Raw genomic sequence first — 72,089 nt, forward strand, 5'->3', positions numbered from 1 at the left:
GGTGCCTGCGTGTGCAGTTCAGTGTGAAGGAAATTGTTGGAGGCTTTCTGTGCATGGACGTCGCTGATATGTCGACCGTTCATGGTTTATAAACATCATGGGAAATATATATATAATTATTTACTGTGAAGTTATCAAATAAAAAGCTACTTATCCACACATTGTAGGTTGGACGTTTAAAATGTCTTCAAATAAAATGTCATCAAACATCTTAGTGAAATATTTGCAATGTTTACCTGCTGTGATTTTAAAACCGTTGCAACGTTTTATTTTGTAAATATCTAATTATAAACACACCCGTTGACTGGTTGCATGTAGATCAGTTGGTTGCGGATAGAACAATTATGCGCTTGTAAGTTTTTTTTTATCCTGCAACAATGTATTATAGAAAATTATGTCTATAAAAAGAGACACAAATTAAGTGAATAGATACCTCAGTTGAAAGCGTGTCATAAGTAAAACTTTGCACCACATAAAATATTTCACACTTGATTAAAAATGCAACGAAAATAAACGATAAAATCTAACGTTATAATGTTCAAGTGAACACAACAATGTATTTGACGCATGTCGCGTTATGAACAATACAGCTTTAGATGATACTAAATGTGTCGAAACCTTAATACAGATTTGTTTGTTTCAGGAGCTACTTATTTTTTATTAGGCTGCATTGTTACGTGCTGAATATATGATGCTTATTCTGACGTTGGATCATAGGGAAATGGAGAGGCAAAGAAACAAGAATATGAAAATAATGTAAAATGTGAAGCAACAAGTCATTCTCGTGATGTAGTAGGACTGCTTAAGAGTACAAAAGTTTCAAGCTGGTTAAATATATCACAAGTTGTGGTAAACAAATTATCAACAAACATGCAAGTACATACTGTTTTACAAGAACGTATTAACTACCCCCCCCCACACACACACATATTTATGCACGCACACACACACGCGCGCATGTACGAACGCATATATATAATAATTCATATGCATACTTTTAAGTCTGCATGCCGAAACTGTATATGTATATGTTTACAACATGTAATATTTAAATAAGTATATATACACTTATATCTGAAACTAGTCATATAAACAAGCACCACTTCTTGCCAATGAGCATTATATGAAATTATAATTGCATTCAAATTACATCAAGCACAGTCGCTTCTGGACAGAAAGATTTTGAAAATTTTGTTTAACAAAGCAGTTTATTTTTATTGTTCAAGTAACGCATCTTAAATTTCAAATAATTCAATAATTTATCATTTTAAGTGTCTGATATTACATTTTACATACATTGCAGCCTGGGACCAGTGCTGACTGTGAAATGCCAGGTGTTTGATTATGATTTGCTGTACCTTCTACTACCATAGAGTCGGAAAAGTTATATTTTTAAATCTCTGTACTTTCTACTATTAAACATCTTTCATATACATATAAAATTGGAGCAATTAATTCATTCTAATACAGGGCAATTCTTAAACAACACTGGCAAAAAGCACTTGAATAGTTGGGGAGGAATTTGCACATTGAAGTCTGCTCTTAATTTTTCCATGCAATATTATACTATCTTTTTCGGAAACTGTGATTTGCAAAACAAAATAAGAAACAAAAAGGATCTAAAAAGCTGTTAACTACTTGTCACATTCAATATCGAATATTAAAATATCGGAATGAATTGTTACAGAAACAATAAGAAACAGTACATGTGCATACATATATTCATACATACAATGTATGTATATATGTCACTTAACTGCAGTTGTTAAGAAATAGCTCTCGTAAGTTAATGACATTTTAATAAAATTGTAATAGATGCTACGATTAGGTATTTACAGCAATTTACATGTTATCTCTGTCTTGGTGAGATTTGTCGTGAAAACAGCTAAAATCAATAAAAACATGAGTGAACTGCCGGGACTGAAGTACTACTATCTGAATGAATTTTAACTTTAGCCGATATGTATGTAAACGGGTCATGTAGAAGGCTATGTTTATAGAGATATGAGGTTATTTACATGCAAAGTGTGTGTTCTCTGGATTTCATATTTATAATAATAGTAAAATGTTGGCAGCAAGGAGAATCAACCCACTGTTTAGAAATATAGAGAAAACTGTCAAAAATTGTAAGTATCTTATTGTATCGTCATTAGCTTGTCAACATATTTTATAAGACTATAATTTTTGTTTTACTAATAGTGTTAATTTTGTATAAATGATATCACTAATGTACGTACTGTTTAGATATACTACACAGTATGGAAAAGATTAACTTTACCTCTATAATGTACACATTATATGTACGTTTTAGTTTAAATAGATAGGATAAAATACTCTCACTTTGTAAGGTACATTAATGAAAGCCTTCTTATTCAATGTATATAACAAGTTCTGTTACTTCCGGTCATATCATATATTACTTACACATTTTTTTTTGCAATTGAAGGAAGATAACGCTGAAATCATAAAATTAATGAGGAAATCAGACACGAACCTGCCTTTACGCCTGCCTATTATTTTACCAATTTTATTTTTTTTCAAACCTTTGATTATACATGTATATACAGTCATACTATAATATGATATTGGACGCGCTCCATTTCGAAGAAAAAGGTGATATAGAAATGGGCTCCGTCCGTCACAATTCCATGTCCAGTTCATTACTAAGCCATTCATCGAAGGAATTTGAAATAGTTTGGCACAAATGTTTATCATAATAAGACGATGTGTCTTGCGCAACACTCATACCCCTACCTCCAAGGTCAAGATCACGCTGTGATAGAAGGTCAATATTGTGTGTGGATGGTATGTGTCGTGTCCTGTCCATAATTTTCTCATCATTCAAGCGATTTTGAAAAAAAACTTGGCACAAGTTATAATCATAATGAGACGATGTATCGTGCGCAACACCCGCACGTCTTTATCCAAGGTGAAGGTCACAATTAGAGGTCAAAGCTTAACATGGTCTGTTACAGGATATATTTTATGTCCGGTTCATAACTTTTTAAAGATCAAGAGATTTTGAATTACTTGGCACAATTGTTCACAATTTAATGGGACGACGTGTCATGCGGAACACCCTGACCCCTACCTTCAAGGTCAGGTCACACTTGAGGTCAAAGCTTAACATGGTAGGATTTTGAAGTTACTTGGCAGAAATGTTCACAATAATAGGACGACGTGTCATGCGCAACACCCGGACACCAACCTGAAAGGTCGAGGTCACTCTTGGAGGTCAAAGCTTAACATGATCTGTTATAGGGTATAGTTTGTGTCCGATCCATAATTTTTTATTAATCAAGGGATTTTGAAATTACTTGGCACAAATGTTCACAAAAATAAGACGACGTGTCATGCGCAACACACGTACTTTACATTACAATACAATACAATATATAAGTGTTAAGTAATTGTATAAATATTTGATAACACTCGATCCATAAGAACATTTATTGAATCAGATTAAAATAACAGAACATTTTCCAACATATATATTTTGACAAATTTAATTTACCATCAATAAATAAGAGATTAATACACGGCAGAATAGGGCCGGCAAATGATAGTCGGCCCGAAAAATGAATAATTGACCAAGGGGGCTTCGAACCTAAATACCTTTTGATATTTAAATCAGATTTCTGAATAAAATAGCAATCAATAGCAGTATCTTTTAAATTTAAATCGGTAAGACGGCTGTGATTTTTGATGATTGTTGGCGTTGCGACATAACGTCGCCATAATGAGGAAAATTCAGCAAGAATGAAGCAGACTTTACAGACGGTATACAATTATCTAAAATATAATTGTATTCCGACACTTTCTGAGTTTGTTGTCTGTGTGCGCGTACGCGTGCATGCGTGCGTGTGTGTGTATATGAAACAATATTTAATCGCATGAATACAGGTTTAAGCCTTGGTCATTTGTTTTATTTTCAGATGACAGACATGTATCAACAGGCTCGTCTCTATTGAGCATGGATGTTGCGAACGAGCCAGATGTACCAAAGATGGTTACTGACATTCCAGGACCAAAGTCCAAACAACTAATAAAGGAATTAGCACAGATACAAGTATATAATATTTAAAAACCTATTTGTAACATTATATTAATATTTAAATAACAATCATTCATGGCAATTAGACACTATGTCTATATCAACTCACATCAAGGGTCACTTTTTTCTATAGAAGCCTTTTTATAAATTGTATAATTTTCAAGCGGGGTGATATATTTATACTGTGACTGAGATAAAAGTAGCTATAAATAGCTCGCAGCTATGGAAATAAAAGTGCTGATGTCACAATAAAGTTAAAAAAAATAACTTACAAATAAATGGTCAATTAGAACGGGGAAAACGCATCAGCCACTGTGGTGTAGTGGTTAGCCAATCTGATTAAAATCAAGTCAGCTCATAATTAACGCTATGCAAGAAATAATTTAAGTAGAAATGAAACTTTTCAAACCATCTTCATTTCACATTTGTACTTGTTTCTGGGAGACAAAGATATTGGTCGTTGCTGTGAGGTGTTGCTCGAGGGTACATTCTTCTTGTAGGATATAATATTACTGTTGCTGTAAAGAGGTAGTAGCTATACAAAGGTCTGGTCTGCCGTGGCTCAGAACTTGCAATATAAGTTGTAAGTGATTTAACTGAGATGCTATAAGATGCTTGACAATAAATGCTTTAGAAAATTCAAATCAAAGAGAATGTTTTAAACTGTTACTTCAACATTAAAATGAAGTTTCTGTTACCTATTCAAGCTTGATACATGTGTTCGAGTAAATACTTACATCCAATTGACTTCTATTCAATTGTTTTTTTTTATTCCAGAATGTTGGTGCAGTGCATTTTTTCTGTGACTATGATAACAGCCATGGCAACTACCTTGCTGACGTAGACGGTAACGTGATGTTAGATTTATATACGCAGATATCATCTCTACCTCTTGGTAAACATTTTACTCTCAGCTTATTTTACGTATTTATTTATTTAATTATTTTTTAAAAGAAAACTTTGCACATAAATACTTGATTATTTCTTGGACGCAGGCACGTTTTTATCGAGCAAATTGTTGTCAATGAGAACCCGTATTGCTTGGTCAAAATACTGTAGTCCACAGTAACGAAGGAGGTCAAGGGCGAATATTGCAGTTATATCTTTTATCCCCATATCGTACAATAAACAGTCTTAACACAAACTCATAATAATGCATAGATCCCAGACCTGTCCAATTCTAATTTTCAGATTAGTGGATACAATAAGAATTTCACCACAACATATTTGTTAACAAAAGAGCACATGTCAATGTTTGTGTGTTATTTTATTGTTATTTAAATGAAAGGTCAGAGTAAGGATTTATCAATGGATAGGTTTGTATGCAGATTGGTTTTTTAGCTCGACATTTTTTAAAGAAAAAACAAAGAGTTTTTGTTATAGTCATGTCTTCGTCCCAGTACCCGTTACCGTTGCCCCACACGGTGCCGCTGACATCGCAAACTTTAACATTTATAATAACTTTTTTTATTTCTTTGTGTATTGTCTTCACACTTGGCCACAACAACCATTTAAAAACATTAGACTAACCATGATCTTCATTCATAAATGACCTTGACCTTCAAGGTCATATGTCTGAATGTTGCTTATCTTTGATGATTTTTGCTACAAGTAGCTATAACTTATTTAGAATATAACCAGACAGAACAATTGTTTGGTCAAGACCATCTAAAATGTTAAACTGACCTTGACCTTGAGTTTTAAATGACCTTGACCGTCAAGGTCAAATTATTGAAGCTTGCTTAAATTTTCATTATTTTGTTATTTATGTACATATTTGATTTATTCTTCTACAAAACAAGACTTGCGACCAAACAAATATATTGAATAATTTAGATGTAACCTTGGTCTTAAATTGACCTTGACCATCAAGGTCAAATTAATGAAATTCTCTTGTTTTTTTCCCTATGACTGGCTATAACTTGTTTTTTTTATTTATACATTTTGTAAATGGATTAACTTAATATTTAAACACAACATCATTTAGAATGAGATTTTGATGTATATCAAACTCAAATTTACTTTGACTCATTTATGATCTTGGCTATTGTTTTTCACTGATTTTTGCTATAATTGACTGAAACTTTGTAATTAATTAATGAATTATCTTCATACTTGGCCGAAACAACATTTTAGACAAGACCTTCCAAACTGACATGTTGAATAATATACAATGTCGATTGTTTGATAAATTTGTTGTCTCACGTTCAAACTTCTAATTCCACTGATTGATAAAAAATTGTGTTTTTCAGGATACAATCATCCTGCTATTATCAATGCTGTGTCTAAACCTGAAAATCTGGTAAACTGTTACTTTCTTTGATACCAAACTAATGCCGTTTTATTTTACCTTTATTGATAAAAACGTGTTTTAATATTAATGTACACACACACACACACACGCACGCACACACGCGCGCGCCGACACACATACATACACACATGGGAGATATATCTTTTGTAAGATAACTGATTTGATTTTTCATGTTTTGATTTGGTATTTTAATATGTTGGTCAGGTATAATAAGCAGGAACCAGATGTTATACCAGTAACTGAACTTTATAGTTTCTGAATTTCTTTCACGATACGTAGGCTGAAGTGCAACTTGATATTAAACTTTTCAGTTTTATAACGCCCTTTTCTGTTGTTACGATTTGTAAATGTACTTAAAAAGGAATGTTGTTGTATAATGATATATTTCAGTCAACATTTGTGAATCGTCCTGCTCTAGGTGTATATCCACCAGCTGACTGGGTATCAAGGTTACAGAACGCTCTGCTCTCAGTACGTATTTTAATTGTTGCCAGTTTATGTTTGCTTCTATTAAGCAGTAACATTTTCTTTAAGATTTTGAAAGCATTTATTATGCATACTCTTTTCAATAGATTTCAATCTTTTACAGGCTGGTGACAATTTTTACTAATATGTTTATAAACTTAACCACTGGTCAGTGTACAAAAAGCAGATTTCAATAAAAACTACAGTAGAGCATCACTTTAAAGAAGAGACTCTGCTATATAATTACTTATGTGACTGTATACTAACTGCTTGTTACATAAGCTCTCTTTAGAGAATGATAGTGTGTAATGTAAAACCATGTTTCAGGTATGTCCCCCTGGAATGACAAAAGTACAGACAATGGCATGTGGTGCTTGTTCAGTGGAACATGGTTTAAAAGCTATCTTTATAAAGTATATGGTATGTGAAGGATTACTTTGTTAAACAAATGTACATAGGGAAATTTTAGTTGATAAATGAAATTTAAAAAAACAACACTTTTTTCTGAACTGCAAGTCCTAGACCTTTTTTAGTTTGCATTAAGCTTTCTCTAATGGATCTTCAAATAATGGGCCTACGGGTCAAACTAACCTCACCTCATCCATTTATCCACTCATTAAATTCCTGAAAATTATAATCAAAGTGTAAATGAATTCTTAACACCATATTTAAATAGTTATTGCAAAAATATAAGTGTTTCAAATTTGTACATATTGTACACATTAGGTCTATAATAATAAATATTTCAATAACACTGGTTATGTACATCCGGTGTGTTCTGATATAAATTTCTATTTGTTGATTTTTCATACGACTTATTCGATGTTGGCATCTTGACGCCAGTGCATTGATGTGTTTTAGAATGATCAGAGAAGCGGGGAAGCACCCAGTATGGAAGAAATGGACTCGTGTCGTGTAAATAAAGCGCCAGGATCTCCACCCCTCACCATCCTCTCATTTGACAACGGTTTCCACGGCAGAACTATGGGTATAATTCCTTTTACTATTTGCATTATGTTGTAACTCATCTGAACACAAAGTGCCCAGAGTTGTTTTGTTGCCTTTGTGGTGACTTTCTGTCCGTCCGCCGTCGTCTGTTTTTCACCGTTCTCCCTCTTCAAACATTTTAATAATGTTTCCAGCCTGATTCATATAAAGGAACTAAAAATAATCTTAAAATTTAAACCTACGCAATGTTTAGATCATTGACATGTAGCATCATCACTTTGGGATTCTCTACATAAAATTACATAAAATTATTCCCCGTAGAGTCAAAATTGGCCCCGGTCCTGGGTTCACCTACTTTACATAGACATATATCGGCAAATACATGTAAGTCTTCTTTTGTGAAAATTCAATTTTTGAAATGTAGTGTTGCCTACAATACTTCTACAAAAGCTATTTTAATCATAACTTTTATAATTAAAAAGTGATCTCGCCCTGGGGGTCACGTAGTTAACAAAAAGTTTTGTAAAGTAACATGGCCTAAATATAATTTCTTCTCAGAAACTACAAAGCCAAGACCTAAAATAATTGACATGAAACTTCACCTTAGGCCTCTTTGGTAGACTTCTTTTGGAAAACATTTATACTAGGATACCAGTGGTAAGTTAACCTTCCAATGGTTTCCGATCGATTAATATATTGCTCTCATGAAACAAGATAAGTAAAGGTGAAAGTCGTGGTCGGACAGCGGTACTGAAAATAGCTTATCTTCTTGGGGTAAACAATGTAATAAAAGTCAAACCGAAATTCAATTTAATTATAACTCGCGTCTCTGATTACAGTTTCCTAAAAAGTATACAATGTATACCAAATTCAGCCTTTCAAAGTCAATGAACAATCATTCGATAGTATCGTTTTGTTTCTTGATAAACGACAAAGGGTCGAGCGGCTTCTTTCCACCTTTTAAAGAATTAGTGTAACATAATTATGCTCTCAGACATAATCGTCCAGCTCTTTTTATTAACCATGCACGTTTCTTTAAAGCTGCAAATTTAGTGAGCAATTTTCATCATCAAATAAGTAAACGAGTTTGCATACATGTTTTTGTTAAGCTCACTCAACTCGTAACACATTAAAACGGATTGTTTCGATAATGAGAGTAATTAACATGAGCTTTATCGGTCTATAATTTCTAAATGATATATCTATTATATCGTATCAACATTTTCGTATTTAATCAACCATTCCCTTAAAGAATAAAACACACATTCAGTGGTGGACAGTACAATATTTTTGTGTTGTGGCTTCACACAAATATGTATGCAAATGCGGTCACTAATGGATGACACAACTTTTGGTTGATAAAGCTAGACGATTTCTTGCAATTCTCTTGTTATTAAACGTATTTAAGTTGTGAGACACCTCATGTACTTTAAATATTTGGTTTGGTTTAATTGATTTATTTCGTATAAAATAGGAGCGTTAGCTTGTACTCATTCTAAATGGCTCCACAAACTGGATTTACCACAACCTGATTGGCCAGTTGTTAGATTCCCAGACTTGAAATATCCACTGGAATGCAATACAGCTGAAAACAAGGCTGAAGAAAGCAAAGTGCTGGAAGAGGTTCGTTGAAACGTCATTGTTTGATACCAAATAACTTTGTTATTAAGATAAAGGAATTTTAAAATAAGTCATGTTTGAAGAAAACCGTGTGTATTAATTACCCATCACTATTTTTGTAATGTTGATTTCCCATATGTTTGTGAGTAACAGCAAAAATACCATTCATCGTAAAAATACTTTTACTCAGGTATTTTCCGCCACAGGGGTAATGTGTTTTCCGGAGATGTATACAGTTAAAAAAACAAAACTTTTTCTTCAAAACTACTAGAGCTAGAGCTCAGATATTTCTAGTTAACCTCTATTGAAATATTATTCAAATTATAGGAGGTCAAGGTTTTTCTTCAAATCATCACTCTTGCTATAAAATATTCCAGCTCATAAACTTAAAAATGAAAGGGAAACAACTCATATTGAAAAGTTTTTTTATACAAGTGTACATGCTATCCAATCTATTTTCTTTTTTTTTTTTTTGAAAGAAAAAAAGGATTTAATAGCTTGATATTTGTCTAGATTTTGTCTAGAGTTTGTCTAAAGGTCATGACATCTAGCAAGAAAAATTGAGATGTTTATGTTCTAGAGAATCTTATGAAATAATTTGAGATATGACATCTGGCAAGAGTGTTTGCTTTGCAGGGAAATTCATGTAATGATCGGAGCACATTTTGTATCTGAACATTAGTCACATTTGCACATTGTCCTTCATATGAGATGTGACCTTGACCCCCAAATTCACTTGGACACTACTGCATTTTGTCAAAGTTCAATTGAATAGAAACAAAACAAAATCTACCTCTGTTCCTACTATTTAGTGTTGATTTAATGCAGTGGCATAGCATTTTTTCACAAATGTAATTTTGTTTCTAGTTCATGTGTATCATCAATAACCCACGAAAAGTCTATAAAAATCCTTCGGAATATATTGTTAACGTTCAATAAAGAGAGTTGGGCAGTCTTTTGATATTTGAGACAGTTTTTATATTTTATCCTAAACATTTTTAAGTATCTTTAATTGGTCAATGACCTTTACAATAGTCAATCTTTTAAAATATGTAGCTAATTCAGCTCATTTCGACAACAAAAAAATGTGTATATAATGTCACTTTCTTTTAACACCCTTACTTAAAAAAAGCACTGTAGTGTTTTTTTTATTAGAAAGATCTTAAAATATGTTGAATTTTTAAATTCGGGGCTGATAACTCGAAAACGGTCTAGTTGTTCCCCATTTTTCACGTTTGTTCGGCTTTTTCAAAAAATAAAATCGATCAATTGCTATAATCATGCGTTTTGTCGTCCAGAAACGTAAATATTGGCATGCATGATTCTTTTTTATTGTGCCTCCAAACATATAGTAATTGAACCGCCCGTCCGTCTCTCTATCTGTCCGTAGAGGTTAACTTAAACCAGAAAGTTTGATTTATCTTCAGTTCTACCCGTACCAATGGCTTCACAATTTACACATTTACTTATCAATACAAAGTATATGATCTGGGCAAGTAACATAACTATGAGATATTGCCCCTGTCAGCACTGAAAATTGATATAGTTAACCTAAACTTGCAAGTTGGATATATCTTAGATTCTATCTATATCAATGGCTTCGTAATTTCCACACGTACTTATCAATACAAAGTGCAAAACTTTTCCAAGTAATATAACTATGCCATCTATTTTTCCCAGTTATTTCCCTTTTTATCGCTGAAAATTAGGCCTTGTATGGTCAAGTAGGATTTATCTTACATTTCTCCTAATTGACATATGTCTTTCTTATTTATTATTTATTACATTTTCGGGGCAATTTTCCTGTCCATAACTGAGTGAATGGGTAAACTTTTCTTGAACAATTGTAAGTTACAAGAATCTTGACAGGAGACATTTGTTGAACGTCTTTGTTATTAACTGAATTTGTTTAGGTTGAAGATAAGATAGAAGAGTATAACAAGAAAGGACTACCAGTTGCTGGTATAATAATAGAACCTGTACAATGTGAAGGTGGAGACAACTTTGCATCTAAAGAATTTTTCCAAGGTCTCAGAGATATAACAAACAAGGTGCGGATTAAAATCATAGAACATTTATAATACGTTGTTATGATATAGTGTTTCATTTAGTCCCGTCTGATGCATTTGTTCGCTTCTCCTTAAGCTACTAAGATATATAAAATATTAATTAGAGTAGATATTGCAGTTTTAATAAATGTTACAAAACACATGATTTATACTTTTGTCACTTTTATAAATAATGCCTCATTTTGACTTAATCAAGAAAAATGTTCGTGTATTGTTAATTATTTATGTTTTTATCTTTAAGAGAAAAATAGGATTCCTTGTAGATGAAGTACAAACCGGATGTGGGGTAACAGGGAAGTTTTGGGCACATGAGCATTTTAATCTCACAGATACTCCCGATGTTGTAACATTTAGTAAGAAAATGTTGACTGGTGGATTCTATCAAAAAGAATCTTTCATTCCGAAAGAAGTAAGTCTGACTTTCTCCAGTTAGATCTTGTTATTAAGGTTCTGATATTTTTATCTTTATGTTTCTAAAAAATACACGTAACACGTTAAAAACCATCTAATATGAAACATAAAAAACGTTGAATCCTCACGTGCCACGCTTTTTTTTATAATAAAACTGATGACATAACACCATTTAGCTATATGGTGTTGATTAGCTTGGTTCCCTGTGTTTAATGTATATCATGTTTGACATAGTATGGTTATGATGTATTGAAAAAGGAGACATTTGATAAATTTTAGTCTTTTTCTTTTATTATTACTTTATAGGGATATAGGATATTCAACACATGGGTAGGTGATCCTGGCAAGATTGCTTTGTTAGAAGAAGTCGTGAAGGTTATAAAGGAAGAAAATCTACTGGACAATGTTAAAGTAACTGGAAACTATCTTCTGTCTAACCTGGAACAGATGCAGGTAGGGTTGAAAGAGATATTTATATATCATTCAATGAATATTATCAAACGTGTCAAGTGTCAGGTTATGTATTGCCTAAATAAGTATTTGCCGGACCCCTTTCGTTATTTAGCGTACTCTTTAATGGGTGTTGGCTGTCGCATGTAGGTGTAATGTATCATTGTATTTTGTACAAATCTGATAGAAAGGGTTTCTTAATTTTATACATGTATGCCATATGCTCTAAATAAGCCATGACTTAAAGACTATTTTCTTAAAAATCCCGAGTAAAAACATTTCAATGGCGAAATAAAATTGAATTGAAAATTTATTCTTATGTTGTTGTTGTTGTTGTTGTTTTTCTCTTTTTTTTGTGCTATTTAACAGACTAGTGTGATAATAGGATAGTCCGACTATTCTCCCTTTTTGTTACTTGTTATTTCACCTGACTGTTCTAAACATTATTTTATAGTCTGCATATGTGAAGATTGCCCGGCCACATTTATTTTAAATATCCTTTCTTTTTGAGCTAAATGACCCTGATTCTTTAGGAAAATATTACTTATAAAAAGGTTCATGTGTGACGAAAAAGGGAACAAATACAATTATTGCAATATTACAAGGTGTCATGTCACTTGTGACTGATGAACTTCTGAGTTCACTTATAGCTCAAGAATATTGTTGCTATCCTACTTCTCTCCGTGTCGCTATATTATTTTCTAACAAAATATGTTGACTTGATTTAATTCGCTATATATTTGGTTGTATTTAGACAAAATACCCCGGAATATTGTCAAAAGCAAGGGGACTTGGAACGCTTTGTGCTGTGGATTTTCCCGATGCCGCTACTAGAGATAAAGTTATTGGATATCTTCGTGCAAAAGGTGATTTTCATTATATAACAGACAGAATCTACTGCTTTCATTTCAATTGAATCTGTTGGTTATAACATTTTTTTTCTAAAAGAGACATTCTGTAGATTTTTTTTCTGTTCAATACTTTTTAACAAAAATTTATGAAAATGTAATTCGAGTTTTCATATTTCAGGTGTTCATACTGGTGCATGTGGTGAAGCAACACTCCGATTCAGACCTACATTGCTATTCCAGAATAAACATGTTGACCTATTTATGGAACGCTTTGATGACGTTCTCTCTCAAGTCAAGAAATGAACACATATTTTCATTTATTTTACACATTTGATAATGGAACAAGAAATAATTCTTTCGTTATTGCCTGTCGATTAAAATTGGAAGTGGGTTTTGAAGTAGCGTTGTCCGTCAGTAATTAAATATTTTAAATAATCCATTTTTAAATTTGTAAATTAAAATGTTTTTAAGAAACGTTTATATTATGTCCATACTTATATTCAAGATTTTAAAAGTTCGTGGCATTAATGTGTGTTTTAATAAGGAAATGATTCAAATGTTATATTATTGAAGTCCGTTTGTGTTATATTGAATTACTTATAAAATAGCCGTCTCCCGCTGGGGTCGTTTGTCGTCCATCACTATACGCAATTCCTTCAAAGTGTATAAGCTACATAACTGCTAAGAATACTTCTAAAATACCTGTATAAAGGAAATATACTAAGATATGCTAATAATGTTTAATGGAAAAACACTACTAAAACATCACCCATAATACTGTACATTTCATTCTGTTTATGTGCAATATTCATATCTGTTATATAACAATGACATTCTTTGTAACAACTCTTTCGAAATCAACCAACAACATATATTTAACTGTTTAAATTTTTACTAAGCTCTTTCAGAAGATACAATATAGCTTTATACCCATTAAACAATATCTTATACATAACTACATAATGGTGGATATTGACAAAATTGTACAGCAATGATCAAAGCATGGTCCTCAATAATGTTTTACAAATGGTTCAAGTTTGATGCATAAAGAAGGTCACAGGAACGAAAAATGGACTAAAATCTCAGAATTTTCCCAAATGATAGATATTTAGCATAAAGCATAACCACGAGGTTATATACATCATACTCCAGGGGTCAAGTTTTACTCCTATTGGGGTTCATTGTTAAAATGTGGAAAGCACATTTAAGTCCTGTTTCGAATTAGAGTTGAGATATTGGTCCAGTTTGACTTTTACCAAAGATACATTCTTATATAATCCTATACTCTTTTCAAATCTGAAGTGAAGGTGCATACAATATAACGTAGTGTCCATGACCCCACCATCCCCTGGGATTTGGCTAGAATGTGGTACGACTTTGAGATTTCGATATCAAATTTCTCTTTCATCAAAAATCGCCCAGAAACAATAAAATGTAAAAAGTAATAAAATCACACATCGAGTATCAATTTCACATGTTTATAAATCTATAATCAAATAAATTAATGTAAGTTGTTTTGATTCTTGTATATAAATGATGAAATACGAAATGTAAATGATTTTTGCGTTGTTTTTGTTTTAAATTTAGCAAGAATTTCTTTCAGTGTTATTATACTCCTGCACAAGAAAGTTGTAAGGGTGTGTGCTGGTTTGAGGCTGCCCATCAGTCCGTCCGTATGATCAGCTGGCTGTGCGCGCTACTTCTTATTAACCGCTTAACCTATTGAAAACTTGACAGGAATGATTTTGATTACCGTGTTAGGACGTTGACACGATAATTGAGCCTTACAAAGTTTAATTCTTTAAATTTTGCTGAAATTTGCTATATTGGCAACAATCTTGTAATTTAAGGATGCACGAGTTGTATGCATACATGTACTTAGATTTAACAGATACTAATATAACAATAAATAAGTTAGTCCTATATGACCTCGACATTTCTGATCTTTATTTTATACTTTTCTAAAATTGGCCATAAATTTGTAATAAATAGCTAGATTTGATTCATTCAGATTATGGTCAACATCCTTATTTCTTTATTTTTCAGAAAGTCTAATTTAAGCGGTCACAATAATCCGAAGCTTTATGGAAATAGCCGAGCAATTTTCATTGATTAAAAGAATATCCATCCGCGTAATTTGTGATTGTGCATTTATTGACAATTCTATAAGCCAAAGCTACTTTTAAACTTTGAATGCGTTGTAGTTTGTTGGATACTTGTAACAAAATAAAAATATTTCTTTCTTTTACATCGCTAGTTTTAAGCTGTTTTGAGAACTACTTTTTGTTGTTAGGTTTGTCGGGAAACGCTGTGCCAGAGATTGAATGTCAGCATTGTATTTCCTGATCTGCGATCAGAAAATACAAAAAATGCAAATGTTTTGAGTGTTTAATATACATGTATAACTGAACCTTTTTCATGCATATAAAACAATCAATGAATACCTTCAAAGTAAATAAACAGAACATTTTGAATAGCATCATGATATTTTTAAACACCACGAACTATTAATTCCTTTTAAATTGACTTGATTAAATACTAAATAAATAAAGCATAAAGTAATATAATAAGAGTTTGAACGGCAACCTCTCGTATATCAGGGTCTGACTAAAACCAAAAAAAATTCTGAAAGTGATTGATTTTTCTGCTTATATATCTTTTAAATGAAAGATAAGTCTTGAGAACTTATTTAAGAGCAGTTGAGATTGTTTATACACAATTTCAAAAACTTTAACCAGAGATGTTGATGCTATCTATGTCTCTGCTTAAACGCTGGGCCGCCAACTTCACAAAAGTGATAAAATCCAAAAAGTTCTGTTAAATAACAAGAACTATCGCAAGAATTACATAAATATCCATTTTTTATATAAATTATTTTCTTTATTTAAAACGTTCAGGCCGCTAAGCCGCCAACGTCACAGCAATGATAAAATCAAAAACTTTTCTGTAAGTAATATTTTCTAATTATATACATGTATCATTGAGATGACAATATATTTCTTAAAAACTTCATTGAGTGCTGTTAAACATGTTAAAATTCTTTTCACAAAATCTATCGACAATCCTAGCATAGTCCTCTGGCTACTTTGCAAAGTTAAACCCATTAGCTGTAGAGAAATTCTCTGTGGTGTCCTTCACTTTTGGGAGCGTGGTCATGCCCAATACACCATGCACAGTTAATTTCCTATATGCGCGGATGACATAAAGTGGTTATTTAAAGATGTCCGACTCAAGAACATCGCCTCGCAAAGCCAGCATTTCTCCCAGAAGTATACAAAAATGTTGCTCCAGATTCTGCATTATTGCCATATGAGCCGTGTCATGACAAAACCAACATAATGGGTTTGCGACCAGCTTGGATCCAGACCAGCCTGCGCTTCCTCGCAGTCTGATCAGGATCCATGCTGTTCGCTGTCAGTTTCTCCACTTGTAATAGACATGGATCCTGATCAGACTGCGCGGATAAAAATAATTTCAATATTTCAGCAATTTACCAGGAGATTAGTATATAGACAAAGAAATAGTAATTCAGGTCAGATGATTTAATTTTCGTATTATTCGCATAATTTTGTTAAAATACTTACTTCTCAACACACATCAAATGTTATATAAAATAATTGTTTTGCAGAATGTACGGGAAAATCCATCTTACGGGCTAAGAAAAAAAATCTGTGGTACGGGAAAATTTATAATTTTCTGTGTTTAAAAATAAATACCATGCATTTTTGTCCAATCATTTTTTTTTTCATATTTTTTTTCTGTTTTTCGACTGCACAATACTGTGTTTAAATATCTGCATAGCTTTCGCCTACTTTGGCATTTACTTTAATGGTTGATGTATTTACTAGGCTTATATATTTTAACCGTATTGTCATCTTATTTGGAGCAATTTTCAAATTGGTGTGAAAAGATTTTGAAAGCCTTTGAAGGCTTGAATTAGATTCATTTTTATTTCTCGATAAGTATTTATTTAATTTTTATGTTTTAAACAATAAATTACTTTCTAGAAGTCTTGTGTTGCATTTTACACATGTAAATTCCTCCAAATTCTACCCGAAACACAATAAAAAATGAATCAGAACAAATTTATTTCAAAATATGATACATATTGTTTGTCATCACATTTGTTTAACTCGATAAATACAATGTACAATGCAAATTGACTCTTTAAGATCCCTTGATATGATACAATATTATTACTTAATCTGGTCCAGTCATGACAAAGACCTACGACTGCCAATAATGTTTGAATTTGCTCATTTTTGTGCAGTTAAATGCCAAAGATTACTGCGATTCAACAATTGGTGTTACACGTATATCCTTAAATTGAATCTTTACAATGAGTTGTTGACTTTTAAGAATTTAACATAATTATATAATTTATTTGGAATATTAGACATAACGTGTACTTCCGAGAGAAAAAGTTGTTTTTTTTTTTACATTTACCGGGTATTATTCATCTATTACAGCTATAATTATGTATATTCACCAGCTTAATTACTTGTGGTATTATTTCTGAATTTCAGCTCCAATAAAGAACATTTATCAGGGTATCTGAGGTGTTATACTCCTGCATTAAGGCTTTGATATTAAACACCATTGCAAAGATAGCTGTGGTATTATTCACTTATTACAGCTATAATTATACATTCACCAGGTTACCTGTGGCATTTTTCATGTATCACAGATGTAATGAAGCATAATTCATATATACTAGGGTACCTTTGGTTTCAGCTTATATGAAATACATTTGCCACATTGTCTGTGATATGGTCCCTGCATTTATACAGTACATTCACTAGGGTACCTGTGGTATAATCTATTACTTCTGTTATAACTTATAAATTACATTTATCGTGGTACCTATGATATTTTGTGGCATTTCAGCTCGAATACAGTATATTCACCAGGTTATAATAATTATTGTGATATTATTCATTTATTACAGCTATAATTATAAAAAAAGATAAGATCAGATAAGTTTTATTTCAAGTCGTCAAGTTATCAACAGTACAACATAAGCTCTAGGAGCTTTTATAACCGACTGTATATAACATAAAGTATAAGATCAACAAAGATAAAACAGCTACAATAAAAATTGATTAGACATGATGTATACATAAAATAGACTTTTTTAGATATTTTTATAAAAATGAATCAGATGCTAAAAACTAAAATGATAGTTTACCCAATTCTACATCACTAGCTTGTATATAAAACTATGCTTACAATGTCTAGTTTCTAAAAATTTTACTTAAAGTTCAATAATAAACCGATTAAACAATTAAAAATTTAATGAATAGTTAAATAAATAAATAAAAATACTAAAAAAACGTACATTTTTTATATATATATAATTTAAATATGAAAGAATATGGGTTATCAGACAAATACACAAAGACAGAAGGGATCATACATGTAAGTCAACAGTTGAACTCATTTAACAGCTAGCTTGAGTCATGCTGGAAAGATATGCAAAATACAAAAACAAAAGATCACAGATAAAGCAACATCCTATCTAGAAACTAAATGATAATTAATATTAACATAAGCAGGAATCATGCAGGGAAGAAAAGCAAAAACACATTTAAAGAAAAAAAAAACTAAAGAAACTAAATAATAAATGAGACCAAAAATGTTCATACCCAGAAAAAGAAACAAAAGTGAAGTAAATAAAGAAATAGAAGTTAGCTGCAAGCAATACATTTACACTGTTTACCATTCCAAGATGAAATTAACTTTTTAAACTGAGCAAAATTTGAACATTTTCTAAAATTGTCGGGTAGACTATTCCATAAAGCAGGTGCAGCATACCTGAAAGATTTTTTACCAGTAGTTGTAGTTCTTACTTGCGGGATCTGCAAAATATTTGAATATTTAAAATTACATATTGTACATTTATCAGGGTACCTATGGTATTATTCATGTATTTCAGCTTTAATACGTACCTGGTATATACACAACGGTACCTGGTGTATTTTTAATATATTTCAACTGCAGAAATTACATTTTCCAGGATACACTGCTTATCGACGTTTTTTTTGGAGACCGGGGACCGTCGAAGACCGGAGACCGTCGATTAGTAAACCCTGCAGAAATTCGTCACTTCCCGTATAGTAAACTGATGACATGTTGTGAAAATCTCAAATATTTATTTTGTCCTGAGATTTCTGTCAGCATTTGCAACAGATTTCATCATACTTAAGCATTGATCAGCAGTCAAATTCTACATATTTTGCATTAGATAGTTAGTTATCCGCGACATGGGAACGATCTAAACCTGCTGAAGAATGTGATTCCAAGTGACACTGCCACTGGTCAGTATGTTTTAACTATTTTTGTTATATTACTGCTGTTAGTGTTAAATTTAGTAGCGATAAAAGTATCATCACCAATGCAGGGATACAGATAATCCGACTCATTGTAGGTAGCGATAGCAAGTTCTGAAATATTGATATAAATCGTTGTCTTACTTAAATTTAAAAGAACTGGTATAAAGGGCCAACTCGGCCCTATATCAACTCGGCACAGGTCAACTCGGCCTTCTATTAAAAACTTATATTAGGATATAGATTGTTAAGACTTAAAGTTAATAAAAATTTAAGGAGTAAATTATTATTAAAGTATTCAGAAGTACGATCAATTCAAACAGTAGTCCTAATTATAAGACCTATACGTAACCTATTTCATATTTGTCATTCATTAATCTGATATTTTACATTTTTCATTTTCCATGTTACGTTAGGTCTTAACAGATCTTTGCAAAATCGTGTAGCAAAAAAATTGACATTAGACATCGATTTAGATCTAATGAATTTAAACAATTAAAACAGCGTGTATTTACATTAATTTTGACCTATTTATGAACAAAACTAAAAAATGAATACCTTTTAATAAAATTATTGAACTGTCACATCCGAAAAGTCATGATTAAATCCTCTCATTTAATTAAATTCCTTGTACAGCCGATATACAAATGGCCGCCATACAGTGCGCGAAACCTGATTGGCTAATTCAAATGCAAGCGTTTAAATGAGTCCAGAAGTTTCTAACGGAATATTTTTTCAACGAAATAATTTCCCATGCACCGTCAGTGTGTTCGAATATATTTTTCCGTTCAAAAAATTGGAATCAATCTGTAAAACGCCTTACTTAACCAGTATGGCCGATGAGCAAAATAGACTGATATTTATATTTTATTTTTAATTAATAAGTACATTGTTTGAAAGTTTTTGTTAATGATAGACCATGCAATTGAAAGAACAGAATATAAGCTTTTGAATAAAGCTTGAAAGGCAAGTCAACAAACATTTTTTTAATTTTTCAAAATGCTACGCGTTTATGAGCAATAACTATTAGACGTCAGGCTTGACCAACATAAAACTATAACAAGCCTGTAACGTCTAATCTATTGGACTATTCAAACAGAAATTGAAATTGTTGGCAGTGTACATGTACGTATTGTATGAAATTATCTTTGTTAAGAAGAGATATAAAAACAGTACAATATATGTTAAATATTGATCCATAAATAAAGTTTTTGGATTGAATTTTTATGACAATAAATGTTATTGTATAATAACACTGTTTATTCTTAAATACGACCAATGCTGTTTTAATATTTTTTACTGAAAACATCTGAAGTAGACAAAACATGCATATAAATAGTAAATTCTTCCTTTCTCCACAAAATCACGTACAAATTGGTACTTGCGTCAATAAAACTTTTCATTATCCTTGAGTAGAGGTATATAAACGAGTAAATGTTAAACAATGAAAGTAATGATGAAAACATATAAAAAGTAACAAAAGTAATCATAACCAGTATTTTATATTATTATGGGCCGAGTTGACCCGTGCCGAGTTGGAATAGGGCCGAGCTGACTCGGAGGGGCTGAGTACGTTTTAGGGCCAAGCTGACCCTGATTCAAAGATCTTATCAGTTATAATAGTGACAAGTTGTCTATATTATGGACAAAAGTTGACCAAAGGTATGGAATGCGTTGACCAGAAGAGGAGTTGAGTTGACTACAGGACGAGTTGACCACGGGACGAGTAAACTCGAAATCGTGTAGCTATACATTGAGATACTGTGCTTAGCTTTAGTCTAAATAATTAGATATGAAAAATAAACAGTTAATTTACCATTTTATTATTGTGACATTTTCCATTTGATATTATCAATGCTTTTTTAAAGTCTAAAAGCAGGGGTCAAAAAATTTGTTTCAAAGCAGACGAGTGACTACTAACTTTTACTCGGCACCACTCACCTGCATTTCAAACAAAATAGTTTACTGTTCTTATGACTTTACAGAGACTTAATTATCATAAATACAGTAACGAGTGGATGAGTGGATTTTTCGATGTCTGTATATACAAACTGTATCAACGTACATGTGAACTTTTTTCACTGATCAAGTGGGAGATTTTTTTTTCAAAAAGAGGGAGATTTTAGAATTTGCAATGAACAAAGAAGAAAGTTCTGACATCAAAAAGAGAAAGATTTCTTTAATTTGTGAAAATACCCCTTATTTTAAGAAAAATCTTTGTAAGACAAGTGGGAGAGTTCACATGTATGTATCGACAATAACTTGAATATTAAAGATATAAAAGTAATTTATTATTTATAAAAGTAAAGAATTTCATGTCAAAACAGGTGCAATGCAGGCCTCGAAGAATTTTTCTAGGCGAGTGACCCTATAATGACCTCAATGATAATAATAATAAAGGATTTTTTTAATGAGGCTACATATTCGCCAAAACGATCTTCCATTTAAACCTCACAGTTTTTAAAAATGGCTTATTTATATGACAAATACCAGTAGATAACGAATTACAGAATTGATTTGTTTTGGCAAAAATGTGGCTTTATATGCACCTTTTTTCTTGCATTAAGTTTAACTATAGAAGCACTCAGACTAATTAAATCCCTTGTTGTCCAGGTTCAGGCTTTTCCAAATTTCACCATTTACGTGTTTAAATGTTGAATTCTTCTTTAGCTGGTGCTAGAGGACGTGGATGCTAGCTTGCACTTTCCAGTACCATCCAGGAATAGACTCAATCAAACCGAGCCTGCAACATTGTCAATTTTGCTGTGTTGGACTTTCTTTACGGATTCGGTTATTCTCTATTTAAATTAAATGCATCTGCCTCTGCAGATAATAAGGCTAGAAATGCATTAACCCTTTATTTAAGATTTATTATTTTTTATTTTGCAGGCCTACGTAGCATGTGATTTTTGTGGACTTTATGTCAAGCTGGGCATATAAGTTTCACCTTTGACACTTGACTATTAAGAAGATTCTAGACAGTATTATTTGTGAAAATTAACAAGAGAAAAGACTATTAGTCTTATTTATTTATCTTTACAATACTGCATGGAACAATTATATTGTTATAGTATATGAAAGGAAGATATTCTGGTATTTTAACTGTGAAAAATGGCTGGAGCATTGGAGAATGGTGTAGATACACTGTATCATCAGGAAGTTGATAATGAACCAATGGAAAATGGGGGAAATCTCTTCGCCCCAGACAATGAAGTGGAAATGGATGTCCCTAATATAACTATGAAGGTATGCATTAAACTTCACAATTTACAACTGTATTTTTAGCTCACCAAATTGGGCTATTAGCTCACTGTCAGGTGTCTTATGCTCAATAATACTTTCTTTAAGAATTCCCTAAAATAATCTTCTCTGATATCACAAGACCAATATTGATGGTAGGAATGCTCCTTTCATGTAGCTCTTTCAAGTTTAAATACCTCTGCAAACAAAGTTTGAAGGGGTATACTACAGTCAGTTTGTCCCTTTGCTTTTCTGTTAACACTTTTAATCTTGTGAATGCAGTGCTTTTTTCAGGCGAATTTGGGTAAATATACATTTGTTACAATCCAAAAGTAATGTTTATTTTTGGTAGATCTATTTTATCACAGGAGTGAAACAGAGAAGGACATTGTAGTTTTAATAAATGATGGTTTATTATTACAATTTGACATAAAGTGGATTGTATTATTTGTTTCTGAATTTCCCCTATTTCTCTTTTCCCCCTCTGTGATGCAATTTTCCCCTCTCCATGCAAAGTGAAAAAACAACAACCACTGGAATGTTACTCTTGCTACAATACAAGATGATCTTTAAAGCTTTTTGTTCAGGTTGCTATTATTATATACCTCCTGTGTAACAAATTTTCATTTCTCCACTGTTTATTGCAAGATCGGATGTTACGAAAAGGTTTGAGAACATATTTGTAAATGCATCTCCACCTACAATATAGGAAGCATAAGGCCATGACTTTTGAATTCATTGGTTTACAAAACTGCCTCACCCTAATTTCTTGGTAATATAAAAAAAAATCAGAAAATCCTCTTTTTTTATGCCCCCATGCATATAGTAATTTAACAGTTCATCCATTTGTTGATCTGTCCGTTTGTCCGTATGAGGTTAACCTAAACTGGCAAGTTGCATTTATTTTAACTTCTATCTCTACCAATGGCTTCATAATTTACACACTTATCAATTCGAAGAACATGATCTGGGCAAGTTACATAAGTATTGCTTCCATTGTTAGCTCACCTGAGCACAAAGTGCTCAGAGGTGATCACTCTATGCTTTTGGGATCACTGTGGGACCTCTTGTTTTTTTCTTTAGTTTTGTCTTCCTTTACTGCGTCCAGTATTTAATTAGTTGAGCGTCACTGTCTCCTCTGACAGCTCTAGTTTCATCTTTCTCAAGATAAACATTTGAAGGTTTTACTGGCAAGTCTTACTGAGAAATAGTAATTTAAGTTATTTCATAACTTGTGATAAAAACAACAAAAAAAAAACAAGTTTAATCAAAGTGAATTTAAAAGTCAAAGAAAGCGTGATATAAGATGAATAAATGTTGATTTCAGACTGCCCTTGTGAGTCCAACCAGTGAAGAGTATGACTATATCCTTGAAACTATAAAGGAACAAGTTGAGGAAGGACAGGGGGAGACAATCTATGAACTTGGTACTGGTGGTAAGTTGCTTTATCTTTAAAGCTTGTCCAAAGTAAAATAAATGGGCTTTTCTAACTTTTCTTGATGTCAGCTTTTGTGTTTGTGTATGACATAGTGAAAGTTTTTTTATGCAGCATAATTTGTCATTAACCATTAAAGGTATCAGACTTTGCAAAAGGCAAAAAATTCTGCCAGAAATTAATTCTGGTCTGCTCTGATAGGCTTGAAATTTTTGTCAGACCAAAAAATATTGAAGGATATTCTGTTGAATGTTTAAATTTGAGTTTTGAGCTTTGATATTTAACTCTATATTTTTATTCGCTTATAAAAAATTTTGCATGGAATATTTCTATAATTTGGTAATGAGGCCCATTACGTTCTTCATGCTCATTTTTCTGTAGTTATTATATGTCCAGATATTTTCAAGAAACAATGTTAGAAGAGATGAAAAAATGAGACACCTATCTTTCCCACTTTGAAGTCTGCCATCTTTAAAGTGACAAACAGCATTTTGGGAAAATGAATTGATTTTTTCTAGGATGGTGACAGTTCTAGGTTTACTTATTTACCATGCCCTTTTCTCTGTACATTTTTTGATACTGAAATGTTTTTTTGTTGTAGAAGGAGACCCTCCTGGTTTAACAGTGGAAGACATGCAAGCATCTATTGCCACTTTGAAAAGTATAGCAGACTCACTAAATTATGAAATAGTGCAGCTTAGAGAGAGACATGAAAAAGAAGGGCTTGTTACAGAGTTTTTATTGAGGAAAAAACTAGATATACAAGACTTTATGGAAATAAGGTTAAATGATTACTTTAGTTACATTTTCATTCGCCCTAAAAATTTCTTGCATATATACATATATACACCTGGTTGTCCGTCTGTCCCTCTGTTAGCAATTTTGTTAAGGTCCCACTTATTCATGGTATATGGGTTTTAAGATTTTGTGTCTGCTATGTATCTTTTAAACAGATTAAAGGAAATTAAAACTTATTGGCAGAAATATTGATAGCACTGATATGATACTGAGATGATGTGCAGAGGGGAGGAGGGGAAGAACTTGCTTCCATGAGTCAAGTTTATTTCCCATTATTATTTATTATGTCTTTTTATCAAACTTAAAATTTTGGTCTTTTTGTATTAAGATCATAATTGTTTAAACTGATGAAAATAAAACATGTTTATTCACTAAAATTACAATAGTTTTGATTGGTACATATATAGAGATCAAATTAAAAAGACAAGTTATCATCGTCCGGTTAGGTCAATAGGTGGAGCATTGGATTGCGATTCGAACAATTTTCAGACAGTGCAGTCATGAATTACTTCTAAATAAAGGATGATGTAAAGAAAGCTAAAATAAATATATATTTATGCCTTACAACTTCTTTAGGGTAGCAGTTGTTGGAAATGTAGATGCTGGCAAGAGTACATTACTTGGTGTGTTAACACATGGGGAACTTGACAATGGACGTGGTCTTGCTAGAATGAAGTTATTCCGTCACAAACATGAGATGGAGTCAGGGAGAACAAGTAGTGTAGGCAATGATATACTAGGGTTTGATGCTGGAGGAAATGTTGTCAACAAATCTGATCATGGTCATTTAGACTGGGTGAAAATTTGTGAACAATCTGCCAAGGTATGCTTATGATTATTCTGTACAATTATTTTAAAATTTGTAATCAAGACGCTGTCACCGCACTTAATTTGTTTGCCAGTCATCTGTTTATTGTCTGTATATGTGATAACACTAGTAGCGGAAATGAATTATTGATAAAAATTAATGTATCTGGTAAAAATTTTAAGATTTGACCCTGTACAAAATTTGTTTAGATATGCAGTGGCATGTTATTGCTACTATATATATAAAATATTTCTATTACTGCCACTTTTTTCATGAAAAGACATTTATTTCAGCAGTTCTGTACACATTTTAGTACTTGTGACAACCACTACTTGTGAAATAATTATATTTATCCTTCTTTTATTTCAGGTGATAACATTTATTGATTTGGCTGGTCATGAAAAATATTTGAAGACAACAGTGTTTGGAATGACTGGACATGCTCCAGACTTTGCTATGCTTATGGTAGGACATGTTTATAAGCTTTTATTTTAGTTATGATTTGTGTTTTTAGTTCACCTGAGACACTCTGTGTCTGTTATGCAATGTCTACCAAGGAAACCATTGATTTTGTATAGCATCCAGTGACTTCTTTAGTAACTTTTGTTTTCCCTTAGCAACCAATAATGTTTTTACACATGCACTATTTCAGATACAAATATGAACTTTGTGATATAAGTTTAAGATGTGCTTTTGTTTATATTAAACAATTTTACTTGTTCCTTATCATTAAGAGTACTTACATGTACATTCATGTGAGAGATATCAGGGCCATGATGGCTCTCTTGTTTACCTATATGTCTACTTCAGCTACTTCAGGGAAATTTTGTTTGAATGGACAATTGGATTATATAAGATACATGAATACTAATAAAGCCAATTGTAAATAATATATACTTATTTATAACTGAACTATTTTTCAGATTGGTGCTAATGCCGGTATTATAGGAATGACAAAGGAGCACCTAGGTCTAGCTCTTGCACTTCAGGTTCCAGTGTTTGTTGTTGTAACAAAGATTGACATGTGTCCTGCAAATGTCTTAGATGATACACTGAAATTGTTACAGAGGATTCTCAAGTCCCCTGGCTGCAGGAAAATGCCACTTCTAGTCCTGAACAAAGATGATGTTGTTTGTTCAGCAACCAATTTTTCATCAGAAAGGTTTATTGTTTTTATAAGATCATCTGAGCACAAACAATCTCCTCCTTAACCACTTAGTGTATTTTGCACAAAATTACACAGGAATGATCCTAACATGACCTTGTACAAAGTTATATAAATGGTTTCAGTCTGATGCATAAGTAGGTTACAGGAGCTAAAAATTCAAAAATCTTCTCAGAAACTACAATGCGTAGAGCTTAGATATTTTGTAGTCCTCTTCAACATTTCTATGAATCATGCCCCTCTGGTCAAAATGTTCACTACCCTGTGGGTCACTTAGTTTATATAAACTTGTATAAGAAGATAGATTTTAGTAACTTTAGTAAAACTGCTATGCATAGCTTAGATATTTGGCATGTAGCATTGCCTAGGGGCCATTTACATAAATGATTGTAGTCACGCCCCCTGTGTTACTTATAGTAAAAATGATTTAAAAACCTTTTTCTCTGTCCAGAGCTTAGATTTTATGCATGTAGCAACACTTAATGGTCCTCTTCAACAGTTTTAAAAATCATGCCTTGGGGTTCAAAAGTCGCCCTGTAATGGGAAATAGAAGTATGGGTGGCTATTGGATGTCTCAGGTGTTATTAAAGTCTGGTCAATATTATATAAAGTTAATATGAAAAATAACAATACGACTGGACAAAGATATTAGTATGCTGTAAATATAATTAAAATCGAATGTCATTATGATGAATTTATACTGTACATATATATCAATTTGAAAGGTATAATTATGTGTTATAGCAACAGTTTGTTGTATGCTTACTAAAGTTGGTTTTAAACTTTCAGTTTATTTATTACTTTTCAGGATGTGTCCAATATTCCAGGTCTCTAATGTTAGTGGCGAAAATATGGACTTACTAAAAATGTTTCTTAATTTATTATCAACACGGTTACGGTGTAATCTTGGAAGTCCTGCTGAATTCCAGATTGATGACACATTCTCAGTACCAGGAGTTGGTACAGTTGTTTCTGGGACACTGCTTCAGGGATATGTGAAGCTTAATGATACACTAATGTTGGGGCCTGACCCCTTAGGACAGTTTCAGCCAATGGTTATAAAAAGTATTCACAGGAAGAGAATGCCAGTAAAGGAGGTCAGGGGTGGACAAACTGCTTCTTTTGCTCTCAAAAAGGTAACAATAAATAACAATAAAGGTCAAGGATATTCTTAAAAGTCAAACATAAAAAAGTCAGCATGTTGTATCCTTTTTATAATTAAGAATCTTCTTGTGATCCAAAAATTATATAAATCATGCCCTTTGCATCAAAATAGGCTTTGCCCCAGGGGTCACTTAGCTTATATAGACTTATATAGGTACATAGTTAAATGCATTTACACCTTCTTTTGAAAAACTACAATTTTAAGAGCTAAGATACATGTTTTTGGATTGTAGCACTGCTTAGAAGTCCTGTATCATGGACAAAGTTAAATAAAGTCATCCCCCTGGGGTCAAAAATGGATCACTGAGTTAACGTATACTGATATTGTAATTAATATGTGTTAAAAACAATTCATCTCTGATAGTGAAAACCTTAAGCTTAGATGTTTGACATTAAGCATCACCTTGTGGTCCCCAACAAAAGTTATATAAATCATGCCATTGGGTCAAAATTGGCCCTGGTCACTTGGTTTATAGGGAAAATGTATTGATATCTTCTTTTGCAAAACGTCAATGCCCAGAGCTTAGAATTTTGGATTGTAGCATTGCCTAGGAGTGGTCCTTTACCATTGTTATATTAATCATTCCCCTTGGGTCAAAAATTGGTCACTAAGTTAACATAAACTAATATTGAAATGGAAATGTGTTGGAAATTTTCATTTTTGAAAGCCCAAAACCTAAGCTTAGATATTTGGCATTAAGCATCGTCTCGTGGTTCTCAACAAAAGTTATATAAATCATGCCTCTGGGGTCAAAATTGACTCCGTCCCAATGGTCACTTTGTTTATAGACTTTATAGGAAAATGCATTGATGTCTTCCTTTGTAGAACTGTAATGCCCAGAGCTTAGATATTTGGCATGTGGCATGTTTTAGTATTAATCATGTGTCTGTGGTCAATAATGGCACAGCTTTAGGGATCACTTAGTTAATGTTGAGTTATATAGAAAATAGATCATCTAGATTGTGCAGTGCTCCTCTACAAAAGGTATATAAATAACTGTGGATTTAAATTGCCAAGTCCCTTTTTTAACTCCCCAGTTCACTATGTGCATATCATGTGCAACTTTTATATTTATGTTTTCAGATAAAGAGATCATCAATACGTAAAGGTATGGTAATGGTTTCTCCAAAACTGGACCCCAAGGCATGCTGGGAGTTTGAGGGGGAAATACTTGTGTTGCATCATCCAACCACAATCAGTGTCAAGTATCAAGCTATGGGTAAGCTTATCATCAATGATGTTAAAAAATTCACTATCAATAGACAAAAATGTCAGCAATTTGAGTTGATAGATATACCCCTACTAACAAAGTTTAAAGTGGGTATACTGGAGTCAGTTTGTCCACTAACCCATTTGTCTTGTCTTGCAATCTTGTTAAGGTTGAAACTGTTTGTACCAGCATGTTGGTATACTTCCTTCAAAACAAATTTTAATTTCTCCCCTTTTATAAGAAGTTAACTTATGGTCTTTTGAATATATTATTTCACAGATGGTACACAACAATTTGGGCCACCCTTTAAAAATTATTTGTATGCCACTAAAAGGCAACTAAATGGGTTTGAATTACTGGAGTCTAGGTATCTTTATAAGTGTACAGTTCCATAAATATCTTAATTAAATTTGTCAAAATTAGATGACTGTCAAATTAACCTGAAGTTACTCTATATATAATAATAAAGCAACACTCATGCTTATATATGTGTTGCTCAAACTTAAAGTGTATAAAGATATATATCTGCCACCTGCAGTCTCCAAAAATAGTGTTTTAATTTTGAAAAAGAATAGCCGTTATGAAAGAACTATATTGGTATTTTTCCTTCAGAGCCAAAAGTATATGCATGAGGTCATTGCTTAACGGTTAATACCATACCTAAAACTGAAGAATAACGTTTTATTCTTTTTATGTACAATATTGATGTGTGTTAAATCACTCTTTCCAGGGAATATCATGATTTTACTGTTTTTAAATTTTATAAAAAAATTTCATTAGATATAGCTTTATTCTCTTTAAGTTTAAATCTCATAATTAAAGGCTTTTTGTTAAAGCATACATGTAATTGTTTTTATGCCCCCACTTGTCCGTCCGTCAGTCCGTCCGTCCCGAAATCTTGTGAACGCAACTCCTCTTAAACCGGATGGCAGATTTTGCTTAAACTTACAGGGATGAACAACCTTAATGTGTTGATGGTAGTAAAGGAAGGAATTTTTGCTGCGACCAAATTTAACAGAATTATGGCCCTTTGTTGATTTTTTCACTATAAACTATGTAGAAATTTTGTGAACGCAACTCCTCTTAAACCGGATGGCAGATTTTGCTTAAACTTACAGGGATGAACAACCTTAAGGTGTAGATGGTAGTAAAGGAAGGAATTTTCGCTGCGACCAAATTTTACAGAATTATGGCCCTTTGTTGATTTTTTCACTATATACTATGTAGAAATTTTGTGAATGCAACTCCTCTTAAACCGGATGGCAGATTTTGCTTTAACTTCCAGGGATGAACAACCTTAATGTGTAGATGGCAGTAAAGGAAGGAATTTTTGCTGCAACCAAATTTAACAGAATTATGGCCCTTTGTTGATTTTTTCATTATATACTATGTAGAAATTTTGTGAACGCAACTCCTCTTAAACCGGATGGCAGATTTTGCTTATACTTCCAGGGCAGGGATTAACAACCTTAATGTGTAGATGGTAGTGAAGGAAGGAATTTTTGCTGCGACCAAATTTTACAAAATTATGGCCCTTTGTTGATTTTTAGTTTTCAACTTGTTGCACATGTAGTCCAAAAAATATTTGACCTAGAGTCATAAGATTGACAGAACGGTGGTGTGTGGGGGCATCCGTGTCCTATGGACACATTTCTAGTTTTTTTGTCAGTAATAAAATAGTAGTTTTGGGTAGTATTTCATTAATTGAATAATGTATAAAACTTGTTAATTTTTTTTAATAAAAGTGTGTTTTTTATTACAGTTCATGTTGGGAGTGTACGGCAAACAGCAACAATTATTTCAATGACAAGTGAACATTTACGGACAGGTGATAAAGCCATTGTTAGATTTAGGTTTATAAAGAATCCCGAGTATTTAAGGCCTGATATGAGAATGGTTTTCCGGGAAGGGCGAACAAAAGCTATAGGTACTGTTTCAAAGTTGTACCCACATGTTCGAGCGGTAGCACAAAATACACGACAACACCGGGCTCAAAAGAAAGCACAGGAGGCCGGGCATACAGGTGCTCGTATGCCTCAACATGAACCTCAAAAACCATCCAAGAAACGACGTGGAACAAAAAAGAAAATGGGAGAAAATCTCGATATAAAGGAAAATGATATGGAAGCAGGGCCATCTGAAGGTTAAATTTATTGAGGAAAAAAGATAACAACTAGAAAAATTATTTGATCAAAACAATCATTGAATATCCAACAATGGCTTCTAAGTATTGTAACATGTTTATGTTATAAGTGTTAAGTATTCCTTTGAAATCGGCATGAAATACCAAGCTATCATAAATTTGTCATACCCCACCAAAGTGAAATTATGGATTTTAATAATATTTTGTACAAAGATGTAACATTAAATATGTGTCATGTTTTAATTTGGCTTCAATCAACTATTTATATGCTCCCCCGGGCATATAGTTATTGAACTGTCCCTCCACTATCAAAATGGATAGGGGGCCTATTCCATAACAATATGGTAAGGGGCCAATGGCTCTAATTTCTCCTGATTACTTCATTTATTTAGTGATATCTTCCATATTTCGTAGATGGATAACTGAAATGGTCCTCTAACTTTTTGTGGAGTAAAGGATCACTGAGAGTGTTAATTTTACATTTTTTACATTTTTGTGTCACCTGCTACAGAGCAGGAACCACATCTGTCTGTCCGTCTGTGACAAAACTTGTGTGGACCACTCCTCAAAAACTACTGGTGCAATTTCAACCAAACTTTACATTATTGACCAGTATCAAGTTGTGTATATTGCCAGCATTTTATGGTTCAATAATTTATCATTAACTTTAGATTTGCCCTTGTGTGTGGGTGTATGCGTCCGTCCACTTTATGTTGTGTCACATGCAGCTTTATAAGACCATAAAAAGTCAAAATATACCAACAGGTCACAGAATTCAAAGTGATTCAAAAATATGAAACATGTACGTTATAAATAAAACTGTAAATTCTGGATAAGTAGTGATTCAGATGCCTATTAGATAGCGTTGATAACAAGAAGATGATAGACAAACATTTTAATATGTACACATGGCTCTTGTTATATTGTAAGGGCATTATGATTCATACAATGTACAATGTTTTGTTTTGTAAGGAAGGAATTAAAATTGATTGAAACATGTTACATTGTCTCTGTAATGATAGTGTAAAACTGTAAATACTCATTACACCTGACCCTCAAAATGGCTTCCAGGGGAGGTAATGATTGCTATGTCACCTATATACTTCCGTGTACTATCTAATTTATTAGTCCAGTAAATGAAAACACTCACCCCATCATGTCTCAGATTAATTGCAAAAAATACCTCATTTATGGGAGCTACATACTATGGAGAAATAAATGAAAAAAAGTCTGAAGGCATTTTCATGACAATTTGCATTCTTCGATGACGATTCTGAAAAATATCTGCCACTGCATATTTTGTTGCTGTAGACATACTGTTGTTCACATTTGTATGTTTTAATAACAGAAATAACTACTAGTAACTGATCATGTGTCTTCGGATTGTTAGTGAAGTTTTTTGTAGATTTTAATTTATGTGGAAAGACTTTCCCCATCCACCTATATTTACATGCATAGCATCGATTGCTTTTATATTATATTTACATCAGTTCTAACAATACCATGTTATCATTATCAGATAAATAAATTTTAGTTTTGCATTTTAAATCAATACACTCGTACTTTAATACATATGAAAAAAATCTAGGTGAATCAGTAGTGGCAAAATGAATAGTTTCTCAAAAATACTTAATATACCACCGACTTGTCAAGTAAAATTTACGTACATACAGTGATTCTTTTATATCAATACGACAATGTCTGTCATATTTAATTGTAAGATTATGTATTTTTATAACATTGAAACAACCAGCGCTGTCACACGTGAAAAGTATCTCCACTGATAGTAAATGCACTTTAAAAGTTGGATCAAAATAAAATAAACATGTTTGACCCCAAAAAATATGATGTGAAATATACAGGAAAATGACCAACCATCGAAGTTCTATATTAACATACATAAATGATGCTCTCATTATTTTGTAAGTAATTATTAATCAAGGAAAAATTAATGAATGTGCATATATTCAACATCTTACACAATCAGTGTTGGATATTGGGAGTTTAAAGTGCATACAATTCCTACTCATCGGTCAGCATTGTTAGAATTAGAACATTTTATTCCTCAACTTACTCGGCATCAAGTAGAACAATAGAGGCCATATTTTCGACATGAACAACGTTTACTATCACAAGAAGATTTACAACTGCATCTGACGATTTTCAGAAGTTTATGAGGAGCTGCAGGTAAGTTAGTTTTATAGGTGTGTACATCCAGCTTTTCTGTTGCCAACTCCTCTCGTCAGATTAAGCCCCACTCTTCAAAAGCGGCGTCAACGTCATCTGTTGGTGTGATACATAAGCTTCTCGTTCAGACCTATGACAAATATGCTCCAGTTCAGAAACAGTGATATGCATTGTATATCTGTACATTATTTACAACGACCCTCTCGCTCATAATATAAATCGACATTTTTGATAATAATAAGGACATATTTATACATATTTTGGCGGGGAAAATGCATGATGCAGGTGCAGGTTTTTTTGTTTGTTTGTTTTTTTTTTGGGGGGGGGGGGGCATTTTCCAAGCAGTCCTCGACGTCGATAACGTTAATTTCAAAGTTTATTGTTTTTTAATTTTCTTGCTCCCTTCGCTTGCAAAACTAAATTTAACAGACATATCAAGATAGATACTCTCGTGTACGTTCCATCTTCGTCGTAAACTTTCTATTCAGTACTAAAACAGTCATTGATAAAATAGGAATAATTGGAAGGATTTGAATAAAGTTATAAAGGGGTGCTAAATCATGGTTAGTAAACTACTCGTCTTTCTCTCTTTCTATTCTTGATTTTTATTATTGTCTTAGTATACCTGGTACTGTTATGTTACCAATCAGTGAAATGACTTATAGTCTTTTTGTTTTTATTTATGGAATATACAAAAGTGTTATTATAATTTGGCGATAATTAAAAAGCATGCAAGCTGGCTGTGTGTCACCATATAATAATCAGGCACATAGCTGCATTTATGCCCCAAACAGTACGATGTTGCGCATTATTTTCCCGATTTTACTTTTCTAATAAAGTATATCTATGTATGCTTTCTGTAGGTACACGACATTTTGTAATACATCGCATTTACAAACATTGATAAACAACACTTTAGGCCTGCACTTAACGTTTCATAACCTGTTAAGGCAACAATGTGCCTTACCATTTAACTGTAAAACAACGTTCATACCATGATACCCGTGCCTGTGAAAGGTGAAGAAAACAACGCCTTTGACATTAGAAAATGCATGTATGTTAAATTAAAGCGTATATCAGAATCCGCACTAATGTACAACAGAAATATCCGTGCATCGGATGTCTTCGAAGTAGCTTAGGTAAACACGATAGACCTTTCTGAAAAAAAATCAGAACTTGGTTTTCCTTACATGATGAAGCTACTCAGTATATAGCTTCCACACTGCCTGATTAGCAGAATATTCGTTTAAGTTGTCTAAAATTATCGAAACTATTATGCTACACCACTAAAATAGCAAACTCTTAATAAAACTAGGATGAGCATTCGTTATAGGTCCATTATGCTTCGGAAATGCTATTATTTTCATTACTCAAAAACTTTCTATAAGCTATTTGTGGTATCTTGTTACAGTTTCGGGCAATGGCTGTCAACGCGTTGCTCCGACAAATGGACAACGGTCGTTATGTAAACTGATTAATTATTATGTGTGGGTAAGAAAAAGTCAGTATATTTTGTGTATGAATGAAATAAAAGGAAAACCGGCAATGCTACAGGCCGTCTAAGATAATAATCATTCATGCAGTATGTCTAAAGGGACTCCACTGAGGTTTTTTTTTGCATGATTGGACTGAAAATATTTTTCCGGATAAATGTACCATTTGATGTAGGTTTAGACCACTAATCTATGTACACAATTTTTGATCATTCGCGCACTTCGTTTTTCCAGAATAATTATTCAAATTGTAAAAAAATGACCCAAAATGAAAAGCGTTTAAACGCTTTTCACTCAAATCGGGCTAAGAAAAGCATAAAAATACGATTTTCAATTTATTTCAAAGTATATTTCTTAAATATCTTTGCATATATTTCTGTTTAAAGTGTCCAGCTCATTTATGTAAGAAATTCAAATGTTATGTTTTTAGGCTTTTAAACCTCAGTGGAGTCCCTTTAAGAATAAGATTCTCAAAGATCCTTTAGATTGTGAAAATTGAAAACAAACTGGGCATCCAGTTGGAAATGGGAGAAACGTAGATGTATTTTGAATACCTACTTCATTATTTTGCCAATTGTATATATGTGAGCAGTAAAGAAAGTATTTATATTTTGGAAGCAAACTTTCATAAAACAAATCAAAATAACTGCAGTGAAGTAAACACCTTTTTCTAGTTTCCAAAAGAAGCAGACATCGTTTGTTTTCTGGCAACGGATAATGTTCGTGCCAGCACTATTTTTGTGTGCTGACGAGCTGGTTTTATCTTAATTGCAATATTCAATAAACACCAGGTCTCTATCACATGTTTGAGACTGGCACAAAATAAAAACTCTTACCAGTATTCGCCTCCTTCATTATTGTTACTGACAACTATTCGTTTAGGTGTTCATTAACCGCTGTTCAGAGACATACTTTCTGCTCAAAATTCAATTCTTTAAATTGGCTTATATTCGGAGGAAATTGCACAGGCTGTGTGCTACAAAATTAACTATTTTATCGTATGACTTTTGACATGTCCGGACTGCATTTTGTGCCTTCACGGATGGATGTACCCTCAATAAGCATAGACCGCATATGACCGACGTAGGTACCGACCTACTCACCAACCCACCTACCTACAGTAACATGGTCACAAACTCAACGACAACTTACTCGGCGTACTTCCATAACAACAACAGCAACAATACTATGATTGATCGACACTGTCAAGCTTAACTGGTGGAGGAATTGATATTTAAGGGGAACGGGCATCTTATAATAGTAGAATCACCAACTTTACGTAAGCCTGCTTGATAGCTTCCTCATGAAAATTCCAAAGTCACTAGTTTTCCAAATATCACGATGCTTTTGCATGTTTTTCAATCGCTTGAAAGGTAGGACGGAAAGCTTCAACATTATGCTTCTTCATTTATTTATTTGTTTATTTACCTATTCAGGAAAATACCGGTATTTAATCAATTATCCGATGTAAGGCACCTCTTCAGGACTCACATTTATTATAATTTCAGTGGTCAGTGTTTTTGTCCGGTCATAAATTTGTTACCAGAGAGATCAGTATAATCATTAAAAAAAACTCAGATGAATTTCGGACATGAAATATCATGCTGTTTTATTATAGATAACATTCCTTTCAATTTCTTTCCATTAGTTTAAAACTACAAGAAGAACACATTTTTTTATATACATGTAAATGGGTTCTTATGCGGATATAATATACTAATAATTCTTGTACGCTTAGTAAATATTTTAGCAAAATAACAAGCATAGTAGGAACAGATTTAATATTTTTCCCTGTGCAATTGAACTTCGCAATACTGCATTGTGGACAAGTCATATTTCAGCATATCAAATGAAAGAACATGTGCAGAGTTTTTGTTTGTCGTATTTTTTAAAAAAAAATTTACCACACACGCATACATTCAAGGACAAGAGGGCCATGGTAGCCCTATAATGCTCACCTGTGCATAAAGGCTAAAAATAAATGAGGACTGATTATATTGATAACTATGGATGAACGGCAGGCATTTATGTCGACATCTAAGTCAACTGATACATGTACCTACGTTTAAATCTGCACCTGAATACCACCTATATATCACGTTGTGAATGTGATCTGTACAGCGAAGGTTTGAGATATTCAGCTTCCGAGGGGTCACTTTTTTCCTGATGTGTATATATTTTGATGTGGATACATATTACACAAGAGCAATCAATGATTACATATGTCTCCTGATTATAGTTATTAAGTAGTTGCATTGAGGGTGATTGACCAGTTTGTTCCCTTGCTATATGTCGCAGCTCCTTTGTAGAATGTGTGATAGGAGACACAAAAACCATTTACAGGCCGAAAAGCTTTTTTATTCAAGGGTCATAACCTAAAAAACAATCAACTGGAAAACTCATTAATAAGTAGTATAAGAGAAAAAGTTTGGACAAAACATAAAACTTTAGCAAGAGGGCCATGCTGGCCCTGAAACGCTAACCTGAAATTTATAGAAAAGATTTCATGAATATTGGTACATCAAAATGAAATAGAAATGAGTCAATAGGACATGGATATATTAACATTCCACTGTTTTGTCAGTCTACTGATGTACAGCAGGACAGTTTGACAGGCGGACAGACAAATGAACGATTTTCCCTACCTATAGGTGGTTGGGCATGAAAACAACATCAACATTTCCCAATGTTTACATCTTGATTTTTGAGAAGTTGTTTAAAACGTTGACGACAGATGCACGGACGTACTGACCGATGCTCGGTAAATTGTGACCATAAAAGCTTACCTTTGAGCACTGTGTGCTCAGGTGAGCTGAAAAGTGAAGCATGGGCCCCACTTTCCTATTTTAAGCTCCGATGACCATTTTGTTCAGCAGACAAAAACCATTTGAGCAAGTTTTGTAAAGGAACACCTAAATATCATTCCTGCAAAGTTTCATCGACTTAGGATAAGATGTCATTTACATAAATAGGTTATTTCTATTTCCAGTTCCGGTGGCAATGCTGTTCAACAGACTGGTTCCATCTAATTCTTTTTTAAAAGACCTTTAAATGATCATTGCTGCACAGTTTCATCAAAATCTACCATAAGGGTTTCCTTTTTAGCTCGACTATTCGATAAGAATAAGTAGAGCTATTGTAGTCACCCGAGCGTCGGCGTCGGCGTAACCACTTATGTTAAAGTTTTTGTAATACCTCAAATATTTTCAAAGTCCATTGACATATGGCTTTGAAACTTTGCACACTTGTTCACCATTATGACCCCAACCTGTAGACAGGAGGAGGTAACTCTATCAAGCATTTTGACAGAATTATGCCCCTTTTTCGACTTAGAATTTACGTTAAAGTTTTGTAATACCTCAAATATTTTCAAAGTCCATTGACATATGGCTTTGAAACTTTGCACACTTGTTCACCATCATGACCCCAACCTGTAGACATGAGGAGGTAAATCTATCAAGCATTTTGACAGAATTATGCCCCTTTTTCGACTAAGAATTTACGTTAAAGTTTTTGTAATACCTCAAAAATTTTCAAAGTCCATTGACATATGGCCTTAAAACTTTGCATGTACTTGTTGACCATCATGACCCCAACCTGTACACAGGAGGAGGTAACTCTATCAAGCATTTTGACAGAATTATGCCCCTTTTTCGACTTAGAATTTACGTTAAAGTTTTTGTAATACCTCAAATATTTTCAAAAGTCCATTGACATATGGCTTTGAAACTTTGCACACTTGTTCACCATCGTGACCCAAACCTGTAGACAGGAGGGGGTAACTCTATCAAGCATTTTGACAGAATTATGCCCCTTTTTCGACTTAGAATTTATGTTAAAGTTTTTGTAATACCTCAAATATTTTCATAGTCCATTGACATATGGCTTTAAAACTTTGCATGTACTTGTTGACCATCATGACCCAAACCTGTAAAAAGGAGGAGGTAACTCTATCAAGCATTTTGACAGAATTATGACCCTTTTTCGACTTAGAATTTATGTAAAAGTTTTTGTAATACCTCAAATATTTTCATAGTCCATTGACATATGGCTTTAAAACTTTGCATGTACTTGTTGACCATCATGACCCCAACCTGTAAACAGGAGGAGGTAACACTATCAAGCATTTTGACAGAATTATGCCCCTTTTTCGACTTAGAATTTACGTTAAAGTTTTTGTAATACCTCAAATATTTTCAAAAGTCCATTGACATATGGCTTTGAAACATTGCACACTTGTTCACCATCGTGACCCCAACCTGTAGACAGGAGGAGGTAACTCTATCAAGCATTTTGACAGAATTATGCCTCTTTTTCGAGTTAGAATTTACGTTAAAGTTTTGTAATACCTCAAATATTTTCAAAGTCCATTGACATATGGCTTTGAAACTTTGCATACTTGTTCACCATTATGACCCCAACCGGTAGACAGGAGGAGGTAACTCTATCAAGCATTTTGGCAGAATTATGCCCCTTTTTCGACTTAGAATTAACCTTAAAGTTTTGTAATACCTCAAATATTTTCAAAGTCCATTGACATATGGCTTTGAAACTTTGCACACTTGTACACCATCATGACCCCAACCTGTAGACATGAGGAGGTAAATTTATCAAGCATTTTGACAGAATTATGCCCCTTTTTTTTTACTAAGAATTTACGTAAAAGTTTTTGTAATACCTCAATTATTTTCAAAGTCCATTGACATATGGCTTTAAAACTTTGCATGTACTTGTTGACCATCATGACCCCAACCTGTAAACAAGAGGAAGTAACTCTATCAAGCATTTTGACAGAATTATGCCCCTTTTTCGACTTAGAATTTACGTTAAAGTTTTTGTAATACCTCAAATATTTTCAAAAGTCCATTGACATATGGCTTTGAAACTTTGCACACTTGTTCACCATTGTGACCCCAACCTGTAGACAGGAGGAGGTAACTCTATCAAGCATTTTGACAGAATTATGCCCCTTTTTCGACTTAGAATTTACGTTAAAGTTTTTGTAATACCTCAAATATTTTCATAGTCCATTGACATATGGCTTTAAAACTTTGCATGTACTTGTTGACCATCATGACCCAAACCTGTAAACAGGAGGAGGTAACTCTATCAAGCATTTTGACAGAATTATGCCCTTTTTCGACTTAGAATTTACGTGAAAGTTTTTGTAATACCTCAAATATTTTCAAAGTTCATTGACATAAGGCTTTGAAACATGTTGAAATTTTATACTCTTCTTTGAGGGCATAATAGGACACTCTCCAATGCCTTTTTCTTTACTGAGAAAATTTTACCTTTTAATCAAGGCTTTTTTTTACTATCAAGCACTAAGAATAGTCGAGCGTTGCTGTCCTACCGACAGCTCTTGTTTTAGCTCTTATCGCCTTCTCGTTCAGCGGACTGGAACCATTTGAGCAATTGTGCTCTTTTTAGGTAAAAATATGGTACGAAGAGAATCTCCATATTCCCCACCACTTTTTTGTGCATGGAATAAAAAATAAAGTTTGCACAGATATAAAATTATAGCAGTATTAAATTAATCAATTGGTATTTCTAGGAGCAAGACATGTTTAAATCATCTTGAACCATGTAAATATATGAACCAGTGGCGTTATTTTATCTTTCGTGAAACTCTGCATATGGGAGAGCAGCTTTAAACTTATTCCAAATGCTTTAATTAGATTATTTTTGGTTGGGTTTATGGCCACATAAGAGGACATGATTATGATTAATTTCCAGCTTTACTGGAGTAGGAAAATCTCACGTGCCCTTAGAAGTAAAACCATTGATAGTCTGTAATCAAGCTGGATATCTTCCTTACCTGAAAGATTCTAAACTCCCTGGCAGGATTCGAACCCATATAGAGGAAGGGCAAGGAACAAAAATATTATAAAAGTCGATCAAGATGACCGTTTAAGCGCTCACCTTACTTATATACTGCTTGCTATTGTGCTATGGAAGTCACAGGTTACGATAGAAAGTCAATGATTGCTATTGAAGTCACTTGTTGCTATGGAAAGTCAATTGTTACTATGGAAAGTTAATAATTGCTATGGAAGTAACTGGTTGTTATAGAAAGTCCATGGTTGCTATGGAGAATCAATGGTTGTTAAGGATATCACTGGTTGCTATGGAAAAACGACATTCGAAATGGATACTTTATGGCTGCTATGGAAATCAATGGTTGTTATGGAAAGTCAGTTTTTGCAAAGGGAAGTCAATGGTTGCTATGGAACGCCAACGGTTGTAACGGAAGTCACTGGGTGCTATAGAAAGTCAAATGTTATTTTGGAACAGGCTACTTTGGGAAGTCAATGATTGCTATAAAGGGATTGCTATGGAAATATAATGGGAAGTCAGTGATTGCTATAGAAAGTCACCGCTTGCTAGGGGAAGTCACTAATTGCTATGGAAGGTCAATGGTTGCTATGAAAAGTCAATGGTTGCTATGGAAGCAAGCCACAGTATGCTATGGCACTGGTTGCAATGCAGTCAATGGTTGCTAAGGAAGTCAATGGTTGCAATGGAAGTCACTGGTTGATACACATATAGGAAAAATCCATGACCCCAAACCCTCATTGGCTATACTTTAATCAAAAATTAGTAGAGTTTAATAATATAATGTTTCATGCCAAATATCTTAGTTCTAGCTCTTGTAAGTTTTACTATATACTTAAATCTATGACCCAAAGGTGGGGTAATAAAAGACCCCTGAACTTGTTATAAAGTTTTTACTATGAAAGAAATCTATGACTCTCTGGGGTCCAAAGGGTTATAATTTAAACAAACTTGGTAGACTTTTTCTAGAAACTATTTCATGACAAATATCCATGCTTCAGCTCTAGTGGTTTTAGAGAGAAAAAACATTTAAAGTTGTTACTATATACCACAGATATATTATATTTAGCTTCATGTATATACACTCACATATATGGAAAATCCATGATCCCAAGGGTGGAGCAAATTTTGGCCCTAGGCTATAATTTTCACAACCTTGGTAAAGATCCACAGATCCATGCATGTCAACTGTCTAAGTCCTGGACAATGTAGACTTAAATATATTTTTCAATATAACTAAGTGACTCCTTGGGTTTGGCCAATTTCCACCCCTAGGACTATAATTTGAACACACTTGGAAGAGGTCCACTAGACCATGTTTCTTGCCTTATATCTAAGGTTGTAAAGAAGATTTTACAAACTTGGTAACACTTATATCACTAGTGTAGACTTTTGTCACCACTGTAGTGTTTTTTCCTATATAAGTGGTCACTGAGGCGGGCTAATTTTGATCCCATAGCTTTAATTTGAACAAATTTGATAGAGGCCCACTAGACAAAGTTATATGCCAAAATTTAAGCTTTAGCCTCAATAATTTTAGAGAATCAGAGTTTTTTAAGCTTTTACTTTATATAGATAAGGAAAATGCATAACTCCCGGGGCGTTGGGCAGTTCCATTAGATGATGTTACACACAAAATATCTAAGCTCTAGGCTTTGCACTTTCAGAGAAGATTTTTAAAGATTTCATTTTCGACATCTATTTTTAGCCCTTCCTACACAGACGTTCAATGGAGCAGAACCTTTTGATAATTTTAGTAGAGCTTCATGCAAGAATCATTTCATCAAATTTGACCTTGTGGTTTCACAGGAAGTCGTTTGAAAAAAGGTGATGAGGACGCACTGACTGACGGACGATGGACAAATTGGCGTCACAAAAGCTCAACTTCAGCTTTGTGCTCTATAAAAACAAAAATATTTTGAGACTGAATTAACATTCTTTGAGCTGATTTGTCTATCTACCAGTTCAATTTGACTTCATTGATACACAGTGGATTTGACTTCTTGGGTCAATTTGATACAGTACCCTTTACTTGTAACTATCAGCATATGATAGATGTTAGCAACAAAAGTTAACTTAGGCAACATCATTTTTCCAATAAAGCAGCAACTATGCTAATAATTTTGAATTACAGATGAGTAAAATAAACAACAACATCAACATGTTCATTTTATTATTGATATGTTTATTATAAAAATTATCATGATTTGTATACAAATGCATGACATAACAATGGAACAAATTGTAATATTGCACATAGTTGTTCCCTCACTGGGGAAGCATACCATATACATGGCACTAGCATTTCTAAACAATAAACAATATATAAACAATTATATCTAGCTTGAAGACAATCTTAAAATACACAAAGTCATATCTGCTTATAATAGACAAAAATCCACCCTGTAATTTCTATATAGGCAGACATAAATCCTGTCTTGTTATTTTATAGGTGGGCAAAAACCAACCTTCAATATTTTGAAGACAGACAAACTAACCTGTCACAATAGATAAATATCCTACAGTGTATCTCTAAGTGAACAAATCAAAGCAGGGACTAATTGTCCTGTTAAAGTTAGTTGATATTTAATATTCCTTTGTGATAACCAAAAATATCTCAGATAAATGAGGAATCTGATAATTCAAGTTCCCTCTTTTTGATAATTCTATTAAATGAAAATAATACAATTGATAAATCAACTAAAATAACAAGTGGGGTTTTAATCTTCTTAAATGTTTGGCACTGGTGAGTTTTTGTCTGCCTGCAAAAGACAATGTACGGTTTCAAACCTGGACAACAATAAGTTTTGTCTGTCTGCCTATGTAAAAATCACTAGGCTGCCTTTTTGTTCTGTATAGATTTTTCCCTACATTCATGGAACATAAAAACATTTTGAAAAACTTACAAGCATTAACAAGCTAAAGTGGTGGCTGAATCACTTCAATGTGTATACCATTACCATTGTAAAACCTGGGCAATATATATATATGTCCAAATCAAAATTTGCTTGAGTAAGCAAAAATAAACCTTTCAATTCTGAACAAGAGGGCACTGATGGCCCTGCCATTGCTCATTTGATTATTAAGGCTCTAAACGACAAGATTAATATGTGTTAACTATAAAACTGGTATAACAAAATTCATATCTGCATCTGATACATAATAGTCAAATAACAAATATTCTGACCACATAATAGTCATATAACAAATATTCTGACCAAGTTTCATGATAATTGGGGCAAAAATGTAACCACTATAGTGTTAACAAACTAAGTGTTGACGGATGAAAAAGGACATTCATTGATCCTAATAGGTCACCCTGTACAAGCTTAAGTGAGCTAAAGAGGGGGTGCACCTTTGCCCTTTAGTGCATACCTGATGACAGAATGGTATAACTTTTTCTAGTTATAGTTGAACCAAGGGCGATTCAAACCTCTCCAAAGATGTCCACTAAAGGATGCTTTATGCCAAATATCTAAACTCTAGCCCTTGATATTACAGAGAAAAGGGTATTTAATTTTTAAATATTCATATACATATGCAGAAAACAATGACCGTTTAGGAAAGGGCCAAGCTGACCTAAGAATGATCATCTTGGTATTATTAGTCAACAAAACAATATTTCATGCCAAATATCCTAGCTCTAGCAAAGGGCTTTCAGAGGGAAATATAAGGAAACCCCAGGCCATAATTTTACAACCTTGGTTGTTGTGTCCTTTGATGATGATTAACACCAAAGCACAGCCAATTTAAACCAAAGTGCAATAATTTGTAACCTTCAGACATAATTTGAACAACTTTATTATGGTATATATCATAGAGCCTTGTAATTTCAGATAAGAAGTTTTTTGATATTTGCTTTTCTTACCCCTTGTTGGCCCTATATATAACCTATTCATGCAATGGACCAGAGCCATTTCGACAACGTTTTAGGGGACAACCTAATGATAATTTCTGTGTGGTTTCAGGAAATTGTTCATGTTGAATGACAGATGATGAATAAAGCACAACAACAGACTGAGGGGAATCACAAGAGCTCACCAAGAGCATTTTGTGCTCACTTGAGCTAAAACAAGGGAGACAATGTTAGCCAACAGTTATATTAAAATACTTTCTTTAATACTGACTAGCCTTTCACAGTGACTATCATTTTATAAGTAGGAAAGATCATGAGTGTTGTTTTGTATGAAATTAATAATGAGTGCAACTCTGTTTCCTAGATATATCACTGAGACACATTAAAGATCATCAGCTCAATTATAAATAATACAGACATACAAAGATTTAAACACCTCTTTAATACAGTCTACCATTATAACAGCTTGTGGATTTCTCATCCGACAAACTATTACAAATAGTAAGAAATCATTTGTTGGTTTACAACCCGACAAATGACAATACAATGCACCTGGTGTTCTTAATTTAATTAAATTCATTCTATTCTTATTCTACTAATACAATAGTATAACATACACAACGCATCACTAATTAAAGCATCACTAATCATCAACTTATAAAACAAACAAAAATAAAATCAAAACACTATCTCTCTGAGATTCTAAAACAAAAATTTAAAAGATATTAAGTTCACCGATTGACAACATTGATCTGTTTTTAAAAATTGTAAACATTTTCTGTATGATGTATGTAAAACAATAAATAAAAGAGGGTACATCACTCATCTGATATTCACTGCTGTAAATTAGTCAATGAGGAATCATATTGGTGCCCCTGCAGCAAAACTTCTATAGATGTCCACTTGAAAATGCAACATGCCAAATATTTCAGCTATAATAAATGAATTATTTTTAGGCTATTCCTGATGTTGTTTTCCTTTACAAGTAGTATTTAATAAGTGACCATGAGGCAGGTCATATTTGACCAGTGCATACATGTGTAATTCATACATGGGGTATTTATACTCCTGGCATAATATGATTACCACTTCATCTCTTATGAGGTCATGAGCCTAATATAATGACAAGTATCTGTCTGTTTAGCATGCAGGACTTGGACACAGTTGTTAAGGACATGGTCAAGTTGTCCTCGGTAGGACATAAGGAGGTCATGCTGAAGGGGATAGGCTGCCTTTTAAAAAGGTAAGAGGTACTTCAAACAGCAAATTTTCTAGCATGATGATTAACAGTTTAAAAATTTTAAATGTAAAAGCCATAAAAAACAATATAAGCATAATGCTAGGGCAAAAAATAAACAAATAAGAGAGTAATGGTCGATCTTAGGGACTGCACTTATCTCTAATGAATTAGTCTCAAATTTATGCTTTCAATTACTAGTTTAGTATAGTGATACCTCCAATATTAAAGTGCCCCAGACAAAGAAACCTTGATTGCTAGACCAACTGACAAAACTGATTCCTGACTAGGTTTATGTTGGGCAATTACACATTATCTTCTGGTATTTTCAGCAAAACTCAAAACTTGTTTTGTAAAAATATTTCAATAATAAACAAAGTCCATAAACTTATCTGCAACAAAAAAGTTATGTGTAAATAACTATGTCCATCAAATATTCAATATAATTTTAAACTTAACACCAGTATGACTTTTTTTATAACTATACATCACCAAAAAACTTAAATCTTAAAAGATCTTAAAAAAAAAAGACAAAGATATTAAAAAAAATGTACTGGTTGGAGAGATAACTCCAACACTAAATCACATATTTTTTGCAATATTTTAATTATCTTCCTGTATATTTTAAATATTGAACCACCTAAATCAAAGTTCAGTTCAAAGACTTTACATTACACAACAACAATTATGTATGAAAATGAAATCTGGTACTTCTTAAAGGTCCTGAATGAGGTATGAGGAAAATCAGCATCAATAATTTATTTTTACATCTTTTATGTTTTATCTATTTTTTGTTAATATTTAAACAATTTTTCAAGAATATTTCCCAAGTCAATGGTCTCTGGTCAATACAATTCTAACTACCTTATTGTAATTTAGTAAAATAAATGTTTTGAAACAGTTTTTGCCCACAAAAAGTTTAGATTATTTGAAAAACATTAAAAAGTATACAAAATTATAAAAAATCATCACATTCTGTCCTGCTCCTATACAACTAGGAAAACCATGTGCTTGTTTGTTGAAAAACAATGTTATATCAAGTGTCAGGGTTATCTATGCGTCAGAGTTATCTCTCCGACCAATATTATTATAGTTATTACACAAATACATGTACACCAAATCTTAAAAGTGTATGTCAAAGCATTCTCTAGATTTTGCACAGACAAGCAAAGAGTGCAGTGCAGAAAAAAAAACAAAAAAAAAACAAGAGCCAAAGCAGCAAGCAATCAAAGTCAAACACATTCTGAGAAAAAATATAGTTATAAAGAAAACACGTACAAAATATAACTTTCATGAACAAAATATAATTCAGTTTCATATTTGACCTTGACACTCAAGGTCATTTACAAATTAAGGTATTAATTACTTAACAATTTTGTGTGTAGTTTTATTTTGTCCAAGTATGCATCAAATCTTTCCTTTATAATCAAAAATAAGGTTATGACAATTATAGCAAATTTCATTACTTTGACCTTGATGGTCAATATATCAAAATATCTATACAAACACATCTAAAATGCCAGAGTCAATTGTAAAAAGGTAAAATCAAGAACATAATGCAGCTGGCTGGTGGAACACTGATACATTTTGTATACTAATCTGTTTTGGGATTTCTAAACATTACAAATTGATAAAATTATTTGAATATGATTAAAAGAATAAGATTTAAATAAAGATTTACCTGTTTATTACTTAAACATTTTTTTTTCAACACAGATTCAACACTCCAAATATAATAAATAAAACATACAAAAAATATACAGAAAATATGAAATATAACTAAATTCTAAATTGTTTGAAAGTAGGAGGCAGTTTATCACAGTCATTCTAAACCTTCTAAGTTTGAGCAATGATCAGTAACAACATATTCATAAATACAATATAATTCGTTACTCTAACAAGAGCCGCCACCTAGTGGGGGTAACACTCAACTTTTTCTTATTTATAAAGTTAAACACATCAAAGGAATATTGTAGTAAAATTTTTTCCTAGAAACATTTTTTTATTGTACATGATATAACTTAAATATTTGACATTGACAGTCAGGGTCATACAAAGGTCAAGATCACATGAAATAATCACCATGCAAGTTTTGTCATAAATGTTCTTTTGTTGTTATGTCCAAGTATGAAGGCAATGCATTTACAAATAAACTTATAGCTTATAATAGCAAAAATAAAACAAAAACACCTGACCTTGAAGGAAAAGGTCATTTATGAGACAAGGTCAGGTTCAGTCTGGTCTGCTTGAAAGTCTTGTCCAAAGAGTTGATGTGTTTCAGTATGAAAACAATCCACTGAGAAATAATGGCCAATGGAACTCCACTGAGGCCTAAAACTTATATTTTAAATTTCTTACATAGGTCAGCTGGGGCATTTTAAACAGAAAGAAATGCAAAATATAGTAAGGAAATATACTCGGAAATAAATTGAAAATTGTTTTTTTTGTGTGCTTTTTTTTAGCCTGATTTGAGTAAAAGGCATTGCAAGCCGTTTCAATTTTTGGTCATTTTTCACAATTATAATATCTATCCTTGAAAAAACAGAATCAGTGAATGACCAGAAGTTTTGGACACATATTATTAGCCTCAACCTACAACAAATAGAACATTAATCTTGAAAAGATATTTTCAGTCCTGTCATGTCAAAAAACCTAAGTGGAGTCCCTTTAAAGTTTTCTGGATGGCAATGGGAACAGACAACATGACTGTAGCAACATCTCAATTTTTTTCTTTGAAAAAAAATTGAAAAATATCTGTATCATTAACATATGAAAATAAAATACCTTAATACATTATGCTTCACTTTAAAAAAAAATACTTCATTATTTAAGAAATAATATATCCCCAGCAGAGATATAAAATCACTGTTTGAAGTTTGGATCCCAGGAATTATAAAATGATGTGCATCCAAACAATAAACAATGATCTTAAATAAAGCAATACAATCACTGCTGAGGAGATATTATTTTGATTCTAACATGACATCAACAAATAAATGCTGCCATACTTGGTATCAAGCTAAATTGTGACTGATTTATTTACATACTTACTTTCAACACATCTCACTTTTAATGTCTATGTCACATGTCTTAATATAGTTCGGCCAAAACACAAAAGTAGTCACCAATTCCAATTAGGATTACAGAAGGAACACCAAAGGATCTTCCTGAATATTGGCCTACCAGTTTAGAAGGCTATGATGTTTGAGTAAAAGTGTTAACACCACAACAGCTCACAATGAGAATTTTGTGCTCTGTTGGGCTAAAAACAAAATAAAGTAGAAAAAGAGCCACCGTCTGGCTCGGCAACACTCACCTTCTTTATATTTTTCATTACAAAGCAAACAAATAAATGGTTTAAACAAATCTTTAAAAAAGAAAATTGAAGAATTTAAATAGGTCTACTTGTTGTTTTGTCCAAGTCTAATTCATTTCCATAAATTAATGACAAAGTTGACAGTCAAGCTCATTTAAGGTCAATGTCATATCTAAATAAGTCAACATGTCCATTTGGTCACAAGTGTTGTTTTGTTTACCTATGAATCAAATCCATACATAAATAACAAAATTGTGACAACTTAACCAAAATTCAATTAATTGACCTAGACAGTCAAGGTCAATTAAGGCTCAAGGTCAAGGTCTGTTCAACATTTAGAAGGTCTTTCAAGATAATCTATGGATGAATTACCAAGTCATAACCAATTATAGCTATAATCAGTATAAATTCAATAATTTGACCTTCAATGTTAAGGTCATACATGAGTCAAAGTAATTTTGAGTTTGATATACAACAAGGTCCTGACCTAAAAGATGCTGTGTAGAAATATGAAATAAATCCATTACAAAGTCAGTTACTTTAAAAACCCAGAGAATTCATTAATTTGACCTTGATGGCCAAGACCAATTGAAAGTTAAGGTCACATCAAATTTATTCAAATGTTTGTTTGATAGTAAGTCTTGTTTTGTTCAAGTATAAATCAAATCCGTACATAAATAACAAAATTAATATGACCATATATCCAAAATTCAATAATTTGACTTTCACGGCCAGTGTCAATTAAAGCTCAAGGTCACGAGTTGGTCCAAAAGGTTGTTTTGTTCAAGTATGACGAAAATTACCAAGTTACAGTCAATTATAGCAAAATCACTGAAAATTCAATAATTTAACCTTTAAGGTCAAAGTCATTAATGAACCAATGTCAATTTAAAGGTCTTAAATCTAATATGAACTAAATCCATATCTTAATAACAAGGTTATAGCCAATTTTAGCAAAGTAAGAATATTTCAATAATTAGACCGTCAAGGTCATTTATGAGTTAAGGTCAAGGTTTGTCTGGTTAACTTGAAGGTCTATCCTACTAAATTGGTGTGCTCGTGTTAAGTGTACTCATATAGTTTGAGTTAATACTGAAAATATAAATCTTAACCTAAAGAAAACTGGTTGGCCATATTAATTTTGAAAGTGCTATAAAGGGAAATTAAGTAGGAAAATAATTAATGCAAATTGCCAATATCATACTGCTCTATTGGTAAGTAAATGTGTAAGTTATGAAGCCATAAATTTAAGACATATCCATGATGCTAGAACAGGTTTACCTTGAAAAGACCGATGGAGCAACAGACAGTTCAAATACTATACGTGTAAGAACAAAAAATAAGTAACAATAACAAAATACCCTAAAAATCAGGTTAGGTTACATAAATTAGCTGACAAGATGAACAACACAAGAGGGCAGTGATCGCTCCAGAAGGCTCACCTGAGATCCATTTTCGAAAAGGTCTAAATTTCTTCATTACAGCTGCACATCTTTGGGTGACTTTCAACATCAAAGGTCATATTTTGATTTCACAAACTAAAATGTACAAGATGTAAGAATATGAAAGCATGTTTGTTATTGTAATAATTTGAGGTCAAGGTTCAATATCATATATATAAGTATAATGTTCAAAGTGAGGACCATAGCTTACACAAGAGCAATCAGAGATCACTTGTGTTGCCTGATGATAGCAAATTGCATTTTGCAGCTATTGAGTATCATGAAACACAAGAGCCATCACTAGGCAGAGGTAATGCTGGACTTCTTTTACTTCTTCTAAAAGTAAACAAATAATAGATTTTAACAAATCTTTAAAAAAAAAAATAAGGGAAAAAAAAAAAGATTTTCTTTTTGTTTTAAAAATTTAGTTGATATGTCACACTTGTTGTTTTGTCAAAGAATGAATCATTTCCATAATGTTCAATGTTCTATTTTACATCCATCTTGAACTGTGCCCATGGCAAAAGTTTCATAGCTGTACATCAAAGGACAAGAAAATAGGTCACTTCATCAAATTTATTAGGTCAGTTGATATCAAAGTTCAGTTTTAAATCTAAAACTATACACATGGTTCAAATTACAAAGCTGTACATCAAAGGACAAGAAAAATTATCTAGGGCAGCTTATAGGAAAGTTCAAAAGGTCAATTTGTCAAAATCTAGGTCAGCTGACATCAAAGTTCAATTTTACATCTACAACTGTGCTTATGGTCCAAATCTCATTGCTATAGGAAGAAATGAAGAGAATTCCATAATTTAACCTTTACTGTGAAGGTTACTTAAAGGTCAATGTCAGATCTAAACTATTCAATATGTTTGTTTGGAAGCAAACCTTGTTTTGTCCAAGTATAATTCAAACCCATACATAAATAACAGAATTGTACCAATTCAACCAAATTCAATAATTTGACCTAGAGGGTCAATGTCATTTAAAGCTCATTAATGTCAAGGTCAGTTCAACCTTTTAGAAGGTTTTGTCCAAAAGATTGTTTTGTCCAACAAAAATCAATGAAAATCAATAATTTAACCTTCAAGGTCATTATTGAGCCAAGGTCAATTTGAGTTTACTAAACATAAAGGTTTTATTTTAAAGAATGTTGTGTATTAATATGAAGTCAATCCCTTCATTAATAACAAAGTTATAGCCAGTTACAGCAAAAAAAGAGAAATTTCAATAATTTGACTTTCAAGGTCAAGGTCATTTATGAGAAAGGTCAAGGTCTGTCTGAATAACTTAAAGGACTATCCTAACTTATTGTTGAGTTCACCATTGAAGACAATCATTTAAAGATAACAAAGTAATAGTCACTAAGCGCAAAAGTCAGCAAAAATCAAGCAAAATTTATACATTTGACCTTGAAGGTCAACTTTATTTATGAATGAAGGCTTAGTATTGTCTACTTGAAGGTCTTGTTGTGGTTTAAAGACAATACACAAACAACTTCAACATACTGATCATTATTTGGAAAATTACAAAAACATATATTTTTGTTTAGCACTTATTTCTTATAGTAGTGTATGAATTTCATTTACAACTTCATTCATAACGGCTAAATTACATCATTACTGGGGCAAAACTCCTGACCAGGTTTGGTGACAATTGAGGCAAAAAATTAACCACTAGAGTAATAACAAACCAAATGTGAAAAGATGATAAACAATCATCCTAAAAGCTCACCCTGAGCTATTCTGCCTTGTTTTTGGTATGATGTTAAAAGATACCTGCATATTTTCAATACAATGTAATGAGCAAATTTCCCCTTTGACACTGACAATTTTCATGCTAAAGTTATATAGCTAAAATATGACAATCAACCAATGAATGCAAAAGGTTAATATTTTCTAGCAATGTAATTATAATAATCTACTTATTTTGGTTTACTTTTTTTATTTTAATCTAAATTCTGAATGCTTGTTTATAATAAAATTTTGCATATTTTGAAAATTTTACCTACCTGAGTTTAATCATTTGTTAAAAATTCATTAATACAATGATGTCACCTGACAAAGTCATATTTTCAAGTCACATGTTTAAGTAAAATGCTCACTCATCAGGTAATTTATAGTCACAAGATGCAATAATTAAAAGTCACAAGACGATCAAATGAGAAATTCTCTACAGATACAATCTTTATTATTGTAATGATTTTAATTGTTAACTCTACTCTAAAGTGCAATTGCATTTGATATGTACGAATATCCAATAAATTTCCTCATTCAGAAGAAGTTTAAATGATTTAATACCACAAAAATTTGTCAATAAAAACAGTGATATATTAACACACCAAGTTATCAAACTTGACACAGACGTTGCATTCTGATAATGCATTGATATTCCTAGTTTCAAGTTAATATCTCAACCAGTTCCTGACAATGGACGGGGCAGGATGTGACAAAGTGATTCCTATATAGCCCCACCGCATAAACTATGTTTGGTGGAGGTATAAATATGTGACTTCTGAGTTTGGGCCAATATTGATCCTAAGGCCATGATTAAAATCATTTATATTAATTTTGAAGAGGTCAACAAGGCAACACTACATGAAAAATATTTAAACTCTAGGCATTGTAGTTTCACATGTAGTTTCCTATGCAAAACTATATAAACTAAGTGACCCCCTGGGCTGGATAGATCAGACTTTGTAAGGTTATACTAAAGCAATTAACCAATAATTTTACTTAATAAACTTATGTAAGTTTGTTCTACTTGATAAGATGTTAAAGTTGGCACATGAATATGGAAGCAAATGACCTTAACAATGATATAATATGATTTAAAATTCTCATTGACTTGACCATTTGAACAGCAAATTGTTCAAAGTTTCAGGTTCCTAGGTAAATGGCATTTATTCAATATACACTTGAATTTAATGACCAGCATTGTTATTTCTGGCCCCAATGACTTTATTAAGAAAGATAGAATTATTTCAATATACTCACAACATGGGCTATCTTGTAGCAGAGACATAGATAACATATCTACATCTCTGCTTCTAGGCATGACCAGTTTCAAAACCAAATCAGAGGACAGAAATCCAATCTTTTTATTGGTTGGAAAAGTTGTGGTCAACAGACTGACAAGAGGCTGTGCAAAGCAATATATCACCATTTCTGTGAAGTGGAGCATTGAAAACTAGTATTATCACTGAAGATAATAAATGCAAAGTTTAACAGCTTTTATTCCTTAAACAAAGGGCCATCATAAGCAGAGTTCACATTAATGTCACAGGGTCAAGAATACACTGCCCATATTGCCAAGTGCTGTATTTTTTGTGTTATCTTCGTGTTCATGTTTGTCTCTATAAAATTATGTTTTATCATTAATTCTTACACTCCTAGCTCATATCCAATAGCAGTAACCTAAACATAATAGTACTTTATAACCTTTTCAACCTCATCAATAATCATTTCTCGCTAATTTTTCAATTTCCCCGCTAATCTGCACAATGCATGCACACCTGAATTGAGAAACAGGTCACGGTTTTGTTGGAAAGAACAATAAATATTTTCAGTAGCCCATACTTGTCTTTTACTGACCCCTTTAACCCAGGTCCAGAACTCACAGCAGAGTTGATGGGCCCCTTTGTTTTGTTTTAGCTGCGACATTAATATTAACAATTAAGGTAGTGAAAGGACTGTAATTATCTAAATGGAGAATATTGCCATATTAGAAAGCAGAGAATGTACTTACTTTACTCAACAGGTTGTAAATCTATTCTAACACTGCTCCAGATATTGTTTTCTTAGGGCTGCCACCAAATCTGTCAATCCTTCTATTTTGCAGAAGTTGTCAATCATGTGAAGTGAGCACCCGCTGACCTCAGTTGTGACATCAGCACCATTGTAGAGAAACCTTAAATACAAACCACCTGCATCCAACTGACCACCATTCTTTCTATATATCTCTATCACCAACCTAATATATGTAACAGAAAGGAAATTAATGGCACTGCTCATATAACACTAGTTTATATGCTTCAGTATCATGACTTTACAGGAGCTTACAGGAGCAAAGTTATTTAATAATATCTACCTTAATATATGTGCAAAAACAATTTCTATTACAAAGCAACAAATATATATTAATCAAATTTACATGACCTTGTATTTTATGTATAGAAATCCTAGATGACTCATCTGTGCAATTACTAAGACAAACATCCTGACCAAGTTTGGTGACAATTTTGGCAAAAATGTGACCACTAGAGTAGTAATAAACAAAATGTGGACAGACAGACGACCATCATTCAATGATCCTAAAAGCTCACCCTGAGCCAGCTCAGGTGAGCTAGAAAAAGCGAGAAAATGAAATGGTGAGATAAACATAGACTAGTACAAGGATTTAAGATCAATCAAAACAACATTTTTTTACAGCAGACTTGTTCATACCTTTGTTCTGTGTCTAATGAATATCTAATTAATAAGTATGAAGTCTTCTTGTCTTTTCTTAATGTTATCATCTGATTATTTATACAAGGGAATTAATGCTAGCTAATTCATGTGTATGATCAGCACAAAGTAAGAACTACTCAGTAATACACCACTAAATCAATAACCTCATGGTTAGTTTTAACTTCTAATTATTCATATATAAATTTACTTCACATAGTAAACGGTATTACAATTTTCTTTTCCAAAATACAAAAATCATAAAATCATTATCAAGCCAATAATGTATTTAAATTGGCCCTGTTTCAATTTTTTTTTTAATTGTTATGAAGAACACTACAATTTTTAATATTTTATTTACAAAGGAAAATTCACTCATATTGGACTTTTGTCAATTAATACATATAACATCAACATTAAATAAAAATAAAACCACTTGACTGTTGAAATTTGCATTTTCAAAAGTGCTTTTTGCCCCTGTCACCTACAGTGTACTTTATACAACTGACCGAAACCATTTGAACAACATTGATAAAGTACCATAATAGATATAATCCTGTGTAGTTTAGTTTCCACTCATTGGTTACAGAAGAGATATGAACCGTGTCACAACAAAACCAACATAGTGCGTTTGCGACCAGCATGGATCCAGACCAGCCTGCGCATCCGCGCAGTCTGATCAGGATCCATGCTGTTCGCTATTATTTTCTCTACTTGTAAAAGGGTTGGTAAGCGAACAGCATGGATCCTGATCAGACTGCGTGGATGCGCAGGCTGGTCTGGATCCATGCTGGTCGCAAACGCACTATGTTGCTTTTGTCGTGACGCGGCTCATATTGTTTTAAGAAACTGTTGATAACGAATGATGAATGACACACAATGATAAATGGAGAGGGTTCACAATTGAAGTCCCGACATTAAAATATTTAAATGTACATGTAATCTCCATAAACGTTTATGATTATTTTTGCTAAAAAAGATGAGTTTGACATGCTTTTGTCACATAAAAAAAATGTATTGTTATCTTCAAATTCAAATGAACTTCTAATCTTTATCGGTGCAACTCAAGTCAAAGAACATCAAAGAAGTCACTGATATTCAATGCATGGACATTTAAAAAGCTGCTGTGACATAGAGTGTGCTCGACAATAAAAGTGACTGGTGTTACAGTTAATTTTCGCTTTCATGTTCAAAGGTAAAGAGGTTATTTCATGTTTTGTTTTCCTTATACTCGTACATGTAGAGTAGTGGATTCTATAGCAGGCAGACGTATAACGGTTGAAATGGTATCATTTTGATTTTTAACAATCGTTTCAACGTTTACCAAAAATTTAAAAACATGGGAGCCTTAGTTACAAAAGCTCACCATAAGCATGTTAAGCTAAGATGAGCTGACTACAAATATTGAGCTACCATCAGTATAGAGCCAGGTCAAACTGCATTGTTGTGCAGACAGTTCTGTCTCTATATTGGTGGTAAAGACTAATCATTTCCAGTTCAAATTTTTCGATGCTACTGAAAAGTTGATACCACAGTAACCGGCATATTGGTAATACTTCCACTATTTTCTTTGTTTGTATAGAGTGCAATGGTCCTTTATTCTGTGTCCTTTGGACTAATACCTTAATTCAATCCTAAAAGCTCATATAAGCACTGTGTGGTAAGTTGAACAAAATATCAATCTTGTCTATTTTTCATTAAAAAAACATATTACCTTGAAGCAAGAGGAGTAATCTGTTTTCTGAACACTCCAAGACTTGTTGTAAGGAGCTGTATAAAATGACTGTGTCCCATATAAATATTTGTAGACTGGTGATCACTTTTCTTTGCTCTAATGAGAACTTGCTGCAGGAAAGGGTATACTCTTAGCTCTGAATATGTGCGAAATACTGAATCCATCTTCATAAAGTGATGATCATTTGCAAGAATACTGTGTAACTGTGCTAGTTTATCATTTGAGAACAGTTTACATTGTCTATCTGCAGCACAAGGCTCAAGCAAATAGCTATCACACTTATATTGCATTAGTGCATTGAAGAGTTCAAGTCCCGATGTTTTGCTCTTAATCTTGGAATGAAACATATTAGATATATTTTCTCTATTTGGATATGAAGGCTTGAATAAAAATGTTCCTTTAGTGAGTGCCTGAGATACATGAGGAGCTAGTTCTTGTGTTTTTGGACAGCTGCATGATGATATATTTGATTCAATAAACTCGCAAAAGTTCCTGTTCACTCTATAAATCTTGGTTTTCAACAGTTGTTTTCTCTCTAATAAACCATATAGGAAACCAAGAACACTCTGATAAGATTTCTCAGTAGGAATGGATTCAACATGTAATGAGGAATACTTTGCCTTTAACTTTTTATGAACTCCGTGACTAAAGTAGGAAGCATTAAATAACTGACCCAACGATATTAGCTGTTCAAATCCCAGAGAAGTGAGGTGATCATTGGCACAAACCTTTGGGAATGTTGGATGAAATTCATGAAAATGAGGATTATGATTGATATCTTTAAACATATCTGTTACTGTCTTAAAATCCTTCAAGGTAGTAAATAATTTGAGATCACATGGCAGAGGTGGAAAACTTTGATTTTCAACTTTGACTTTAAATGAAGCATCACTGTGACCTGGAGACAGCACAATATGAACCTGTTTCAGGCTGTAACCAGCAAATATTGTACCTGAAATAGAAAATGTGTGTAATATAATATCAAAATGGCTACCAAGGTAATAGTTTACTGGTTTGAACCAGCATCATATCTGGACAGAAATAGCTAGATTAAGTTGTATCCTTTGATCAGACTGGCAGTTGATCAATCAGGAGCTTTGTTTACCAACAATAAATGCACGTTTCTTCTATAAGTAATTAATTATGCCATGCTATTTAGTCCCCTTCAACTGCCTTAAATGATTAAAGGTTTATATCTATTTTGAGAAGGTTGACATCAAATTGTTGTTGTAGGACCATTGAAGGTATCCAACTACTAAATATGGAGGATATCATTAAATGAATGAAGTAATAAAGAAAAATTTAAGATAAATCCAACTACTAAATATGAAGGATATCATTAAATGAATGAAGTAATAAAGAAAAATTTAAGAAAAATCCATCTTGCAGTAATATGTTAACCATACAAGAACCGATTTTCATAGTGATAAAAAGGGCAATAACTTTGACAAAATGGAAGCCATAGTTATATAACTTGCGCAGATCATGTACTTTGTATTGATGACTTAGTGTGTTAATTATTAAGCCATTGGAACAGGTAGAACTTAAATAAATCTGATTTAGCAGTTTATGTTAACCTTGTATGGACAGATGGACAATTACTCCAGGAGGCATAAAAACAAACATATATCCTACCTAGTAGTATGATGTTATAAATACAGTTAACATTAATCATTGATTAGACTGACCTTCATGAGAGGTGACAGATTTATGATGATTACAGTAGTCCAAATGTTCATAATTATGTGGCAACCCTTCATCTGCTCTTATCTTGTTTTCGTCAACGTCAATCATTTCATTGGATGGAAAACAACTCACTGCAACAACTACTGAAATAAACATTGATAATAATAATCATAATGCTTCACAGCTGTAAGCTCCCAAGTTTTACAGAAGCAACATAACTGCATTGCTAAAATAATATAAGATTTAAAAAAAATTATTCACAATTCAATTAATAAAGTAAGCATTTTATGGAATGAATGACTGAGTTTGCAGTATTAAAGCTGCATGCCTCCAGACGAGCCAAAATATTTCAAGCTAATTATGTACTAAGCTTTTAAGAAAAGTAAAAATATTAAAGATTCAAGTGATAATTTATATCTTGTGAGCAATTAATGACTAATTTTTTAAATTTCTACTGCGATAGTTACGAAGTAGGGGCTTTTTTGCATATTTTGACCTTATTTTGGAAATTTACATGGATTATAAGTGCCGATTGCAATGTGTCAATAACAATCTTTGTTCACTTTACAATATTTTACTTTTAAATACATGTTCAAAATTTTCATGAAAATTAGGATAAATCTTGAGGTGTGCTGTTTTAATCACCATATTAATTTTCTACTGTTCTACTGCGTAAGTAAAAAAATTGCATTTCTTTGGTGCATATTCTGACCATTACTTGGTTTTTTTTTGTGTTTTTTTTTTTAAAATGGAAATGCCGTTTGCAATGTGAAAGTACTTTCTTTATTCACTTGTAACTTTATTTCACTTTTTGATATATATTAAAACTTTTCATGAAAATAAGCATGAATCTGGAGGCATGTTTCTATTCAGCAACTTTAACTTTCATGGTAAAGTTATTTAATTTTGCTTTAATTGTCATAAATTTACTAATGGATTCCTACTTTGAAACAAGGGGGTTATTGCCATCAAAGCATTCACCTCTATAGTCATGTGTTGGGCAAGATTTTAGTGGTTGAAGGCCATTGTGATCTTGAAAAAAAAATCATAATTAAAAAATAGAAAAAAAGCAACAAATGAAAACTGCAACAAAAACAATCTTTATATGTATTCATTAATTATAAACTTGTCAATTTATTACTTAAAATTAAATTTCACTTAAACCTTTAAAAGAATGTACAAATGTACTTACTGAAAAGCAAAGTTGATATTTGACAGTTCTGCATGATTCATTAATCCCAGTGTGAATGATGTAACACTTTACAGTTACTGCCTCCAAATGTCATAATGTCATATCAAACACTCTATGTATGTATACAATAAACATACACACGCCACCTGGAGATACAAAAATTAACATCATATTTTAAACTGTCTCTATACTTTATATATAACAAATAACTATGTCTCAGAATAAAAATGTCAAGCTCATCAAATTTTAAAATTAAACTAGCAATTATCAGAGTTTTGAAAGCAATACAGAAGTCCCCTACTGGTAAGAACTCAACAGCAACATTCTGAAGGGCAATGGCCTTTAAATTATGCCATTGTGCAAGACATGAATGAACTTTTTGAATTCTTATGTAAATCTTAGGATTCATCTGTACCAGTATATAAATGTGCTAAGTTTCCCTGCCTAACAGAGAAATAATGATTATACAACAGATAATCAAAAGATCCAATTTTCACACTGGCCATAGCTTTCGCAGAAGCGGTGGGTCCATCACAGTGGCAGAGGAGTATTTATCACAGAAGCTGTGGATAAAATATGGCGGTTTGCTGTTGTCAGTAAGTACATGTATATGACTGAATTTTGTTTTATGTTTTACTGGAAATACTTAGTGAGACTGGAGCCCACATATGTACTCTTCCAACTTATTACACTCACTCTGTGCAGTTCATTGCCGTTTATGCAAACACTAATGTACAGTTTGACGCCACTTTTGCCTAATTTTGGTTAAAACACGTACAAATGTTTGCAAAACGACCCCATAATCACGGCATTACATCGTATGAATAATACTGTTACAAAATAACCATATTTTGGAAATTTGGAAAATTATTATTGCCTGTTTATAGAATAAATTACAAAAAATGATTTTTACGCAGAAGGTGGTGGGTTCGATACCATTTATGTATATTTTGAGTGTTTAACTCGACGTTATGCACTTTTCTATTGAGTACAACCCTTTTCTTACTTTGATATCCGGGAAACGTGTTTATTTGACGTTTAAAACAATATTAATTATTATATATACGCTCGTACAAATGCTAAGATGTCCAAGTATGAATCATTTCCATAATGTTCAATGTTCTATTTTACATCTGAAACTGTGTACATATTCAAATTTCATAGCTATACATCAAAGGACAAGAAAGAAGGTCACTTCATCAAAATCTAGGACAGCTGATATCACAGTTAAATTTGACATATGTAACATGGTTCAAATTACATAGCTGTACATCAAAGGACATTATCGCATGGTTTGGAACTTTTTCTGTGTTCTTACTAACCCATTATACTCAGTACACTTTCAATGAGCATTTATAATACTGGCTGGGGGGACATCTCGGGATGCTTCTGCAAAAAAATTGTCTTGGCCTAAATGGCCTCGACATTTTTTAGCAGAAACACCCCTTGATGTCGCCCCAGTCAGTGTTATCTCCTCGTAACTAACTCAATTCATATACTATAACTATTACAGAAAGTAGGTCACTTCATCAAATTATCTAGGTCAGCTAATATCACAGTTTAATTTTACATCTAAAACAGTGCACAAAGAAATGAAGAACATATTATATAGTAAAAAATGACATTTATTTAAAAAAATCTAAGTTCATGAGGAAATAATTCTTGAAAAATTGGTGCCAAGAGTTTAAAACATTGTCGCATTTGATATGGCTGATGATTATTTAAAGTTTGAAGTTGATCCCTTAAGAAAGAAAGAAGTAAGAGTAAAAAAATGTATTTTTTAAGGAAAATTCTAAGTTCAATGGGGAGATTGCTTCTATAGTTATGAACCTTGTCATATAAGATATGGATGCTGATAAGGAAAATAAGGAATATTTAAAGTTTGAAGTTGATACCTTAAGAAATGAAAAAGTTATTGTAAAACATATTTCAGTGCACAAAAACTTTAATTTAAATCTGGACGTGGATGTTGACATACAATGTAATTAGAATAGCTCTTCATACACTGCTACAAGTTATTGCCAAAGTTGTTCAGGTGAGCACTGCATTTAAACAACTTCAATTTTAAATATTGCAAAGTGAAAATCATGTTAACCACAAACTGTCATTTATGCACCTTAAAAGAAATTATTGTAACCTTATCGAACTTGGTTTGAATATACTTTCTGAAATGCTAAAAAAAATCCATGATAATTCAGGGGAAGTAACCCAATTATATTATATTCTTAAATAAATCAGATTTAAATTCCCTATTATTTAACATTTGTGTTTGCAACAAGAGGGTCATAATGGCCCTGCTTTGCTGACCTGAAATACATTGCTAGAAAAGGTCTGAATTCTTAAATAGAAAGTAAGTAATTAGTTCACATTTGTTGTCTTATTTTGTACCCCATAATTTATAAAATATTTGTAAGCATTTGCTAGGAAATGTTAGATGCAGTGTTCTTCACACAACAAGACTTATATGTGTTTTAGTCTACAGAATGTATAGTCTTTATAAACTAAGTGACACCATGTGAGCCTATGTTTGATCAGTGGGGCATGATTTTATAACTTTTGTAGAGGACCAGACGGTTATGCTACATGCCAAAATATCTACCCCGGTAATTATATGCATTTAGGCATTTTAGTTTCTGAGAGAAAGATTTTAAAAATTTCACTTTTAAACCCCTTTGTAGCTCAATTGTCAGTTGTGAATTACTTATGAACATATTTATTTAAGTCTTGTAGAAAGCCATCTTGGTCCCAAATAATTGTGGACAAACTCAATTGACAAACAACTGATACATTGCTATCACAACAGCTCACCTCTTGGGTTTAACATTTATACATGTATTTTAATTTTGGAAGATGTGTACAAAAATGCATTAAATCATAAAACAATTGTACCAAAGCATGCACAATCAGTATTAATATAACACGCTTGTCATGTCAGAAAAAGAGCTAACAAGAAATTTTGAAATTGATACAAAATGACTTAGAGTGACTTTGACCTGAGGAAGGTGAAACCTGGTCTCATTATTGTAAACATTTCTGCCAAGTGGTTTCAATTTCCTTCAGACAGACAGTCAGACCACCTGAGGTGCATAACATTTGACACCAAAATTTGTTCAGGCGTATGGGAACAAATATGCCCATTTATCTGTTTTACGTCTAAGAGTGTGTGTTTTTTAAATTGCATTTTTTTGATTTTCATGTTATGGCAGAGGTTTAGGTCTGGCAACAGAATTGGACAACACAAATACACTGCATCCTTTTCTTTCTACCATACTTTTGTAATGGTCATGTGATACTGTTTTACATTTTACTGTTCAATTGTTGACAACAAAACCAAGTTTTAATCATTTTAACATAATTGTCTGGATAAAGTTAATGAAGGTTGAATGAAGACTTTGTCAGATTGTGTGGTACCAACAGTCAGGTGTAATCAGTCAAGTTCCATGATGTGACTAGTAATGTCAAACCCCTCACAGTGACATAGACATGACTCTTGACTAGTAATGTCAAACCCCTCGCAGGGACATAGACATGACTCTTGACTTGTGATGTCAAACCCCTTGCAGTGACATAGACATGACTCTTGACTAGTAATGTCAAACCTCTCGCAGTGACATAGACATGACTCTTGACTAGTAATGTCAAAGCCCTCGCAGGGACATAGTAGACATGACTCTTGACTAGTAATGTCAAACCTCTCGCAGTGACATACATGTAGACATGACTCTTGACTAGTAATGTCAAAGCCCTCGCAGGGACATAGACATGACTCTTGACTAGTAATGTCAAACCCCTCGCAGGGAAGTAGACATGACTCTTGACTAGTCACTTCAGAGACAACTATGAGATACAAGGGAATCTGGGAACCAGTCCCTAGCTCTACCCCTTGGTTCTTTTAAATGCCCAGTGTATTACACTGATACATGCGAGGAATACCTGGATTTTTTTACCAGTACACCTCTTTTCTTACCAGTACACCTCTAAGTTAGGTGGGAAACACAGTTAGTGTTCTTAAAAATCCCAAGGGTGTTACCCAGGATCCAACCCGGGACCTCAGGCCTGAAAAGACAGCAAGTGGGCTATCATGTCACCTATTTCAATTTTGGCGAATGGGATGAGCAGACCGGGCTATCACGTCACCTATTTCAATTTTGGCGAATGGGATGAGCAGATGTCTACAGTGGAGAAAATGTTTTACATATCGGACAGGGTGTGGGGACACAACTTCTTTCTCACAAGTGAGTAACAGTGATAAACAAATAAATGGATCAAACCTTGACCTGTTGACTTTATAAATTAACCTAAGCAGCATATAACGTACTTTTATGACCTTGACATTGTCATTCTACCAAACATATTAGGCCTATATGTATAAGGCTGTATCCAGGAAAATGCTGTAATATATTACGGGGTTCTAACCAGGAGTATATAAGGTTCATTCCATTTTCTTTAGTTTATATACATCGATTCGATATTATACACGTTTGGTCCTGAAATATACATGGATAGGGGTGTAATCAAGGAGATCGCCACATAAAACAGCTTTAAAAAAATAACAATTCATAGATTACGTTTGTAGAAGTGATAAATCTCGTATACAATTATATTTTACCTCCGCCTTAAGTCCACTCTATCAACTTTTCTGTACATGTACTATTTCCTTCATTAACACGTGTTGATCAAAATAAATACGAACCCTTCTAGTATCACGTGACTTGTCAAGGTCAAAAATAAGATTGACATCCGAACAATCGCATCTTCTCGGACTTTTCCGTTATTAAAGTGGACATTAAACTCGATACGTTAGATAACTTGATTGAAATAAACTTCTCATCACAACATCACAGTTAAACAGTTTATAAGCATTCTTTAACAATATTTAAGAAACAGCGATTGACTTGAATTCACTACTAATCGACAGTCTCCGCAAATTTATATAATCGACGGTCTCTGCCGGTCTTTCGAGTCAACTGCTTTAAAGACTGTCGGTTACATGTACTAAACAAATCGACGGTCTCTTGATCATTAATGAACTAAATTGATATGACCTGAAAAAATTATAAATGAAAAAAGTAATTGATTTATCTGGGACTTAAAATAAGTCAGCCAATAAGTAAATTCTCTAAGACGAATAGTTTATTAATTAATGTCTACTAGTTGGAGGGATAACTCCGGCACCCAGTCACATATTTTGTCCAGTACATGTTTTTACTTTGTGTATATTTTAAATTTGGAAGCACCTAAACAATGATTGATGTATACAAAACATGGTCTTTAATTAATTTTACCACAGGGCAGTAGTTAAAGCCAACATTTAAAGTAAAAATAAGGTTCCACATTTAAAAGTTTACCAAATTTAAAATTGTCGCTCTTTTATTACTAGGTGACCATGTGCCTGTTTATTCAAACAAAAAAGTTATATAAATAAATAAATAAATAAAAACAAAATACAACAAGCGTCAGTGTTATCTTTGTCACCTCTCCAAACAATATTTTTGGATGGTGTGTAGATTCAGTGTATCTTTAAAATAAAATTATATAAAACAGTTTAATTAAAGACTAATAAAATGACATAACAATTTAATATTTGGGACAGTTAAGCCCTTAAGGCCCAAGTGGTGATAATTTACAATGTACCTCCATGCAAATTCTACGGAGTATCAATTCGCCAAAGATATGAATTTTGAGCCAAAAGAAGGTCACAGTTCGGCTGGCAATGAAATCCTTAATGTACAGTAACCTGAGACAATATGAAAAGAGGAGGTAGCCCTGAAAGGGACTGTTATGCCAGCAAAGGGCCTGCCTGTCAAGCCATCACTCTGTGCTAGAGGCTCACGTACCTTAATTAGCACACTTTCCTCGTCGCCCCTAGCTGTTACATTTTAGGACCACTCCCATGGGAAGAGAGAATTGCTGATGAATTATGTCTGTATTTAAGGCACTTGTTAAATCTCAAAATATGTACATAACCAATTTATATCTTCAATAACTTCGTCATATCAGAAGCTAGGAAGCTGAAACCTTAAACCGAGTGTGCCATAAACATATTAAAGAATTTCAAAATAGCATACAAACCCACTTACCTGAAGAAAATACCTGCTAGCGTTTGTAATATTCATGACTCGGTAGCCACTTTGTCAAGTTTGCAATCACTTTTCTCGCTTGAATCAAGTGTGCAACACACGTTCACATTTAGATCATTAACACTCTAGTGGTCACATTTTTGCCTAAGTTGTCATCAAACTTGGTCACACAGCCAAAATATAGAAAAACCTTGTAAACACTCTAGGGGCTACTGTTCCCTTCCAAATATACTCGAAATTGGTCAGAAAGATTATTTCGATGATATCTAGATCAGGTTCGAAAAACTAGGTCACACAGCCAAAATTTGTAAAAACCTTGTTAACACTTTAGAGGCTACTGCTTTGACCTAACTGGAAATTGGTCAGAAAGATTGTTTAATAATATCTAGATCATGTTCCAATATGGATCACATTGGGTAAAAACTAGGTCACACAGCCCTTTGGAAAAAAAACTTGTTACTGCTTTGATCCAAATATCATTGAAATTGGTCAGAGAAATTGTTTAATGATTTCTAGGTCAAGTTCGAATATATGGGTCACCTGGGTTTAAAAACTAGGTCACAGCCCAAATATAGCAAAATCCTTATAAACACTCTAGAGGCTACTGTTTTGACCCAACTTTCCTGCAAATTGGTCAGAAAGTTTGTTTCGATAATATAAAGATTAGGTTCGAATATGGGTCACATTGGGTCAAAAACTAGGTCACATAGCCCAACTTTGGAAAAACCTTGTTAACACTCTAGAGGCTACTGCTTTGATCCAAATATCGTGGAAATTGCTCAGAAAGTTTGTTTAATGATCTCTAGGTCAAGTTAGAATATTGGTGACGTGAGATAAAAAACTAGGTCTCACAGCCCAAATATGAAAAAAAAACCTTGTTAACACTCTAGAGGCTACTGTACCATTCCAAATATCCTGAAAATTGGTTAGAAAGATTGTTTTGATGGCTTCTAGGTCAAATTCCAATATGGGTCACTTGGGTTTAAAAACTAGGTCACACAGCCCAAATATGGCAAAACCTTGTTAACACTCTAGAGGCTACTGCTTTGATCCAACTACTTGAATTTGGTCAGAGAAATTGTTTAATGATTTCTAGGTCAAGTTCGAAAATGGGTCACCTGGGATCAAAAACTAGGTCTCACTGCCCAAATATGAAAAAAAACCTTGTTAACACTCTAACGAAGTCTCTAGCGGCTACAGGATTAAGCCTTCATAATCAGGTGAGCGATATAAGGCCCATCATGGTCCTCTTGTTTCTTAAGTGCTTATCGTTGTTATGTACATGTATTTAAACAGGAGCTGGGTCCCCACCTCCACAAGTAGGGCAATTAGAGACGAGTGTGTATATACCCTTCCTCAAATTAAATGATGGGATCAGGGATACTTCTTGCCTCTAGCCCTTTTACTAGTAGTATTATTTTGGGCTTGAAGGGGATAGGGAGTGACCCCGGCACCTCGGGGGCACTCGTTGTTGCCGGGGAGGTGTTCTGATTGAAATTAGGATCCCTAGAATGAAGATTACAGATCCAGCTGCAGTAGGTCCTGCCATGTTATTTGTGTCTTTGTTTTTTCTCTATTGGGTAGCTGCTGTTCAGCTCTTCTCAAATTTAATTTGGGGTTAACCACGTTTTAAACGGTTTTTAATGTCTTGCATGTTTTATGTTTACTCATAACCTTACCTCACATCATCTTATTGCAGTTTTAAGCCCATGTCAAGTCCAGTTATTGCCATACAAACATTTCAAACTTCATATTGTTGCATATGTCATTTTATATTCTTAATTTTATGGTTGAGTGTATATATCAGATTGCTGCTACTGATACCTGCTGTTCTTTGGGATGGTCTTTGTACTGAACCATGGCTGATCTCTTTTTTAAAATTTTTGCTTATTGTTTCATTCTAGTCTCTTGTATCATTTTGTGGTAATTGCTTGTAGTCAATTATTTTACCCATATGTGCTTAATTATTATCCCCTGCCGATGGAATCGGGAGGGGGATATAGTTTTGGCGTTGTCCGTCCGTCCGCACTCACAGGAGAGTAATTATGTGGCTAGAGGGACAATAGGTAACTGTTCTTTCTCTTTGATGTCATTCATTCCGTAATGCTATTATGTGGCTATTTTCTTTTGTGTGGCTAAAAAGAACAATAGAGAGAACAATAGAGTAGCCACAAAATTACTGTCCTGTGAGAACGTCCGTCCTTCCGTCCGTCCGTCCATCTGTCCGTCCGAATTTCGTTTCCGGAGTAGTTCTCTGCAACTACTGGCTGGAATTCAACGAAACTTTTTGGGAATCATCAATATCAAGAGATGCACATATCGTCGGCTTGTTCTTGTCCGACCATTTAACTCAGAGTTATGGCCCTTGATTAGTTATGTAGTATGCATATAGAGTAAAATCGTTTCCGGAGTAGTTCTCTGCAACTACTGGCTGGAATTCAACGAAACTTTATGGGAATCATCAATATCAAGAGGAGATGCGCATATCGTCGGCTTGTTCCGGTCAGACACTTTAACTCAGAGTTATGGCCCTTGATTAGTTTATGTAGTATGCATATAGAGTAAAAATCGTTTCCGCACTACTTCTCTGCAACTACTGGCTGGAATTCAACGAAACTTTATGGGAATCATCAATACCAAGAGGAGATGCGCATATCGTCGGCTTGTTCCGGTCAGACACTTTAACTCAGAGTTATGGCCCTTGATTAGTTATGCAGTATGCATATGGAGTAAAAATCGTTTCCGCGCTACTTCTCTGCAACTACTGGCTGGAATTCAACGAAACTTTATGGGAACCTTCAATACCAAGAGGAGATGCGCATATCGTCGGCTTGTTCCGGTCAGACACTTTAACTCAGAGTTATGGCCCTTGATTAGTTATGCAGTATGCATATGGAGTAAAAATCGTTTCCGCGCTACTTCTCTGCAACTACTGGCTGGAATTCAACGAAACTTTATGGGAACCTTCAATACCAAGAGGAGATGCGCATATCGTCGGCTTGTTCCGGTCAGACACTTTAACTCAGAGTTATGGCCCTTGATTAGTTATGAAGTATGCATATAGAGTAAAAATCATTTCCGCACTACTTCTCTGCAACTACTGGCTGGAATTCAACGAAACTTTATGGGAACCTTCAATACCAAGAGGAGATGCGCATATCGTCGGCTTGTTCTGGTCAGACACTTTAACTCAGAGTTATGGCCCTTGATTAGTTATGTAGTATCCATATAGAAAAATATTTGTTTCCTCGCTATTTCTCTGCTACTACTGGCTGGAATTCAATAAAACTTTATGGGATACTAAGAGGAGATGTGCATATAGTCGCCTTGTTCCAGTCAGATACTTATAACTCAGATTTATGGCCCTTGATTAGTCATGTAGTATGCATACATCTCATTGGCATTTCCAGATTTTACTATTTAAAACAAAGTTATGGCTCTGTTATTGCCCTGAATATTTATCAAGTTCAAAGAATATTACTGTTTATGCCATGATTAATATATAAATAAAGCCTTATGTCTTCAGTTGTTGTGTTAATAATAACCAGTACTCGGTGGGGGATATAAATTCAACGAATTTGCTTGTTTATATTAATTTATATACAGCTTTTATCATAAATGAACAATTGATTCTCAATCTAATTTTTATACAGATTATTTGTTTGCATATCGATCGTCTTGATTTGTCAGAAAACAGATTTTAATGATTTTACTTAACAGACATTGTGCACTATGACAAAATATACAGGTACAGTAAGTAGAGCAAAAATGTGAAAATCTCTAGGCGATGATTGGATGGAAAGCAGTGAATTATAAGTTTAGTGAAGTTCTTATATAGTATCCACTAATCTGATAATGATTTTCGAAATAGCATAACTGACTGTCAACATGTCCGAGAAATTAAGAAACTTAAGATTTCATTATAAGTTTTGTTAAAGGAATTAAATAATAGATGTACCTGTTTCATACTTTCTACCAAATTGTCTTGTACTTTGACTGAATTTATTTAAATGTTATTTATTAAACAACAAGCAATTATCATAGTATTGCAAGCAATCCATAAGTCCCCTACCGGTTAGAACCCCATCAACATTCTGAAGGGCCATTGGCCATTCACTAATGTTTCAATTTTTCTCTATTTTAAGTTAATTTGTTGGAAAAGTTCTTTAAAAGTGATCACAGGAAACAGTTTTTATGAACAGACAGATAGATGGACTGAAGGACACTCTAAAGTTAATATTTGAAACATCCCTGTTACCAAAATATAACATTTTTAAAAGCAAAATTCTTAAAGAGGAGATAACTCTTGAATTAAAGATGCAATTTCATAAAAATTTTCAGCTCTTTTTGACTAATCACAAATATTGATATATTTGCCATGTTTTAAGCCTATTTGTTGCCAAGGCAACCAATATATTTTCGAAATAGGAAGAACAGATAAGACATGCATAATCTCAAGACTGCCATCTACCCATATGTCAAGTTTCATAAAAATATTTCCAGAACTTTTTGAGTTATCACTGGATTCAGTTTATGTGTAAAATTTGCCATATTTTCAGTCTATGTGTTGCCATAGCAACCAGAATAAAAATAGGAAGAAAAGAAAAAGACGTGCATAATCTCCAGACTGCCATCATCTACCCATATTACAAGTTTCATAAAAATATTTCTATGACTTTTTGCGTTAACACTGGATCCCGTTTTATGTGTAAAATTTGCCATATTTTCAGTCTATTTGTTGCCATAGCAACCAGAATTTTCAACATAGGAAGAAAAGAAAAAGACGTGCATAATCTCCATACTGCCATCTATCCATATATCAAGTTTCATAAAAATATTTTCAGTACTTTTCAAGTTATCACCGGATCCAGTTTTGTGGACGGACAGACTGACAGACAGACGGACGGAGGGTAAACCTAAAGTTCCCTCCGGTAAACCGGTAGGGGACTAATAAAAATTAATGTATGTTTCTTGCAAATGAGGAAATATTTGTACATATATCTGTTGGTTCATTTCATGTACAGTCAGCTATAACCAAGTCGCTTGCAACACATTAAACATTATTTAATAACTAAATTGTTCTGTTGTTTATTTATTTATGTCAATATAATGTTTTGTGATCATGTTATGTCCGTTGGGGACGATTTGAGGGTTAAATTATCTTATCTCCACTGACCAAAACGCACAATTTTAACATTTCCCCCCTCAGATTAGGTTTAAATAGGCCAGAAAATGATCAACATAATCAGGTTTCAGTTAACTTTCGGGTTAGTCTACATTATTGACATTTTCTTCTGAACGGCAATTCTATTTATTTTTATTTTGTTTTAATCAAACATGAAATAACTGATAAGAACTTGTTAAAAAAGAATCAGCAGCCGCAGAGCAAAGTTCATAAGATATTTAGGACTAAATTATCTTGCATAATTTATATATAATATAATGCATGTTTTGATCTTATATGCGATCCAGTTATTTTATTGACATTTGAATTTATTTAAATTACCAGCTTAAAAACAATTATTAAAATAAGTAAATTGTGGACGTTTTTCCTGTTAGTGACTAAACTGGTGTACCTACAGAAATAAAGGAATTATTAGTGACAGAGTTATCATACAGAGTAGTCCACTAAAGTAGCATATTTAATAGGCTTCGACAGCTTTTTGACACAACTTATATTAGTCCCTCTAACACTAAACAATTTCTATTTGAAATAGAACATTGTTATAATAATGATCATTATTTTCACCTGCACCTGGCACATCGTCTCATGTTTAATTTTTCTGCTAAGTAGTTTCAACCCTTCAACTGGTTAAAAAGATACAGAGCGGAAACAAATCTGCTAACAGACAGACTGCCAGGTGCATATTATAGATCTACTCCGATTTTTTCCCAGAATATACAAATGATGCATATTGACTAAAAAATAATTTTCAATACCACTGTATACTATCAGTGCAACAATGAAGGTTAATTAAGGTGAAATTTAAAAAAAAAACAAAGCCTAAAAACTATGCATTCTTTTAATATCAATCAATAGTGATAAAATAAACTTTTCATATACCATTATCTTAAATCTATTCCCAAATATCCAAAAATATAA

The 72,089-nt window shown here is 33.0% G+C and overlaps 3 protein-coding genes and 2 long non-coding RNA genes across 8 annotated transcripts in view; 2 read left to right on the plus strand and 3 right to left on the minus strand.

The window, feature by feature from the left end:
• The first annotated feature begins 1,874 nt into the window (after positions 1-1,874).
• On the plus strand, positions 1,875-14,741 carry LOC132729666 (4-aminobutyrate aminotransferase, mitochondrial-like). Its single transcript, XM_060715476.1, has 13 exons — positions 1,875-2,126; positions 3,936-4,069; positions 4,832-4,949; positions 6,307-6,356; positions 6,759-6,839; positions 7,161-7,253; positions 7,695-7,821; positions 9,256-9,404; positions 11,315-11,452; positions 11,712-11,879; positions 12,188-12,334; positions 13,086-13,197; positions 13,361-14,741. The coding sequence occupies exons 1-13, from the start codon at positions 2,066-2,068 to the stop codon at positions 13,483-13,485; spliced, it is 1,503 nt and encodes a 500-aa protein (XP_060571459.1). The 5' UTR covers positions 1,875-2,065; the 3' UTR covers positions 13,486-14,741.
• A 4,527-nt stretch (positions 14,742-19,268) lies between these two features.
• Positions 19,269-31,719, plus strand: LOC132729676 (GTP-binding protein 1-like). Of its 3 annotated transcripts, none has more exons than XM_060715483.1 (10): positions 19,269-19,499; positions 22,401-22,757; positions 24,079-24,187; positions 24,789-24,969; positions 25,562-25,808; positions 26,163-26,258; positions 26,717-26,955; positions 27,767-28,094; positions 29,207-29,342; positions 31,096-31,719. In XM_060715483.1, exons 2-10 carry the CDS (start codon positions 22,623-22,625, stop codon positions 31,479-31,481), a joined length of 1,857 nt encoding a protein of 618 aa, XP_060571466.1. In that variant the 5' UTR covers positions 19,269-19,499; positions 22,401-22,622; the 3' UTR covers positions 31,482-31,719. The 3 variants fall into 3 exon arrangements, with proteins under 3 accessions (XP_060571466.1, XP_060571468.1, XP_060571467.1); XM_060715485.1 differs by having other exon boundaries at positions 22,583-22,757; XM_060715484.1 differs by lacking the exon at positions 19,269-19,499 and adding an exon at positions 19,586-19,605.
• Positions 31,720-39,135: 7,416 nt separating this feature from the next.
• The window catches only part of LOC132729668 (uncharacterized), a 95,489-nt gene continuing 62,535 nt past the window's right edge, over positions 39,136-72,089 (minus strand). The window contains exon 2 of the long non-coding RNA XR_009625652.1: positions 39,136-39,466. This is a non-coding gene — a long non-coding RNA (uncharacterized LOC132729668). The remainder of the gene's footprint in view (positions 39,467-72,089) is intronic.
• LOC132729664 (2-phosphoxylose phosphatase 1-like) lies at positions 47,302-64,973 on the minus strand. 2 transcript variants are annotated; one of them, XM_060715474.1, is made up of 6 exons: positions 64,516-64,973; positions 59,907-60,052; positions 58,717-58,854; positions 57,008-57,980; positions 54,596-54,820; positions 47,302-50,941 (listed from the first exon to the last, which is right to left on the minus strand). In XM_060715474.1, the coding sequence occupies exons 2-5, from the start codon at positions 59,938-59,940 to the stop codon at positions 54,622-54,624; spliced, it is 1,344 nt and encodes a 447-aa protein (XP_060571457.1). In that variant the 5' UTR covers positions 59,941-60,052; positions 64,516-64,973; the 3' UTR covers positions 47,302-50,941; positions 54,596-54,621. The 2 variants fall into 2 exon arrangements, with proteins under 2 accessions (XP_060571457.1, XP_060571455.1); XM_060715472.1 differs by having other exon boundaries at positions 58,717-58,857; positions 64,516-64,970.
• Positions 71,996-72,089, minus strand: part of LOC132729675 (uncharacterized) — a 9,485-nt gene continuing 9,391 nt past the window's right edge. Inside the window, exon 2 of the long non-coding RNA XR_009625654.1 lies at positions 71,996-72,089. This exon is cut by the window's right edge and continues 5,841 nt beyond it. This is a non-coding gene — a long non-coding RNA (uncharacterized LOC132729675).

This window comes from Ruditapes philippinarum, unplaced genomic scaffold (assembly GCF_026571515.1).
Source record: "Ruditapes philippinarum isolate M1 unplaced genomic scaffold, ASM2657151v2 ctg422_1_1_1_1, whole genome shotgun sequence".
NCBI classification, from domain to species: domain Eukaryota; kingdom Metazoa; phylum Mollusca; class Bivalvia; order Venerida; family Veneridae; genus Ruditapes; species Ruditapes philippinarum.

Coding starts and splice junctions, on each gene's coding strand:
- LOC132729666 (XM_060715476.1), top strand. CDS start 2,066: ATGTTGGCAGCAAGGAGAATCAACCCACTGTTTAGAAATATAGAGAAA. Junction 6,357..6,758: donor TGTCTAAACCTGAAAATCTG/GTAAACTGTTAC, acceptor GATATATTTCAG/TCAACATTTGTGAATCGTCC. Junction 7,254..7,694: donor CTATCTTTATAAAGTATATG/GTATGTGAAGGA, acceptor GATGTGTTTTAG/AATGATCAGAGAAGCGGGGA.
- LOC132729676 (XM_060715483.1), top strand. CDS start 22,623: ATGGCTGGAGCATTGGAGAATGGTGTAGATACACTGTATCATCAGGAA. Junction 25,809..26,162: donor TTTGTGAACAATCTGCCAAG/GTATGCTTATGA, acceptor CTTTTATTTCAG/GTGATAACATTTATTGATTT. Junction 28,095..29,206: donor CTTCTTTTGCTCTCAAAAAG/GTAACAATAAAT, acceptor TTATGTTTTCAG/ATAAAGAGATCATCAATACG.
- LOC132729664 (XM_060715472.1), bottom strand. CDS start 59,940: ATGCAGAACTGTCAAATATCAACTTTGCTTTTCA. Junction 58,858..59,906: donor AATATCAACTTTGCTTTTCA/GTAAGTACATTT, acceptor TGTTTATTTCAG/TAGTTGTTGCAGTGAGTTGT. Junction 54,821..57,007: donor ATTACTCCTCTTGCTTCAAG/GTAATATGTTTT, acceptor TACATATATTAG/GTTGGTGATAGAGATATATA.